The 68,101-nt window shown below is 43.0% G+C and overlaps 2 protein-coding genes across 2 annotated transcripts; both read left to right on the top strand.

Moving 5' to 3' along the window:
• The first annotated feature begins 10,650 nt into the window (after positions 1 to 10,650).
• LOC116887247 (odorant-binding protein 1a-like) lies at positions 10,651 to 16,135 on the top strand. The gene is made up of 7 exons (XM_032888814.1): positions 10,651 to 11,344; positions 11,818 to 11,957; positions 12,880 to 12,953; positions 14,359 to 14,469; positions 15,142 to 15,240; positions 15,442 to 15,476; positions 16,070 to 16,135. Exons 1-6 carry the CDS (start codon positions 11,189 to 11,191, stop codon positions 15,459 to 15,461), a joined length of 600 nt encoding a protein of 199 aa, XP_032744705.1. The 5' UTR covers positions 10,651 to 11,188; the 3' UTR covers positions 15,462 to 15,476; positions 16,070 to 16,135.
• Positions 16,136 to 32,670: 16,535 nt separating this feature from the next.
• On the top strand, positions 32,671 to 49,537 carry Anhx (anomalous homeobox). Its single transcript, XM_032888462.1, is given in 11 exon segments — positions 32,671 to 32,718; positions 33,490 to 33,746; positions 38,007 to 38,134; positions 40,502 to 40,625; positions 41,494 to 41,506; positions 41,509 to 41,628; positions 41,909 to 42,029; positions 42,951 to 43,149; positions 46,276 to 46,390; positions 49,027 to 49,145; positions 49,415 to 49,537. Coding segments are annotated over 11 exon segments (1,353 nt in total). The 5' UTR covers positions 32,671 to 32,684.
• The last annotated feature ends 18,564 nt before the right edge of the window (positions 49,538 to 68,101 follow it).

Raw genomic sequence — 68,101 nt, 5'->3', positions numbered from 1 at the left:
GAAAGCCAGAAGATCCTGGACAGATGTCATCCAGACCCTAAGAGAACACAAAGGCCAGCCCAGGTTACTGCATCCTGCAAAACTCTCAATTAACATAGATGGAGAAACCAAGATATTCCATGACAAAACCAAATTTACACAGTATCTTTCTACAAATCCAGCACTACAAAGGATAATAAATGGTAAAGCCCAACATAAGGAGGCAAGCTATACCCTAGAAGAAGCAAGAAACTAATGGTCTTGGCAATAAAACAAAGAGAAGAAAACACTGAAACGCATCTGTCAAACATATAGACTAACCCAGGGCTCCAAACTGTATATGCTATAGAGAATAGCCTTGTTAAAGCACCAGAAGGGAAGCCCTGGTCCCACTAAGTTAAAATTCAGTGCAAGGGTAATATGGGGGGAAATAGGGGGATGTATAAGGGAATACCCGTATGGGAGGGGAGAGGGGATGGGACTGGGGCTTATGGACAGGAAACCTGGAAAAAATAATGTTTGAAATGTAAGTAAAGAAATATATCTAATAAAAATTTTTTAAAAAAAATGTAGTACAGAGACAGACAGGTAGGTTAGTTGAATGGAATTGCAGACCCAGAAATGAACCCACACACCTATGGTCACTTGATCTTTGACAAAGTAGCTAAAACCATCCAGTGAAAAAAAGATAACATGTCCAACTCATGGTGCTGGTTCAACTGGAGGTCAGCATGTAGAGAAATGCAAATCAATCCTCTCTTATTTTCCTTTACAAAGTTTATGTCTAAGTGAATCAAGGACCTCCTCGTAAAACTAGATACACTCACACTAATAGAAGTAAAAGTGGGGAAGATCCTTGAACACATGGACACTAGGAAAAATTTCCTGAACAAAACACCAATGGCTTGCTCTAAGATCAAGAATTGACAAATGGAACCTCATAAAACTGGAAGCTTCTTTGGGTAAAAGACACTCTCATTATGCCAAAAAACCAACAGATTGCCAAAAATATCTTTACAATCCTATATCTGATAGGAGAGCTAATATCCAATATACAAAGAACTCGAGAAGTTGTACCCAGAGCCAACAACCTATTAAAAAAGTAGGGTACACAGCCAACAAAGGGAATTCTCCCACGAGGACTATCTAATGTTTGAGGAAGTACCTAAAGAAATGTTCAACATCCCAGTCATAAGAAATGCAAATCAAAAATAACCAGATTCCTCCTCACACCAGTCGAATGACCAAGATCAAAAACTCAGGTGACAACAGATGCTGGCAAGGATTTGACAAAAAGAAGAACACTCCTCAATTGTTGGTGTTTTTGCAAACTGGTACAATCACTATGGAAATCAGTCTGGAGGTTCCTCAGAAAATTCGATATTGTACTATCTCAGGACCCAGCTATACCTCCCTTGGGCATGCATATACCCAAAATATGCTCCAACATACAACAAAGACACGTGCTGCACTATGTTCATAGCAGCCTTATTTATAATAGCCAAAAGCTGCAAAGAAACCAGATGCCCTTCAACAGAGGAATGGATTTGTGGTACATCTACACAATGGAGTACTACTCAGCTATCAAAAACAATGATGTAATGAAATCATAGGAAAATGGATAGAACTAGTAAATGTCATCCTGAGTGAGGTAACCCAATCACAGAAAAACCCCAGACATGGTATGCACTCACTGAGAAATGGATGTTAGACCAAAGCTTGGTTGCCCAAGAACACTCCATGGGAACCTCAAAGGGAGGGATGACCAAAGTGTGGATGCTTCATCTCCTTAAAAAGAGGAACAAAAATGTTAATAGGAAGGAATATAGAGACAAAGATTGGAGTAGAGACTGAATGAATGGTCATTCAGAACCTGCCTCACATGGATATACAGCCCATATATGTACAGCCTCCAAAACTTGATAATACTGATGAAGCCAAGAAATGCATAATGACAAGGGCCTTTTATAGCTGTCTCCTGAGTGGCTGTGCCAAAGCATAACAAATACAGAGGCGAATGCTCACAGCCAACCATTGATGTGAGAATGGGGTCCCCATGGAGGACTTAGACAAATGAGTGAAGGAATTTCAAGTGTTTGCATCCCCATAAGAACAACAATACCAACCAAGGCTCTCAGGGACTAAATTACCATCCAAAGTGTACACATGGACAGACCCATGGCTCCAGCTACATATGTAGCAGAGGATGGCTTTGTTGGGCACCAATGGGAGGAGAAGCTCTTGGTCATACCAAGGCTGGATCCACAGTGTAGAGGATTGTCATGAAGGAGGAAGGAAGGGGGGTTGTTCAGGGGATGGGAACACCCTTATAGAAAAATGAGGGGGATGAATAGGGGGCATAATGGCCAGAAACAGGAAAGAGAATACCATTGAAATGTAAATTAAAAATATACACTACTAAAAAAACAGTAAAAGAAAGAAAAAATCATAAATACTCAAAACAAGGACCATGAGAAAAGAAAAACCCAGAAAATTGACAAGCAACTTATTTTAATTTTTAAAAATTATTTTATTTACATCCATCTGTTTCTCCCCTTCCAGTTCTCCTGCAAGAGTTCATTATCCCATTTCTTTTCTCCCTTGCTTTGGAGAATATGATCACAGATCACATCCCAGCGGGTATTCCCCTAGCCTGGGGCCTCCAGCCTCTTGAGGGATAGGCACATTTCTCCCCCAGGGACCAGAACAGGCAGTCTCCTGCAATCTAGGTGCCAGGGGTTCTTGGACTAGCCCTTGTATGCTCATTCTCTGGGAGCTCCCAGGGGTCCAGAATAGTTGAGGCAGCTGATCTTCCTAAGGTGTTGCCCTCTCCTTCAGCTTCTTAATTCTTCCCATAATTCAAGCACAGGGGTCCTCACCTTCAGACCAATGGATGGGTGTAAGTATCTGCCTCTGTCTCAGTCATCTGCTAATAGGGCTTCTCAGAGGAAAGCCATACTAGCTTCCTGTCTGTAAGCACATTACAGTATCAATAATAGTGTCAGGCTTGTTATCTTGCCATGAGGTAGAGCTGCATTTGGGCCAGTCACTGTACCACCTTTCCTTCAGTCAATGAGTTTAAGAGTCTTTCCCACTTTACCTTCTAATAGATTTTGTGTATCTGATTTTATGTTGTGTTCCTTGATCCACTTGGACTTGAGCTTTGTGCAAATTGATATATGGATATATTTTCATTCTTCTACATACAGGCTGCCAATCAAAGCAGCATCATTTATTGAAGACGTTTTCTTTTTTTTCCATGGGATGATTTTGGCTTCTTTGAAAAAGATCGAGTGTCCATAGGTATGTGGGTTTATTTCTATGTCTGATGTACAAGGAGGGTTGAAAATACAAAAATTCATCAATGTCATAAACTATGTAAACAAACAAGAAAAACATAAGATGATCATCTCATTAACTGTTGAAAATGCCTTTGACAAAATACAACACACCTTCTTGCTAGATTGGAGAGATAAGAAAGTCAAGACACATACTTAAACATAATAAAAGCAATAAATAGCAAACTAGTAGACAACGACAAATTAAATGGAGAGAAACTAGAAACTATCCCACTAAATTCAGAGACAAGACAAGCCTCCCCACTCTCTCCCTATCTATTCAATATAGTACATGCATTTTAAGATACATTCTTCATCTTATCCTAATATAATGATACTTGTTCATATATGTTCATTGCTCCTACATGCATATCAGCTAGGAAAGAAAAATAACATAAATCTCCTAAAACTGTCTTATGGCTAATAAAAAATTGTACATATATACTATGGAATACTATTCAATGATGAGGAAAAAGGGAATTGTGAAATTTGCAGATAAATGATGTGTTGCCCCATTCAGAGCCTGCCCCACATGTGGTTCATACATATACAGCCACCAAACTAGATAAGATGGATGAAGCAAAGAAGTGCAGGCTGACAGGAACCGGATGTAGATATCTCCTAAGAGACACACCCAGAATACAGCAAATACATGGGTATGAATGCCAAGCAACAAACCACTGAACGAGAACAGGACCCCCCCGTTGGAAGGAATCAGAGAAAGGACTGAAAAATAGAGAAGGGCTCAAGACCCCATACATGAACAACAATGCCAAGCAACCAGAGCTTCCAGGGACTAAGCCACTGCAGACTATACATAGACTGACCTGGGCTCCAACCTCATAGGGTAGCAATGAATGGCCCAGTAAGAGCACCAGTGGAAGGGGAAGCCCTTGGTCCTGCCAAGACTGAACACCTAGTGAACGTGATTGTTGGGGGGAGGGTGGTAATGGGGGGAGGATGGGGAGGGGAAGCCCATATAGAAGAGGAGGGGGAGGGGTTAGGGGGATGTTGGCCTGGAAACTGGGAAGGGGAATAACAATCAAAATGTAAATAAGAAATACTCAAGTTAATAAAGATTAAAAAAATGATGTGTTGCATGGAGTTTGCATCTTTTAGCCTACTCTTTGTATAAGTTCACAAAGTGAGAAAGGAGTCTGATGATGCAATAACAGCATAGATAAAGGGCTTTTGGTTCAATTCCCTGAGTGTTTAATCACAGTGAACACTGAATTTATAGTCAATACTCTTGGTTGACTCTGAATACAATATAAAAATAATGGTGAAGAGGAGAGGTAAACTTAATTAACCTTTTGATATTTAGGACTCTATAAATAGTAAGGCATTATCCAATACAAAATGTATATGCTTTGACACCAGCAAGGATACATGGAAGCATATTTTCCAATTGTAAAAGAGAAGGAATCTGATGCAAGCAGAAAACAAAAAAATACATAAATTATGATTTGACAGCAACTTGTATGGATGATGATAATATAATTGGATGGTATAGAAATCCAAAGTCAAATGTACTGCTGGAGGTTGAGACTTTTCAGATGATTTGTCAGTCAACACAAACGAAAGAGTATTGGTTTAAGAATCATCATGGTTGATTCATCCTGATGCTGTATAAATTAAAATAAATTATAGCTTGTATTATAGCTAAGTTATCTATTTTAGAATAACAGTATCCAAATGTTATTATTAATTTTGGAATAATAAAATTAAAATGGTTTGTTAAAATGTCAAGAAGCATATGGATGTTAGATGTTCTATGCAGAATGATTTTGATAAATAGTTGAATTTAAAATTGACTTCTTCCTACAATGTATTTATTCTTTAGGAAAACACATGGGCATCTATAACCAGAAACTTCTCCCTCATTTACACAATGTATAGATCCGTATCCTGGAAAATCAGAGGGCAATATATTTGAGAGGCAAAGCTGGATAAGATTTAGGATAACTTAACACTTGAAGCTTTAATATCTTGGATATAAGAGAGAAGAAAACTCATTTTGGACAACAATTAATCAACGTCTGAATTGTCCAATAAAATAGACAGAGAGGCAGAGGCAGAGAGACAGGGTAAATATTACACAAATTTAGATATTTGGAACTTGGAGAAAGGGTGAAAACAGATTTAACAAAAACATATATATTTGATAAGTTATTTAAGTATATTTTTAAAAGAGCACATGTATCAGAATGTATAAATACCTTAAAGGTATTAATAAAATGAACACAGTAAAGATAAATCACTCATAATTTGAACTGAGGAATATAGAAAATAATGAAATGGTGCAATCATGTAGTATGTCACTTTATTCTTTCTGAAAATATAAAAAAAATTACAGCTTGAAATCTTAAAATGTCTGTTTTTGTGCACGATGTGTGAATATTGCCAAAATGGTGGAGGCATTAAATCAACACAGGTGTTTGGGAACTATGAATACATACAGGTGCCTTCTCCTGTTCATATTGATTTTGAGTATTAAGTCCAGAAATACACCAGCTGGCTTCTTAAGAAACAGAAGTCAGTGAACCATCCATTTGGTTTGAAAAGGTCAACAGAGAAGCATATCATCAATCTGTAATTGGATTATAGCATGGATTAACTTCTCATTCTCACTAGCAGGCAACAGAAGACAAATGCACAGGAAGAATGTGTGGTTTCTCAGGGATAGCTCCAGTAATGTGCTTTTTTTTTTTCAGTAATGTGCTTTTATATTAAAATTTTGTTTGTTGACAATATCACACATAGAAAAGTATTCTGTTAATTCTCCTCTCCCATTTCAACATTCTTCATCTCAAGCTTGTCAAATCCCCTACATACAACAGGTTCCTTTTCACAGTATCAGTTATATTTAGCTTTATTAGTGGTCCTATTAGTATCATCAGAGCTATATGTGTTGTTTTGACTTTGTAAATAACTCTTGGGCCTTAATGGCCTCACAGGGTATCAATAGGAAATGACAGTGTTCTTCCTATCTTGAAACCTATCAGTAGTCTCTAGCTAAGAAAGGAAGTGTGCAGTCCCACGATCCAGGTACTCATTGTTGCTGTCTAGCAGACAGAAAAAAGCTACTATAGTCCCTGCAGGGAAACATACTAGCTTTGAACTAATATCCAGAATACAAAAAATTTAAAACAAAATGTGTCAGAAAGCCCATGGTGGATTTCTTGTGAGAAATTGACACGAAGATAAATGTTTAAAGAGAAGACAAGCAGAGAAAATATGAGAGAGCTCAGAGACACCTTCTGGAAGGATATCAAAATTGTAGAGCTACTCTGAAAATCAGTGTGGAGAATTCTCAATTGGGTAAAAGAAAATGCACCATGTGTCTCTGTCAACCAATTCTTGGATTATGGACCAAATGACCCGACATGTTTTTTTCTCAGATACTTGTTTATATATGTTCATTTCTCCTATATTCATATCAGGTAGGAAAGGAAATATAACATGAATCTCCTAAAACTATCTTATGGCTAATAAAAATTATACATATATACTATGGAATACTATTCAATGATGAGGAAAATTGGAATCATGAAATTTGTGGATAAATGACAGGCACTTTAATAGATTGTGTTGAGTGAGACAACACAGATCAAGAAAGACAAATGTGGCATGTTTTGTCTTTTGTGTTCTTCCTAGCTCCAAATCTTCAGATAAAGGTTTAGGAATTACCTGAGACATTATAACAGTCATGCCTAAAGTCAATATCTCCATCAAATTCTTCCCTTTAGAGTACAGGAAACCCTGTGGAAGGGAGATAGAAAGACTATTATAGCCATGGGTGATGGAGAACACCAAGCAAACAAGGCCTTCTAAATTAATATGATGGGTGGACATATGAACACACAGAAACTGAAGCACCATGCAGAGGGCCTGTATATGTCTGTACCACATGGTGACCTGGAGCTAAGAGTTGTGGACACATGCCCCATTCCCAACTGAGAAGCAAAGTCCAATTGATAGTCACTTTCAAATGAAACCTTAGTTTCCTTCGAGGGAATCTCACTGAGGAAACAAGCTAAAGTAAAGCATAGACGCAAGCCTATCCATAGATGGCCAGCAGAAATCAGACTCAACAGCATCTTTGGAGGTTTTTCTTTTCTCACAATGCTCCTTTTTCCTCTTTTGAAAAAAGATTATCTATTGTTAAAATTTTATTTATTTTATTTTATAATAGTATTTTCCACTTTTCAATGAATTATTTATTACTTAATATTTATTACTTAATAGTTTTATTTATTTACATTCCAAGTATTGCCTGACTATATTCCCCTCTGAGTGTTCTTCCCCCCAATTCCCTTTCCCTTCAGCTCTTCTCTTTCCACTTTTAAATACTATATGTCATTTTCATATATATTATGACTTCTAAGTGATTTTATGGGATTACAGAGAGTGTGAATGTATATGTATCTGTTTCTTGTGTCTTCCCTTGGGCCCTTTTTTTTCTGTTTGTTTGTTTGTTTTGACCAATTTAAACATGTTAGTGTGTTGTCTTACTATATTATGTTTTATTTTATTATTATTCCTTAGAAGAATTTTTGCTTTTTAATGAGAGATAGAAATCCAATACATCTAAATGAGAGGGAAGGTGAGGGGAGCTGGGAGTAACAGATAGATGGAAATCCTTAAACTGTACACATTGCATGAGAAAAAAATACTTTCAATAAAAGAAAAAGGGCTTAAGACTCACTCTTTACAATAAAATCTTCCATTTGTCACAGCAGTTGGACACCAGTACAATAAAACAGAACCAACCAATATACAGAGATATTGAGCCCAGTCATATTTATTCTACAGATTCAATGCGTAAGATGCTGGCTTCATTGCAGAAGAACGAATGGAAGGATTGTAATGGATCAAGGAAGAGAGAGTTAGAAGGAAGAGTAGAAGAAAGAAGCCACAGCCAAAAATAATACTCTGACAAAATATGAGTTCAATTGGGAGAACTATAAAACTGATAACTTGTAGATTAGAAGACCATGAAGCAACAAATCTATATTAAGAACTACAGTTAATGAAGGAAGTTGAGAGTAGGAAGAGGGGAACAAATGGTTATTCTATGTCACATGGTCAGCCCTGCAAACATATGTACAAGCTAAATTATATATTGGAGCACTACATACTTGTGTGTGTGTGTGTGTGTGTGTGTGTGTGTGTGTGTGTGTGTGATTGTATCAAGAATATGTGAAGAACCTGTACAAAGCTTAAGTCCAAGTGGATAAAGGACCTCCACATCAAACCAGATACACTCAAACTAATAGAAGAAAAACTAGGGAAGCATTTGGAACACATGGGCACTGGAAAAAATTTCCTGAACAAAACACCAATGGCTTATGCTTTAAGATCAAGAATCGACAAATGGGATCTCATAAAACTGCCAAAGCTTCTGTAAGGCAAAGACACTGTGGTTAGGACAAAACGGCAACCAACAGATTGGGAAAAGATCTTTACCAATCCTACAACAGATAGAGGCCTTATATCCAAAATATACAAAGAACTCAAAAAGTTAGACCGCAGGGAGACAAATAACCCTATTAAAAAATGGGGTTCAGAGCTAAACAAAGAATTCACAGCTGAGGAATACCGAATGGCCGAGAAACACCTAAAGAAATGTTCAGCATCGTTAGTCATAAGGGAAATGCAAATCAAAACAACCCTGAGATTTCACCTCACACCAGTGAGAATGGCTAAGATCAAAAACTCAGGTGACAGCAAATGCTGGCGAGGATGTGGAGAAAGGGGAACACTCCTCCATTGTTGGTGGGGTTACAGACTGCTACAACCAATCTGGAAATCACTCTGGAGGTTCCTCAGAAAATTGGACATTGAACTGCCTGAGGATCCAGCTATACCTCTCCTGGCATATACCCAAAAGATGCCCCAACATATAAAAAAGACACGTGCTCCACTATGTTCATCACAGCCTTATTTATAATAGCCAGAAGCTGGAAAGAACCCAGATGCCCTTGAACAGAGGAATGGATACAGAAAATGTGGTACATCTAGACAATGGAATATTACTCAGCTATCAAAAACAATGACTTTATGAAATTCGTAGGCAAATGGTTGGAACTGGAAAATATCATCCTGAGTGAGCTAACCCAATCACAGAAAGACATACATGGTATGTACTCATTGATAAGTGGCTATTAGCCCAAATGCTCGAATTACCCCAGATGCCTAGAATAAATGAAACTCAAGACGGATGATCAAAAAAAGTGAATGCATATAGCTCTGAGAGACACAGCCAGAATACAGCAAATACAGAGGCGTATGCCAGCAGGAAACCACTGAACTGAGAACAGGACCCCCGTTGAAGGAATCAGAGAAAGAACTGGAAGAGCTTGAAGGAGCTCGAGACCCCATATGTACAGCAATGCCAAGCAACCAGAGCTTCCAGGGACTAAGCCACTACCCAAAGACTATACATGGACTGACCCTGGACTCTGACCTCATAAGTAGCAATGAATATCCTAGTAAGAGCACCAGGGGAAGGGGAAGCCCTGGGTCCTGCTAAGACTGAACCCCCAGTGAACTAGACTGTTGGGGAGAGGGAAGCAAGGGGGGGAGGGTTGGGAGGGGAACACCCATAAGGAAGGGGAGGGGGGAGGGGGATGTTTGCCCGGAAACCGGGGAAGGGAATAACACTCGAAATGTATATAAGAAATACTCAAGTTAATAATAATAATAAAAAAATAAATAAATAAATATACAAAAAAAAGAATATGTGAAGAAAGCAGTCACAGAATTTAATGGGATCATGTGGGTACATATGGGAGGATTATGAGGGAGGAAAGGGATGTTGAAAATTACGTTATATTAATTCAAGAACAAAATAAATGGAGATAAAATGGAATGTAATTTAAAGAACGTGTCACAAAGAACACACCTTTCATGTTTTACAATGATGTAGCTATGTACCAACAAAACATTCAAACACAATAGCACAGTGCTAAGTATAGCTTATTCCATGTGTTAGAGAGTATAGTCCCAGAAGATAAACAATACTCTACAATTTTGATAGTATTTTTTGCTGTTCCTAGATATGGCAGATGTTTCCTGTTTCTAATGACAATAGAGATCTTGGATTTGATTTGTAAAGAAGTCAAAATATTACTGAGAAGAGGGACAATTCCTTAAGAAATATATAGCATAAATTTTAGCTTTAATATAGTCCATTTACACATATTATAGTCTTTCAGAATGTTCTTACTTTTTACAGACTTTTATACTTGCTTTGGTTTCTCCATATCAATAATATTTGTATTTATAAACAGTGAACATCTGGCCTCATTTTCTTCTGTATTTATCCAGTTATTTTTTCAATGATCTCTCTTGTAGCTCTGTACATGTTATAGTGGATAGTTTACTGGAAGAATGGAGAAGTCAATATATGGAAAGGCTTAAAAGTAGGAGAAGACATGACTATATCCTTCTAGAAAACTCTCCTTACTCTTTAACATCTTGTCTTGCAAGTATGTGGTTATTCTCGATCACATTGCCCAGGCCAGCTTTTTAATTTCCTTTAACTGAATAGTATTAGGCTAAGATTCAGAATGTGTCTTAAAATGCATGTCACATTATTTAAATGAATCATATAAGATATATTGATAAGCATTGTGATATTTACCCACCACTATTGTTCTGGAGCCAAAACCATTACTTATAAATGTTATCCTAAAGATAGTTCTTTCATTCTAACAGGAAGGCTCAATTAATCACCACAACATATTCTGACCTGAAGGATAATCTTATTAGTTTAAGGACATGAAATCACACATCATCCATCTGGGCCCAGCAGGAAATGCTGGACAGAACTATGTTGTTGTGATGGGAAATCATTGGTTGATTCCATGTCCCTCCCTCTCACTCACTGTATAAAAACCTTTGTCAGTCCACATCCTCACAACTACTTATCTACTTTGAGCTTCTGTAGAAGAGCAAAGTCTGGTGGCATCATGGTAAAATTTCTGTTGCTGGCTTTGACATTTGGACTGGCTCAGGCTCAGGTAAATCCATGAGGTCTGTGTTTATGTGTGAGCTTCCTCAATAGCACTATTCTGTGGATGTGATGTGTCATTTGGTTAATCCATGCAAAGCCATGAAATAACCTTTTTGACTTTCACTCAGGTACACTTTTCCAATCAGATGTTCTCTAGGATGAAAGAAGTAAAAAAAAAAAAAAGGGACTGGATTTGTAAAGTATATGAGGACAAAGCATTAGCAGTCTCAGTTCCATAATTCTATTTTAATCATGTCATTGTGTTGCTCTGGATTCGGCTTCATTCCTGGAAACATTATCTTGAACTAACAAATGAAAAATTATTGATGACTATTTCAAATATATTAAGAATTGAGAGAAGAGATGTCAACATTTATTCCTATTATAAAGGGTTATATTCTTTTGAGAGAAGATATGTGAATGCCAACTCAAACTCTAAAAGTCTATATGGTTTTCTTGTCATTTTTATTGCTTCTACAGATCGAGGGAAAACGGAAAACTGTTGCAATTGCTTCTAGCAGGACAGAGAAGATAGAGTTAGGTGGAGAACTGAGGATCTATTGTCGTGAACTTTCTTGTGATGAGGGATGCAAGGAAATGAAAGTCACATTTTATGTCAAGTAAGCAAATTATCCAGAATGTAAACTGAGCAAACTGATTTCACTTACTGCCCTTAATGCTGTGTAATTTACAAGGGGGAATGTTTTGGTTCTGATCATGAAAGCAAAGACCTCGTTTTTACCAATTTGATGATAATATTCTATAATGCGGTCATATCTGGACACCACACAGAGAGGTAATCAGTGTCTCTGCTTTCATGAGTACATCCTTAGGAATCATTTGCGTTGGAGGGCTGCCACTGAATTTTATCATCTGTATTAGAGAGAGAAACCTCTAAAGAAATCATTTGCAGTTATGTGAAGCATGTGATCACATAGGTCAGAGCCATAGAACTTATATTATTCGATCAGTGATTTCATAAACATCTTCCACAAAAAGATCAGATAAATATAGTCTTAGAATCTTTTTCTGATGGTCTACATTCAAGAGTTCTCTCTGACATTTCGATAACTATGTTCAATGCAGGTGTGCATAACTCAGTAAGAACTGAAAATGCTTAGAACCATTTCTATCTTGTAGTCACAACTTTAACTTTTAGGTTATGTATAACATCACTTCAAATGCATACATATAAACCCATGTATATATTATGGCTGGACCAGAACAAGAGAATTTTCGTACAGAAAATCTTATTTAATGACTCTTGATATTTGTATAAGGATATCACCAGAATCTTCATACCATGGGGCAAAATTGGTACCAATACAGGAAGGTAACTCTGTGACTGCAAACAGTATGCCATTTTCTAAATAAGAATTAGGAAAAATTGAAGTGAGCATCAGTAATTATTTCCTACCTCTGTATAGTGATAACTTTATTACTTATAGTACTTTCTCCAATGCATTATAACACTTGAACATCTTTAATACAAATTTGATGTTGGCAAAGAAGAAATCATAACTTCTCTCATTGATTTTATAGTGAAAATGGACAGTGCTCATTGACCACAATCACTGGGTATTTGCAAGAAGATGGTGAGACCTACAGAACCCAGTGTAAGTACAGCTTCTGGGAGCACCACCCTCTATGACTAAAGCATTGTGGTTGTGCATGCTGACAGTTCAGCTGCCCAGATGTACTTAGGTCAAGAGCAAATTTGTTTGTTTAGAAATTTATGATTTGCCCCAACCACCTAAGATATGCTACCAAGTTCAAATAAATTCTAGGCCCCCTTAGATTTACTTGGAGATGGCCACTATTATGTAAAGATGTGCATAATTCTGACAATATATTTTCAAGTAATTTTCCCACAGAAACATTCTTTGCAGATAACTTTCCTGTGTTTTTTCTTTCGTATGTTACATAATTTTTATTTGCCAAATCTGCTACTCCCTAGGAGGCCTCAATGTTATCAAACATCTTTGCCAAGTTCTTATCTCTGGCTCCCCTGTTCTTGCATTAAAAACATGGTCTCTCATCCTTCAGTGAGGGAAATTTTAGTTTACACTCTTATTTTAAATATTTTATCACATTTTATAGATTTTAATAATCAGAATATTGAATAACCAACCTAAATTTTAAAAAACAGTTATGGATAATATCTCTTAAGCTATTTCAGACTGACTCCTTCAAATTTTTAAGAATTGCTAAAACAATAGTAACATTATTCAACTAAATTATACACAATTTGACTTTTGGCTTGGTATTAAAACAGGCAAAACAAACACACAATCAAACACCAGATGGCACATTCTATTGTCAAGAAAATGCTTTCACTAGTTTTAGATGATTATTCAAAAACAGTCTTGGAATTGAAAGGGACCAGATCCTGGAATTCTTTTACTTTCTTGTGACTAACTCTTATCATTGAATAAGTGGAAATGTTTCACACAAATCTCTCTCTGTCGCTGTCTCTGTCTCTTTGTGTCACTCTCTGTCATAGACACATACACACTGTGAATGTCTGGTAATCTCTAAAAGTTTCATACTTACATCCTTTTCATCAATAATAGAAAAAGGAAAACTGTTTTGTGCATGTTACTAATTAGCAACTATCTCTTTTGCACATGTATACATTTCCCATCAAGTGTTACTATGTTTTAAAATTCGAGTTTTAACTTCTCATAAAATTTACATGGAGCCTTTGATATCTGGTTGAAAATGTCAGGAACACCTAACCAAGTGTCCCACTAGTCTTGACACAAGATATTCAGAGACATGGAAAGTGTCTCTACACAGGATTTTTAATCAGTTTTGCAGCATAGAAATAGATATTCTTCACATTATTGTGTAGTATACAAAATGAATGCCTACAGGAATGAATGCATGGGTTATGTATTAGTAAATCAGTGATGATTGCTGCTGTCACGGTCAACATAAATGTTTCACAAATAGGTGACATCAAACAAAGTAGAGAATTAAGTGTCACTAACTTTTGAAATATTTCAATTATCATTACAGTTCACGGGGATAATCATTATTCAGCTGTGAAGCAGACACAAGAGTATATAGTCTTTTATAGTGAGAATGTTGACAGAGACAACCAGGAGACAAAATTGGTGTTTGTTGTTGGTAAGAATGGCAGGGGATCCCTGAAATAGTACCAAAAGTGCTGCTCTGCAAAAAGGTCTAAGTCAGATTCACCCCCTAAATACACTGTTATAAGATTTCCAAAGTCCTTTCCAATAACTGATAACCAGAGTCTGTGTGGACCAAACTGTACATTATATTGTAATTTGAGTAGCATGAAACGGAAGGCTGTGGGCAATGAAGGAATTGATTGAAAGAGTTCATGTTCATGCTTCCTCCTGGGAAAATGGAGCATGTGTGATTTTCCCAAATTTCAGATATTTTCAGTGTCAATTCACTAAATGTGTAGAAAATTAAAACATAGTGTATAGCCCAAGAGAAATGTGAAGTTTCCATTGACAGGATTTCTTGGCATTTTTATTTTTAAGAGTAGATGGGATTGGATTAAGATGTGTAATTTCCATAGACAAATAGTTCCTATGACTTTGTTCATGAAATATTGGAAATTGTTTTTATACCAAAATTTTCACCTTATTAAGTGTGTCCTTGACCCTTGGGTTAATATTTATTATCCATATTGACCCATCCAGGGTGGATGAATTTGGAGAAGGTCGGACTTTTCATTAAATATCATGGTGGGACACAAAGGAAGCAATGTACATAATGCAGAACTGTCATGAACAGATCTCTGACATTATTATTCCTGGATTGCAGGCAATCAACCTTTAACACCTGAACAAAGGGAAAGACTCGTACAATATGTTGTATCAAAGGGCATTCCTCCTGAAAATATTCGAGACGTCCTGGAGACAGGTAAAGTCAACGCATGTTGTTTTTTCTATAACTTATATATGTATATGTGTGTGTGTGTGTGTGTGTGTGTGTGTGTGTGTGTGTGTGTGTGTGTGTGTGTGTGTTTGTGTCTATCTTCCCTGATTTAGATAGAAGTACTTGGGAGCTGTCTTCTTTTTCTAATAATAAAAAGTCTTTTACCCCACCCACTTTCTTTTACAGATACCTGCCCTGACCTGTAATAATGATTTTTGTAGGTGAGTAGAAGAAATGAAAGTCACAAATACTATATCTATGTTTTAATGAAGAAGGCTTTTTATGTAAAAATTTGACATAAGCATGTGAGTAAAAAATACCTTTTCTTAAATGGAGTAAAATCATGACAGATTGTTACTAGTGCTTGATATTTGAAAATCCTATAGTGACCAGCATGATGTAGAGAATAATTTAATTTATAAAACAATATTAAAGATTTTGTATGATTCAGAATTTGTAACGTTTTTATTTTGAAAAAATATTCCATCAGAATGTTTTTTACTTGAAAACTTTCAATTTATAAAAGGTTTGTGGTACATATTTTCCACAGACTTGATATAAGCCTGTTGATTTTTCAATACATACTTTGATCACCCTCGATTTAAATTTACATATAGGGCCACTCAGTGTCATTATTTCCTGTAGAAACTCTCTCTATATCCAATGTATGGGGCACAGGTGATTTCTCTGGAAGGAACTTCTTGTGTATAATTCTTTCCCTATAATCTACATTTTTATATTTAACTTTGTTCTCCTGCAATCTTGGTGATGAAACCTTTACTTTCAGCTCAACCATTTTTTCATGTTTGCACAGATAACAACAGCATGAGAATTATGCATCATATCCTCCTGACCATGGAATCAGTATCGTGTATAATTCATCTTTTCCTTCAAAATAACTTTTTCCTCTACTGTGTGGTCAGGCTACTGCATACGAAAGGCCTGACTTGACTTCTCTTCCTCTGCTCATGATCTATGACTTGTTCTTCACTTTTGGATGATTAAATAAAGTGATTCAAGAAGCAATGATGGCCTCGTGAAAATAGTCTCACTCAAAAGGCACATTAACGTAATACATAAATAAATGCAGCACATAAATGTGGACCAAATGGTAACTTTATAACTAAAACTATTTTAGTTTTGAAAATGTCATATTTCTAGAGGCATGTCCAAGAACACAGAAGGGAACATTATAATTTGCTTAGTATTTAGTCTCACCTGTAATTCAGGATAGGAGGGTGAATTATCCCAGCACACTAAAGTATTTCACACAACAAACTCATTGGTTCTAGCTACATTTTCCACATTACTTAAAACAGACAAAATACATCTCTTTTCCAAAAATCCGTGTAAGGGGTTTATGTTTTTGCTTAATGGCTTCATCAATCAAATAAATCTGGGTAAATTTAAATAGTGTAGAAATGAGTCAATCTGTTTTGAGGAATAGAATAAATTCACTGTAATGTTAGTGCATAATGCCAAACCCTCCAAATATGCATTTATATACTACATGTTTCTATAAATATCACAATGATTCCTTAGAATGTAGTTAGCTGTCAAAACATAAAAGGCAGACACAGTCTTCTTTGAGGGATTGGACCAGTGAAAGGGAGAAGAATCTAGACAGTGGTGTTACATCCTGTTTCCTAAAGTCTAATGATGAAACAGGTGCAAAGTAGGATCCATAAACAGTGTATGTAATTAAGAAACCATGACACAGTCTTTTTGTTGTTGAAAGAAGGCTGTTATTTCACATTCCTTTCTGTGCCATGTAAAAAGACGTTACATTAAAAAATCACTTGCCTTTTTTGAAAGTAATAATAATTATTATTATTAATCTTTTATACAGTCCAGCCATTATCTCCCTCTTAGTCCACCCTCAAAGAGTTCCTCATCCTATTCCTCCTCCCCTGTCTCCAAGAGGATATCCCCACACCCCTACAACACCCCCACCCTGTGAGTCCTCTCCACTCCCTAGGGGTAGGGCCTCGAGTTTCTCAAGGGTTAGGTGCATCTTCTCTCATTGAAGTCATACCAGGCAGTCCTCTGAGGTGTATGTGTCAGGGGCCTCATGCCATCTAGTGTATGCTGCCTGATTTTTGACTCACTGTCAGAGATCATAGGGGTCCAGGTCCACAGCTGGTCCTCCTATGAGGTCACGCTTCTTCTCAGCCTCTTCCACAGGGGTCCTTGACCTCAGACCATTGGTTGGGTGTAATTATCTGCATCAGTCTCAGTCAGCTGGTTGTTGGGACACTTGGAGGTCAGCTACTCTAGGCTTCTGTCCGTAAGCATAACACAACATCAGTAATAGTGTCCCGCCTTGGAGCTTCCCCTTGAAATGGGTCTCAATTTGGGCCAGTCACTGAAACTCCTTGCCCTCAGTTTCTTCTCTATTTTTGTCCCTGCAGTTCTTTTAGACAGGAACAATTCTGGGTTAAGAGTTCTTGGCTGTGGGATAGCAACCCTATCCAGCTACTTGATGCCTTATCTTTCTATGGGAGGTGGGCTCCATGTTCTCTCTCCCCCACTGAAGGGCATTTCATCTAAGATCCATTCCTTTGTGTCCTGAGAGTCTCTCACCTCCCAGGTCTCTGGTATATTCTAGAGTTTGCCAGCCTTCCACCTTCTGAGGTTCCCTGTCTCCATTTGTTCTGTTGGTCATTAAGGCTTCACTGCTGCCCTCCTCACCCTAATACCTGGTAATGTTGCCCTCCCCATCCCTCGCCTACCCAGATCTCTCCATCCTCTGCCCCCTGTGATTGCTCTCTTCAATCTCCCAAGTGGGATTGAGGAATCCGCACTTGGGCCTTTATGCTTCTTAACCTTCTTGAGTTCTGTGGATTATTTGCTGCATGTTCTGTATATTTTTGGCTAATATCCACTTATAAAAGAGTATATACCATGCACATCCTTTTAGGTCTGAGGTACCTCACTCAGGATGATATTTTCTAATTCTATCCATTTGTGTGCAAAACGCACGATGTCCTCATTTTTAATAGCTAAATAGTATTCAGTTGTGTAAATGAACCACACTTTCTGTATCCATTCTTCTGTTCTGGGATAACTGGGTTGTTTCCAGTTTCTGGCTATCATAAATGAGGCCATTATAAACATAGTGCAACATGTGCCCTTGTGGTATAATAGTGCATCATTTGGGTATACGGCCAGGAGTTGTATAGCTGGGTATTCAGGTACAACTATTTCTAATTTTCTGAGGAACCTCAAGATTGATTTACATAGTGGTTGTACCAGCTTGAAATCCCATCAGCAATGAAGGAGTGTTTCTCCTTCTCCACATCCTCACCAACATGTGATGTCACGTGAGGTTTTTTTATTTTATTCTAGCTATTCATTTTTTTAAATTTATTTTTCTCAGATATTTTATGTATTTACATTTCAAATGTTATCCCCTTCCCCAAACCACCTTCCCCTACTTTTATAAGGGTTCTCCCATTCTCACATACCCACTCTCACCCAAAGGCCCTGTCATTCCCCTACATTGGAGAAAAAAGCCTTCAGAGGACCAAGTGCTTTCCCTCCTATTGATGCTGGACATAGCCATCCTCTTCCACACATGTGGCTGGAGTCATAGGATTGCATGCTGGTACAACCACTTTGGAAACCATTCTGGCCATCCTCAGACCATTGGAAATAGTACTAACTGAAGACCCAGGTGTACCACTCCTGGGCATATACACAAAAGATGCTCCAACATATAACAAGAATACATGCTCTACTATATCCATAGTAGCCTTATTTATAATAGCCAGAAGCTGGAAAGAACACAGACATCCCTCAATAGAGGAATGACACAGATTATGTGGTACACCTACACAGTCGAGTACTACTCAGTTATTAAAAACAATGACTACATGAAGATCTTAGGCAAATTGAGGGAACTAGAAAATATCACCCTGAGTGAGGTGACCCAGTCACAAAAGAACACACATTGTATGTATTCATTGATAAGTAGATATTAGCCCAAAACCTCGAATTACCCAAGATACAATGGACAGATCACATGAAGCTCAAGAAGGATGACCAGAATGTGGAACTTCGCTCCTTCTTAAAAGGGGGAATAAAAATATCCATAGGAGGGGATATGGAGGCAAAGTGTAGAGCAGAGACTCAAGGAACGGCCATTCAGAGCCTGCCCCACATATGACCCATATATATACAGCCACCAAAACTAGATAAGTTCAATGAAGCTAAGAAGTGCTTAAAATTTTTTAAAGCATTTTTTCTCATTTATTCTCCATTCTATTAAGATTAATATCTAGAGGAAGTTGATCACCCAGACATGTGGGCACTCCTGAGTCTGCAGGGCAGGAGAGACTTGGACCTCTGCCCACTTTTCCTGACATACCTGGCACAAGAGGAAAATGTATAGGGCTCTGGGAACAGGAACATAGGGGCAGTCAAGCTGCAGGAGCCCTGTGGTCCAGTTCGCACCCGAATCTGAAGGGACCCAGTCAAACAGTGCCCTGCACCCAAGTCCCAGGGGAGGAAGAGCTAGACTTTCAGAGGGGCAGACATGCCTGGGATGCCAGAGAAGACTACTCTCTGCCCACATTTCTGATTCTAGAGGAAAACGCCTAATGCCATCTGGACCCCTGTGCTCAGGGACCCTGGAGAAGTAGGGACAGGCCCTTCTGGTTGCTGCCCTCATAGAGAACAGGAACGCAGCCCTGAGGAGCGACTTCAGGCCTGAGACCAGAGGTAAGAACAACTTTTCAGCTCCAAGTGAACTGCCTGGTGGATTCAGTACACATGCCCACAGGAACAGCTGAAAGCCAGTAGGCAGGAACAACTACATGCCTGAAAGCAGAACACTCTGTTCCCATAACTGGCTGTAGGAAAATAGGAAAACAGGTCTACAGCACTCCTGACACACAGGCCTATAGGACAGTCTAGCCACTGTCAGAAATAGCAGAACAAGGTAACACCAGAGACAACCTGATGGCAAGAGGCAAGCGCAGGAACCCAAGCAACAGAAATCAAAACTACATGGCATCATCGGAGCCGAATTCTCCCAACAAAGCAAACACTAAATATACAAACACACCAGAAAAGCAAGATCTAGATTTAAAAATCACACTTGATCATGATGATTGAGGACTTTAAGAAAGACATAAAGAACTCTTTAGAGAAATGCAGGAAAACATGAGTAAATGAGTAGAAGCCCTTAGAGAGGAAACACAAAAATCTGTGAAAGAATTACAGGAAAACATACCCAAACAGGTGAACAAAATGAAAATGGAAATAGGAATAAAGAAAGCACAAAGGGAGACAACCCTGGATTTAGAAAAGCAAAGGAAGAGACAAGGAGCTGTAGATACAAGCATCACCAACAAGACACAAGAGATAGAAGAGAGAATCTCAGGAGTAGAAGATTCCATAGAAATCATCTACACAACTGTCAATGATAATGTAAAACGGAAAAAGCTACTGGCCCAAAACATAAAGGAAATCCAGGACACAATGAGAAGATCAAACATATGGATAAAAGTTATAGAAGAGAATGAAGACTCCAAACTCAAAGTCCAGTAAATATCTTCAACAAAATCACAGAAAAAAATTTACCTAACCTGAAGAAAGAGGTGCCCGTAAACATACGGGAAGCCTACAGAACTCCAAATAGATTGGACCAGAAGGGAAATTTCTCGAATCACATATTAGTCAAAACACCAATGCACAAAACAAAGAAAGAATATTAAGAGCAGTAAGGGGAAAAGGTCAAGTAACATATAAAGGCAGGCCTATCAGAATCACACCAGACTTCTCACCAGAGACAATGAAAGCCAGAAGATCCTGGACAGATGTCATACAGACCCTAAGAGAACACAAATGCCAGCCCAGGTTACTGTATCCAGCAGAACTCTCAATTAACATAGATGGTGAAACCAAGATATTCCATGACAAAACCAAATTTACACAATATCTTTCTACAAATCCAGCCCTACAAAGGATAATAAATGTAAAGCAAAAGACAGGGAGGCAAGCTACACCTAGGAAAAGCAAGAAACTAAATGTTTTACAACAAAACAAAGAGAAGGAAAGCACACAAACATAATCTCACCTTCAAATATGAAGATAACAGGAAGCAGCAAACACTATTACTTAATATCTCTCAACATCAATGGACTCAGTTCTCCAATAAAAGGATACAGATAAACAAACTGGGTAAGTAACGAGGACCCAGCATTTTGCTGCCTACAGGAAACACACCTCAGAGACAAAGAGAGACACTACCTCAGAGTTAAAGGCTGGATAATAATTTTCCAAGCAAATGGTCTGAAGAAGCAAGCTGGAGTGTCACGCCCACCTCGGCCAGCAAGGAAGACGCAACACTGTCGGATTCTTCTCAACAGCCTTTATTGTAGGAACACCTCATTGTTGATACAGGGGACCTGGAGCAACAAAGGCACTAGCCTTATATACAAAACAGGCTATGGCTGTATATTTGTCCTCTAGGGATTGGTGGAACATGAAATACCTCATTAGCATGAATACCACCCTGGCCTTGTAGATGCCGGAGGTATGCCAACACATGCGCTGTAAGGTTGTTTACCACAAATGACCACCGGATGTCATCACCATCTTTTTATCTATATGTGCAGCTCCCTACAACTCCCCCTTTTTTGTTTTATAAAAAAAGCCATTAGGTGGAAGTAGTGGTCTGAGAGAAATCAGACATGTCACACAGAGTGCCCAGCTCGGCCATGGCAAGCCACTCTTGCAGTTAGGACTGCACCCCAATGGCGAGAAATGAACTTATGCTGTAACACACCGTTCTGGGCTATACGTGTGTTTTTACTGGGGGAGAAACTGGGCAGAGGAGCATTTGACCAGCCCGTATGTTTTTTTGTTTTGTTTTGTTTTGTTTTGTTTGTTTTGTTTTGTTTTTTTTTTTTTGTTTTTGTTTTTTGTTTTTTGGAGTTCTTGAGTTTAATTTCCAGCCACCATATAATAGCTCATAACCATCTTTTTTTTTTTTTATTAACTTGAGTATTTCTTATTTACATTTCAGTGTTATTCCCATTGCCATATTCGGGCCAACATCCCCTAACCCCACCCCTTCCCCTTCTTTATGGGTGTTCCCCTCCCCTCCCTCCCCCCATTGCTGCCCTCCCCCCAACAATCACGTTCACTGGGGGTTCAGTCTTAGCAGGACCCAGGACTTCCCCTTCCACTGGTCCTCTTACTAGGATATTCATTGCTACCTATGAGGTCAGAGTCCAGGGTCAGTCCATGTATAGTCTTTAGGTAGTGGCTTAGTCACTGGAAGCTCTGGTTGCTTGGAATTGTTGTTCATATGGGGTCTCGAGCCCCTTCAAGCTCTTCCAGTTCTTTCTCTGATTCCTTCAAAAGGGGTCCTGTTCTCAGTTCAGTGGTTTGCTACTGGCATTCGCCTCTGTATTTGCTATATTCTGGCTGTGTCTCTCAGGAGAGATCTACATCCGGCTCCTGTCTGCCTGCACTTCTTTGCGTCATCCACCTTGTCTAATTGGGTGGCTGTTTATGTATGGGCCACATGTGGGGCAGGCTCTGAATGGGTGTTCCTTCTGTCTCTGTTTTAATCTTTGCCTCTCTATTCCCTGCAAAGAGTATTCTTGTTCCCCTTTTAAAGAAGGAGTGAAGCATTCACATTTTGATCATCCGTCTTGAGTTTCATGTGTTCTATGCATCTAGGGCAATTCAAGCATTTGGGCTAATAGCCACTTATTAATGAGTGCATAAATGTGTGTTTTTCTGTGATTGGGTTACCTCACTCAGGATTTTATTTTCCAGTTCCAACCATTTGTCTATGAATTTCATAAAGGCATTGTTTTTGATAGCTGAGTAGTATTCCATTGTGTAGATGTACCACATTTTCTGTATCCATTCCTCTGTTAAAGGGCATCTGGGTTCTTTCCAGCTTCTGGCTATTATAAATAAGGCTGCTATGAACAGAGTGGAGCACGTGTCTTTTTTATATGTTGGGGCATCTTTTGGGTATATGCCCAAGAGAGGTATAGCTGGATCCTCAGGCAGTTCAATGTCCAATTTTCTGAGGAACCTCCAGACTGATTTCCAGAATGGATGTACCAGTCTGCAATCCCACCAACAATGGAGGAGTGTTCCTCTTTCTCCACATCCTCGCCAGCATCTGCTGTCGCCTGAGTTTTTGATCTTAGCCATTCTCACTGGTGTGAGGTGAAATCTCAGGGTTGTTTTGATTTGCATTTCCCTTATGACTAAAGATGTTGAACATTTCTTTAGGTGTTTCTCAGCCATTCGGCATTCCTCAGCTGTGAATTCTTTGTTTAGCTCTGAACCTCATTTTATAATAGGGTTATTTGTCTCCCTGCAGTCTAACTTCTTGATTTCTTTGTATGTTTTGGATATAAGGCCTCTATCTGTTGTAGGATTGGTAAAGATCTTTTCCCAATCTGTTGGTTTCCATTTTGTCCTAACCACAGTGTCCTTTGCCTTACAGAAGCCTTGCAGTTTTATGAGATCCCATTTGTCGATTCTTGATCTTAGAGCATGAGCCATTGGTGTTTTGTTCAGGAAATTTTTTCCAGTGCCCATGTGTTCGAGATGCTGCCTAGTTTTTCTTCTATTAGTTTGAGGTATCTGGTTTGATGTGGAGGTCCTTGATCCACTTGGACTTAAGCTTTGTACAGGGTGATAAGCATGGATCGATCTGCATTCTTCTACATGTTGACCTCCAGTTGAACCAGCACCATTTTTTCTGAAAATGCTATCTTTTTTTCTATTGGATGGTTTTGGCTCCTTTGTCAAAAATCAAGTGCCCATAGGTGTGTGGGTTCATTTCTTGGTCTCCAATTCTGTTCCATTGGTCTATCTGTGTGTCTCTGTACCAATACCATGCAGTTTTTATCACTATTGCTGTGTAATACTGCTTGAGTTCAGGGATAGTGATTCCCCCAGAAGTCCTTTTATTGTTGAGGACAGTTTTAGCTATCCTTGGATTTTGTATTCCAGATGAATTTGCAAATTGTTCTGTCTAACTCTTTGAAGAAATTGATTGGTATTTTGATTGGAATTGCATTGAATCTGTAGATCGCTTTTGGTAAAATGGCCATTTTTACTATATTAATCCTGCCAATCCATGAGCATGGGAGATCTTTCCATCTTCTGAGGTCTTCTTCAATTTCTTTCTTCAGAGTCTTGAAGTTCTTATTGTACAGATCTTTTACTTGCTTGGTTAAAGTCACACCGAAGTACTTTATATTATTTGGGTCTATTATGAAGGGTGTCATTTCCCTAATTTCTTTCTCGACTTGTTTCTCTTTTGTGTAGAGGAAGGCTACTGATTTATTTGAGTTAATTTTATACCCAGCCACTTTGCTGAAGTTGTTTATCAGCTTTAGTAGTTCTCTGGTGGAACTTTTGGGATCACTTAAATATACTATCATATCATCTGCAAATAGTGATATTGTGCCTTCTTCTTTTCCAATCTGTATCCCCTTGATCTCCTTTTGTTGTCTGATTGCTCTGGCTAGAACTTCAAGAACTATATTGAATAAGTAGGGAGAGAGCAGCCCGTATGTTTAAATGGGGTGTAGCTACCTCTGTCTATGACTGGTCTACATCAGGGTGTCACGTCGATATTGTCATTGTTCCTGTCTTAGGTTGTTCCTCTTGGCGACTCAGTATTAACCGTCATAGGGTTACCCTATCACTATCAGGCCCCGTGTCTTAGGTTGGTCCGAGCCTGAGGAAAGTTGTCCGTCTCTGGATACAATGACTTCACTTTATAGTGACAAAAATGATCTAGGGCGAACTCTTAATTTTTTCAGAGAGGCCAGCCATATGTTGGGAGAAGCACCATTTTCAATGGCGACCATAGCCTGGTAAACAATCACTTTGTGTCTGGCATATTCTCTTTTTAAACGGCAGAAGAGCCAGAGACATACTCTGCATCCCAAGAGGACAATGCCCCCCAGGCAAACATGTCACCCTATTCTTTAAAAAAGGAGAAAGCATGGGTAATCCATGAGGTGAAATCTCCAAACGTGATAGGTTCCAATCTAGTGTTGTTAGGGACAGCAATCAGCATCAGCAATTGTCTTGATAGTTGTTCTGTTTTCATGGACCAATTTCCTTTCAGATAATTCAAGATTTTTTGTTCTGTTGAGAATACTGAGAAAAATTAGCTTGCAAAGGAGTAATGCATAAACCTCTAAGGGAGGAAATGCAGGACAGCTGTGTCATATGATATAATACTTCAATTTGTTCTTGGATTAAATCTATCTGTTGATTAGCTAATAGAAAGCCAGATGCCAAGTGGGTATTAAATTCTTCTTGTATCTCTAGTGTCACTGTGGTTCTTTCCACAATCTGATTGATAGTCTCAGCCGTCTGTACTTGATTAGTCATAGCAATTGTAGCTGTGGTAGCTGCAGCAGCAGACAGCACAATAGCTGAAATTATGGCTGCCGTAATTCCAAAATCCCTTCTGGTTCTTAGCAAATTAAGAATAGGAAAGCTATCTGGGTTGGCCTCTACTGGGATTGGCACAAAGGAGGGAATCTTGACCATCACTGTGGTATCATTGGTGCCATTCCAGCGTTCAGCTAAATAGCAGACTACATCAGACTTATTACAATTTAAAGCATCATCACTTACATTAGTGCTTATCAGAAAGAAGAAAGGTGGTCTAACACATACTGAAGCACCAACAGCAGCATCATTTGCTAAAAGGCCATTAATCTTTACATTTATTAAACTGGTTTTGTTATTTATTCTAGTGGCTGAAATATTATACAATGTAAAGTCTTCACCTAATAATCGGGCAAAAGGAATTAGAGATGTGTATGCTCCCTGCTCATTTGATAATACCCATTGATACCAAGGCCAAAAATTATGCTTGCCAGACTTATTTTCCCCCCGATCATACTGTACATTGCCAAGAGGAGGGGAAAATTCAAATCCTGGTAGGAATTGTTTTGTTCTATGGAATGGACTCTGACATGGGGTAAAATCAGGTGGAAACTCTTGATATGGGGGGCAAGTAGGTAGGACTCTACAACAGGTAGAGTTATCCAGTGTGTGATTGCCTTGCCCCCGGCGTGATGGAAAACTACAATTATGTATCACAATCAAAGTTGTAATGTTCAACTCAGCAGAATTATTGACTGATGTGTCTCCACTGCCTGAAGAGGCTCCTTGAGTAATTTGACTCAAAGCAGCCAGGATGGAACCAGCGCCCATAGCACTACTGCTCATAGGATCTAACCAATTAGCCAATGTTGTCCTTCGCAGCCATATACAAGGCTGGGAGGAATTTATAAGAGTGAAACATAATATATGTAACAACGAAAGATTAGTGGCAGTATACCATTGGGGTAATTCTCCATTTGGCACTATACAGGGAACATCACACAAACAGGAGGTGGAGAAAAAGGTTGGCAAAACAGTAGAATTGCTATGAACTGGCATAAGTACTGGTCAGGATCTGGCAATAGCCCACAGAGTGAGTGAATCAACCTGTATTACCATTCCCAGCAATAATAGAGTGCGAAGTTCCATTGTCAGGAGTAGCAGGAGGCAGATTGGGAGTCAAACGCTCAGGCACCCAAATTGAATTGTCTTGATTCTGTGGAAAAACACAAACAGCTCCCCTAGATCTCGAAATCACGGGATCTGGGCCACACCATTCACCAGTTAAGACATCCTTCCACTTTACTTCTGCATTAGTCATAAGTGTAGTAGTAGCATGGCGATCCACAGCAGAGCGGCCATGTGCATCCAAAATTAAGAAATTTAGAGTAAACAAAAGTGGTTCTTTTGGTGTTCGGCCACTGGCAATTCCCTCTTTTTGTATTTGTATAAGCTCTTTTAAGGTACAATGTGCTCTTCCCACAATTCCTTGACCCTGGGGATTGTACAGTAATCTAGTAGTATGTTCGACCTGCATTGTCTGGCAAAATGCCTGAAAGGACTTTGCTGTGTAGGCAGGCCCGTTGTCTGTCTTGAGACTATCAGTCTTTCCCCAGGCTGCCATTAATCTGGCTATAGACCTGATCTGGATAACCAGTCTGGTCCAAAGTAAATCTGCCTATTCCCAATAGCATGTCAGCATTCCAATGTCTCTGAGGGTCTGCTCCTGAAGCCAAATTAATGGCAGCTTGAGTGTTAGCATTTTCATAAAGGAAAGATTTCCAATCCAAATATGGACCCAGAGAGAGACAAGCTCTGGCTAAACTCCCCCAGTCTCCAGGGGTGAGACAGTATCTGCCAAGAGCCTCAATTTGAGCGATAACAAAAGCTGACTCCATAGGTTTTGACTGACTCTGCTAATTGCTTTATTGTCTTAAAGTCAACAGGTTCATGATGTCGCTGCCCGTTTACATCCAGAAAAACTGGAAAACTCAATCCTAACTCTTTCCATACTTCTGGGCAAAAAGAAGTACCTCCTGTAGGCTTCACCATGCTTTTATGTTGAGGGTTATATGGAGGTGCAGGGGTGCTGTTGTATAACTGTTTTCTTATCTAATTCTTTTTGGCTTGTTGCCACATAGCATTGGCATGTGGTCAGTCCGGATGATATCTCTCTTTCTCATACTGAGCGGCTTCTTCCTCAAGGTCTGCCAAGTCATTCTCACTAAGCTCTGAGTCACTTGACATTCCTGAAGTCAAGGCTTTTAAAGAGGGATATATCTTATTTGTTTCTTGGTCCTGATTATCCCCTTTTTTTATCTCTGCCTTATCTCTGTTTCTTTTATCTCCCTTTCTTTTCTTTCCTTCCTTCGAGACCTTTACTCCCTCCACATGCTTTCTTGTTGCTCTGTAAGGATTTTCTGACCTGTCCTAACTGCTTCCTCACATCGCTTATCCTCTAAGCAGGCACGGACCATTGGCCAAAGTGGCTTTGTCCCTGGTTTAAGCTTGCCCACTGTTGTTTCCCTATCCAGATCTTTTCCTAACTTGTCCCATGTTCTCAAAGTAAGAGATCCTGACACTATAAACCACGGAGCACAACGGTCACATTCATCAAGAAAACTCAACAGGATTTTCCTTTCGATTTTAAGCTTACGCTGACCAAGAAGCTCCTGAAGAGCTGACAGGAGCGGGGTGGAGTATGAGTTTCCCATGCTCTATGAGCTTATTTACGTACGATCGATTTATGAGCATTTCTATTTTATTTTTCAGTTTTATCTATCTTATCCATCTGTCTGCCTATCTCTCTATGTATATGTCTGTCTGTCTGTCTATCTATCTATCTGTCTATCTATTTATCTATTTATTCATTTTGTATCCCGACTGCTCCATTCCTGTCTCCTACCAGGCTCAGCTCCAAAACCTTTCCCACTGAACCTCACTATTCCCTGAAAAAGAGAAGTCCCCATTGCATACTGCTCCACCATGGGACACCCATTTAAAAGAGGACAAACTACAGTCTCTCCCACTAGGACCATGCCAGACAGCACAGTTCAGGGAAGGGGTTCTAGTGGAAGGCAACAGAGTCAGAGAGAACCTTTGCTCAAAGAAAAGCACGCAGAGGTCTTTGAGGAGGAAATTAATAAATTCCTTAAAAGTATACAAGAAAATACAATTAAATGAGTGAAGGAAAAGAACAAAATGGATCAAGACCTGATAATGGAAATAGAAGTAATAGACAAAACAGAAACTGATGGATTCCTGGAGTTGGAAACCCAGAAAAGAGAATAGGAACAACAGTCACAAGCATCACCAACAGAATACAAGAGACTGTAGAGAGAATCTCTTGTGTAGAAGATATGAGAGAAGAACCTAATGCATGAGTCAAAGAAATGTTAAATCTAAACATTTCCTTTCATAAGACATCCAGGAAATCTGGGATACCATGAAAAGACCTAACCTAAGATCAATAGGAATAGAAGAAGGCAAAGAGTCTCAGCTACATCTCAGAAATATTTTCAATAATAACATACAAGAAAAATATTTCCCAACAGAACACCAGTTAGATTGGACTAGAAAACAAAATCCTATGGCCACATAATAATCCAAACACTAAATTTATAGAAAAAAGAAAGAATATTGTGAATATTATAAGTTGCAAAGTAACATACAAGCAATGACCTACCAGCAGTACAACTGATTCCTCAACAGAGATTCTAAGAACTAGAAGGGCCTGGACAGATGCCTTATAGCCTCTAAGAAACCTCATTTGCCAACCTAGACTACTATAGCCAGCAAAACTCTCAGTTAACACAGATGGAGAAACCATGATATTAAACAAAACCAAATTAAAACAGTTTCTATCCATAAATCCAGGCCTACAGAAAAATACTTGAAGGAAGACTATAAGGGACACTCTTATTGTAAACACCAGCACAACTAAAGGTAGGCAGCCTCAGATAGAAACAATATTTGTATGGTCTCTTGGCTTTACATATTTTGGGGAGAGTTGGCACTGTGACTACTTTCTTGTTGGCAATATAGGCTCTTGGTATAAAGCCCAGGCTGGCCTCAGATTCATAGTGCTCCTGATGTAGATTCACCAGTGAGGACGTCACACACAACATCTATTTTATTGTGGTTTTGTATTGATTTTGTATACTGTATGTATGTGTGTGCTGATATGTGGGGAAGTTTGTGTATGAATGATACATGCATATGTATGTGTGAAAGCTAGAAGTCAAACTTAGGTGCCACTGCTTCTCAAGTGTCATCCACCTTGTCTTTTAGAGACAAGTTCTTTCACTGAGACCTACTTTATTTAGGGTCTCCAGCCAGACAATTCCAGGCATCTACTTTCCTTTGTCTCACTAGGGAGAGGCTTACAAACTTGCACCACCAAGAGGAACTTGTTACTTGGTTGCTGGGCATTAAAGTCATGTTCTGTCCTTGATCTTGAGGTACACACACTTTCCCAGCAGAACTATGTCCTCATGCCCACTTTATTCTGATTTTTCACACACTCTTCCAGTTATCTGAACAATTGTCTCTCAACATACCAATGATTTACCATCTGGTATTTTAATAATGATTGCCCCTTGTTGCTCTGGAGTTGTACCTTTGCCTGATGTGAGCTTTCATTGGAGTATGGGAATGGAGGTGGTGTATACTTGTCTTAGTCAGGGTTCTCTAGAGTCACAGAACATATGGGTAGTCTCTATATAGTAAGAGTATTGGTTGATAACTTACAGTCTGTAGTCCAACTCCCCAACAATGATCAGTAGCAGCTGTGAATGGAAGTCCAAGGGTCTAGCAGTGGCTCAGTCCTACAAGGCAGGCAGACATGCAGGCAGGTGAAAAAGAGAGACTCTACCTTCTTCCAATGTCCTTATGTAAGTCTCCAGCAGAAGGTGTGTCCCAGATCAAAGGTGTGTACCACCATGCCTGGATCTGGGACTTGTTTTGTCCCAGGTGGCCTTGACTTCAGAGATCCCCTTGCCTCAAGCTCCTGGGATTCATAGCCACTTTGCCTCAAGATCTTCACACTGAGATCCAAGTCAGAAACTTGTATCTCCCAGCCTTAAGATCAGGATCAAAGGTGAACCCTCCAATTCTGGATTGTAGTTCATTCCAGATATAGTCAAGTTGAGAACCAGGAATAGCCACTAAAATGGTATAACAAGTCCCAAGACTCAATAGGCCCTGAGACCATAGCACACCAGACTCCCAGATGGTGCCTTTCAAGTTCAACTCAAGCTGCAATAACTATCATGTAGATGGTTCCACTTGCCAATACTAAAACAAAGACCTAATCCATCAAAATCCATATAGATCTAGGAAATTCTCTAAATGTACTAAGCTTGCAGTTTTGCTGCTGTAGTTCTTTTTCTGGCTAACAGTTCTTGTTAATGAAAGTATGTCAACCCAGGGCATGGTTGATATGTTAAAAGCTCACTCCCTCCCCCCAGAAAGGTTGATTGTTGAACTGGGATCCTGAACACAGTTTACTTGCCAACTGACTAAAGAAGACATTCTATTGGCTTGAACTCATGTCCCTGCAGTCTTCTCTGATGAATAACCAACAAACAATGGGATGTCGTGGAGGAAATGCTGCAGCAGAAAAGCTTTTACAATCAATATTTAGCAATGAAGAAGTATGGAAGGGGTGTCTCTTGGGACAGTACTACCAGGCATCTAGAGAGAGAGAGAGAGAGAGAGAGAGAGAGAGAGAGAGAGAGAGAGAGAGAGAGAGAGAGAGAGAGAACAGAGAGAAGGAGAGAAGGGAAGAAAGAAAAAGAAAGAAGAAAATGCAAACAACAACAAATAACTGCTTGATTTTACTCCAGAATGACAGGAAACAGCAGGCAAATAAGAGAGAAAGCACCTATGAATAGCAACTATCTGATCAAAAAGTTTGCCTTTAGGAGTCAAATTTTCATCAACTTTTCAATATCCAGGTATTGCTTGCTGTGTGTAGTTTTGTTATCTTTGCTTCATCTCAAATCACAATAAAATTGTGAACAAACCATCATACAACTGGAAAGGGCTAGCACCACAAACTAGTTTGATTTTGAACACACCAACTTGATAAAAGGTTTTGTTTTAAACAGTGAACTATACAAAGATTATATGATACAAAAGCCATGAATACATATGAAAGAATACCAGGACATAGAAATAAACAGAACACTTTGCTAATATGTACATGCACAGATAGGTAAACACATCTTGAACACACCACACTCGCCTGTAGATACTACACATACATATGCATATGAATACAGACATGTATCATATACATATATGCTGCCTTACACACACACACACACACACACACACACACACACAATCTCTGAGTATTTAGAAACTATACAATGCTCTCTGCTAAAGGCCTGCAAAGCTCCACAACTTGGCTATCCTTAGGGCTTATATCAGGAGTGCCTCTAATCCCATATGGCCAAGGACAAATCAAGGAGCACAGTGGACCAGCGTGATCCAACAAGGCAGACCCGTGATGTGCCCTGGACCAACTTTCCCCCAGTGTGCTAAATAGCAGGCATCTTTGCTTCTTGTAGGCATATGCAATTTTTAAAGTGGCCTCTGGCCGGGTGGAGCAGAGACTGAAACTTGGATACTTTGTAGCTGTAGCTTGCAACCCATGGAGAACTAGCCCTGGAAGCTACAAAAGCTGTGATGGGGGATTTCAGAAGGAGGTGTGGGAAGAGTATAGGGTGGGATGATGTTGCAGGGAGGTGCTTCAGGTAGGCCAATGGGTGGTGGTGTCCAGAAAGCCAGATGGGCTCTGGTGCAGACTATTGTGCCTTCCCAACTCCACATCCAGTGTTTGGAGTCTAGCATCTACGAGCATCTGCTTCCGTAGGAAGACCATTTTGAAAAGGTACCAGGCACTGTGGGCTGGCTTTCTGGTCCCATTGTGGGTGGGGTTTCATTGAAAGCCCCTTTCTTCTCAGATAAAGGTCTCACAACACACAGAACCTGTACCTCATCCAGGAGGGAGCTGCACAAAATACTGAATGAAAACGGAATCCCAAGATAGAACTGCTCCAGGTTTGTGAGAACCATGAACCCTTTCCTGTTGAGATTTCATGAGGCACCTGATGTACACCCCAATGTGTGAAGGAAGTAGACCGGGGGAGGCTCTTGCTAGCAGGCATAGCAGGCTGGGCACCCTGCAAGCAGACTGTCCTCAGCCTCACTTTTGGAGGCTATTCCATACAAACGGGATCTCTGCGCTGAGGTTTTATGCCTGAAAATCTCTCGACATGTTGCACCGATGTCCTCGGGGGGGGGGTCTCTTCAAGCTTCAAAATTTGCTGAGAAATTGCTGAGATTTGTGTTCTAGCAGCTCCCTCCTGTTGTAAGATGCTCCAGGACCCAGCATTTCGATCTGGAAATCAGTGTTCCGTACTCTGAAAAGAGCGATTGTCTGTAATTGGATGACTGTCACGTCACCCATGCAGCAGATGCAAGGCTTCTGGGAAACCCACAGAGGATACAGCAAAGAGCAAATGGAAACCCGATCCTAGCTTCTGTGAAACCATGGAGCATAGGAAGAAGGATTGAGGCTCAGAAAGTTAAGATTGGGTGGTTGCAGAGTGCCCTGCTCAGTGGTCTCTGCACAGTTGCTTTCATCAAGAGCAGGGTTATTTTGGGGAGCTAGAAGGAGGATGTGAGAAAGCACCCGAGCTTTTCCCAAGTGAGTTATGCCACCTTGGACATGGTATAACCTGAGGCTCAATATCACCTGTCTCATGTAATGGGTCTGAAGAGTGGTGGATAGAAACTAGTTGATATCAGTGTTACTCTGAATGTTCTCAGTTGACAGGATGCAGGACTTCCTGAGGCTGCTGAGGGAGCATGGGGACACCAGCTCTCCCCCACCAGACTTGTTGACCCTGGCAGGCAAGCTGTGTTGGGACTTCCATGACAACCCTGTTCAGGTGCTACATTTGGTGGAAGCCATTCTGAACAGCAAGCTTTGCTGGGATCTTCTGAACAATGCAGACATGAACCTGGTGTGTGCTCAGGTCCTGTTCCAGCAGGAGCAGCACCATTTAGCCCTCCAGATTCTAGAGGTATGATGAAGGTATGGTGGTTGGTACAGAGAGAAGTGGGGACACAGTGTCTCCCACTGTCCTCTGAGGTGTTATGTCCTGAGGCAGCATGCACACTGATTTGAGCACCTAGCTTGGTAAGCTTGGAATATACCCTTTTAGAACTCCTTATTTGGTGGGGATCGTGGACCAAGTGGTGAGATAATGTATAGTTCTGATGTCCTTGTGTGGGAAAACTTCTCCTGGGGAGATGAAAACCATTTGTCTGCTCACCCCAGATAGGGAACCCACAACAGACCAAAGTAGCAATACTAGCAAAATGCCACTCCTGGCACCATGGTTTTCACTTAGTAACCTTGTGGCCTCAGTGTGTGTCCTTTTGGATTCCAATTATCCCAACCTTGGTAAGGCAGTAGGTTGATGGAAGTTACATTGCACAGACATGTCTCTGCAATGGTTTTCCAAATCTGCACAACACTCAGACGTTGGAATTATAGCATTTATATGAGAAAAGCTTTACTTGAGGATGGGCGGGAAAGGCAACATCCCAAACCACCATCCTGTAAGATATAGTGCAACTAAAATTAACCTTGGCAAAAATAGGCATGACAGTCTATTGTCTTCTGCTCTCAGCAGAGGTCAAGTGATCCCAGAACTTCACAATTTAGAGCATACTAGATTCAAGCATAAACAAGGCCTTATACAGCATGGAAAGGTTCCATACATTTATTATCAGTTGCTTATTTGGTCCACCATGGCGGATACAAAGCATGGATACGAGGAGCTAACTTCATTGCTCCCTGTAATCCTTGGTCATTCTCTCTGAGTCAATACATATCCATGTCTTAGAGTTCTTCCTTAGAGTGTCCCTACATTTCTCCACACCTGATAATCTCAGTGGGCCTGAATTAAATCCACTCAGTCCTACCACCCAGTGCCAAAGGGAACCATGGTCTTGCTCTGCTCGGCTGCATCTGCTGACTTGGTGTTAGCAGTGGGGACATGTATAACTGTTGCCTCCTCTTTGACAATACCTGGCTGACGGAGAGTTCCTGACTGGGTAAACTATCTCCACCCTTAGCATAACTTTGCTTCAGGGAAAATTCCCTTCCTTTGTCTGGGGTGTGTGTGCGTGTATGTTTGCATGAGTGTGTATGTGTGACTGTGTGTGTGACTGTATGTGCCTCTGTGTGTGTGTGTGTGTGTGTGTGTGTGTGTGTGTGTGTGTGTATGTGCCCAGGTGTGCGTGTGTAAATACCCACCACTGGCACAGGACTGGCTTGTTCTTTATCACCTGTAATGTTCTATCCTGGAAGTCTTCTGTGAAGTGGTCTTCGAGCTTTAAGACTTCCAGAAGATCCTTAGCACAAAATTTGTTTTGTTTTGTTTGTTTGTTTGTTTTTTGTTTTAGATCAACATTTTTCTAAGGAACTCCACTTCCACTCAAATGCAGCCTCGTTTGTCTTTGAGTAAACCAGATAGAACTCTTTTCTCCATTTGCCTTTTTTCTCATCTCTGGGTTGCTCTCTAACTTACAGACTCTTTACAGGCTGGATTAAGTGAGTTAGATCAACAAAGCCTTTCCTACTAATTAAAGATCTTGTGCCTCCAAAGGGCTCAGGAAAACAGACCAAATCTCCATGGTGGCTTTGAAGGCCCTGCTGAGGCAACTTTTTCTTTGGCACCTCTATGAACATGGCTCTATCTGATCCAGTGAACAGAGACTCAAATACAGCTCCTTTTATTCCTAGTTCCCTCAGTAGCTTCTACCGCTTGTCTGTGGTCCTTCAAGCCCCTGTTGTTTATTGCCATTTCAGACAGACATCACCATGTATTCCTAATGGTTTTGATAAGTCAGTATATCAAGGACTTATTTCTCTCACAAGGTCCCAGGTTAAGCAGCCTTTGCATTAAAGAATGATTGGTAGTTATATTACTCAGTATTCCTGGATCTACCACAGTAACACAGATCCCATCCACTCCCATGTCTCCCAGCCTTGCAACTTAGGCTGAAACAGGTTCTTTCATTACTTGTTTGAAATTATCTTCCTTCATTCCAGCTGTTCTTGTGATGAATGGACCACACTAGTTTCTTGCATTGGGCGATGTTCAATGCCCCCCATCTTCAATTTGGATTACATTTTCTACCTCTTTTTCTACTAAACTTTGGACTCAAGAGGTATCTTCAGCTCTCTCTCTCTCTCTCTCTCTCTCTCTCTCTCTCTCTCTCTCTCTCTCTCTCTCTTTCTCATTCACTTTAGTTGCTAAATTGGCAGCTAAGACTAGGGATGTTATCTGCATCTCTCTTTCTTGTTGTAATTGGCCCTGTATAAAAACAAGTTCCTGTGTGGCTGCCATCCCAGCCTCAGATGAATTTCTAACTATACACATCGGTGGTCAGGGAACCTCTGCTCCTGATTATATCAATCTGCACTTTTGTGCACTAACTTCAAAGATTGCAAAATTCCTTCTAAGCCTTTAACTGTTTCCAGCAATTCTCTGTAATTACATGGCAGACCACACTCTTCCGTCTGACAAGCCACCCCATTCCACATGTAGAAGAATGCTGTCCTTGGATTTGTTCCAAGGACACTCCTAAACCTGATGACTCGGTCTTAGTTTCATGTCTCGCTTGCCACAGAAAAGACCATGTAACTGCTGTCAGAGCACACAATCACCCTATATACACTCCACAAGAATGGCCACGGTAGCAGAATTTCCTGGACTGATGCTTTCCCCACAGGCCTCCCAGCCTCAGATATTATCCTTGCATGGATATTGAGGTCCATGTACTCCCTCTTTACCAATTCACCTTTGGTTCTGTTTGGCCCCTGTTTGGGCTCCAATCATGCTGTTTGACATATTTATATATACATATACATATACATATATTATATACATACATACACACACATTTACGTATATATACATATATACGTCTATATATGTCAATGTGTATTTATACATATATATGCATATAAATGTATATATACACACATACAAACAAAAAGGGGGGCAGCAAGAGAGACAAAACCCTTTTGTCTACTCATCCCAGAAAGGGAACCTATGACAGACCAAAGAATGGATACTACTGAAATCCAGATGTTGAACCAATGAGTTCTATTGTGGTTATTTACAGGAATATGGGTGAGGGATCACTTCCAGTAACAGAAGTGACTCAGACATCTCCAAGGCCCACCTCAGCATGTGAGACAGCTCACAAAAACAGGTAGCCTGGAACATACTGCATGACCTATAAGCCGTGCCTTATAGGCTTATATGCCTATAAACACAGGTCACTCAAAACATTGGAGGGTGTCCTTTCCACTTGCCTCAATTGGTCTAAACATCTTCTAGACAGCTTGACTGGTTTCTCCTCATTCTAGGCAGCTAGTATTGTGTCAGTCTTTGGAGCATTGCTTGGTCAAGTGTGTTCTTTGCATCTTTACTCTACTGTGTCTCTGGATCTTGGCAGCTGGTCTCTGTTAACTCTGCCAGGATGAGCTCCAATGAATATGGTCAGATTCAGGGTGCCCTTGAAGCTAATTCCTTTTTTAAAATAATCAGTTATTGGGTTCCCTGCTTAAGGAGCCCCCTTGCAGGATGGAGTGTTTTAATCTGGGAGGAAAATATCACACAACACATGTGGTGACACATTTGACAAGGATACCTGACCTGAAGCTTACCATAGAGGTGCATAACTGCAATCTGAACATTTGTGGGACTGTGCCAAGACTGTGGCTAGTTTTCAGGCCAGCCTGCAGTAAATGATAACACACAATCATTCGGTAGAATGTAGTAAACAGAGAGGGACTACATGGTTGTTCTGAGGAGAATACAGAATGGTGGTTAGTAGCTTTGGTGATCAGAACACCTAAAGTGGGACTAGAATCTCACTGAGACAGTTCGTGCCTAGAGCCAGAGAAGGAGAACAAGCCATGGTGAAGATGCTATGCTTTCTTCTCTGTACTGGAGTGACTGAGTAGAGGACTGGCTGGCTTATTTTTTGGGGGGTTGGAGGGCTTAAGATGAGAAGGCAGGCCTCTGATCTATACATGTCTGGCATGATGTCTGCTATGGCCTGTGTGGTGACTGGCTGGGCCAGGGTGTCACCTCCTCAGAGCCTGCTGGTACAGGAGAACTCTTACATTTGGCCGATATTGGTGGTTTGCAAACCCAGATGATTGCCTTTCCCAAAGGCTGGGTTGGTATGGATGATCCATTTGCCACCTAATCTATGGAGGATAAAGGTGACTGGGTTTCAGCAGGTTTTTCTTACAGGTGTGTCACATGCCAGGAGGCAGCCAGGAGCTGACACATCTCTGGAATAACATCCACTACCACTTGACCATGAGGAGGCTGGGTGTCACCAAGCTGAGTTCAGCTCAGAGGTTTCAATGCACAAAGAGGTATTTGCTGATTGTCCTCTGTGCAGGCTCCATGGGATTTCCAGGAAAGGAATGTGATATCCAAATCCCAAGGGGCTGAGCAAACAAGAACAGGAAGTCACCTTAGCTGTATTTATTACAGTATAATGAACTGTATGGCTCCCATGTTTGTCAAATCCTGGTGTGCCTGTCAACAATCTGATGCTTCAGTGTTTCGAAGGCTGGAAATAGATGACAAGAGGCAGCTCTGGCATCCTGACTGTATAGATTTCTCTTCATCGCTAGACACAGAGCCTGTGGATGGAGATAATGAGAGTAGTACAGCTAATTAAGTTTTGCTTAACTACTTCTCATATCACTTACTCCCCATGCCCTAGGCATCACGCTATCTCCTGGGGAATGCAGGAGGAGATTGTTATCAATTATAGTCTCACCTTCATCACTGATGGAGGACAAAGCTGGCATGGAGCAGACAAAACACCCCTGCCTGAGATGGTTTTAGTTTGTTTGGTTTTTTGTGTTTGTGTTTGTGTGTGTGTGTGTGTGTGTGTGTGTGTGTGTGTGTGTGTGTGAGAGAGAGAGAGAGAGAGAGAGAGAGAGAGAGAGAGAGAGTTACAAGGCCAGATTTTACTAGACACTGAGACTGTGAAGCCTTTGCTTATCATCCACAGCCTCAAACTAGAGATGGAGGACTGAAGGTTTTGACACTTGGAGCAATGCAGGCTTGCTGAGTCACAGGGTCCTCTCAGTAGATTATCAGCCTTGTGATGGGAGATAGGGCCATTTCACCCCAGGGGCTGATAGCCCAGCAGAGTTCAGCTGAGCAGTAACAGTGTCATGTCCCTGTGTTTGTGAAGTGTTCTCAGAGTGCTGGGTGCTTGCAGGTTGTGGGTATAGACCAGCCGTATTTCCTGCAGCTGGCCAAGGGATAGGTTCAATAGAGAAGAAATAAAATGAATTTCCTCATGTAGGGCTATGCCAACAGTAAGAGGACTCAGACAGATCAGGTATTTGCTATTGGGAAGGGGCACACATTTGACCATGTGATTAGTTATAAGCCCAGCCAGGCCTTGGATGAGAGTGGGGAAAACACACAGACAAAATTTCCAGGCTGGAAGATCACAAACCAAGATTGAGAGGTACCTGCTGTCTTGAAGCAGATAGCAGACACCACAAGAGAGTTTGAGTTTGTTCTCAAATACAGTTTGTTTCTCAGCCTGTGACCATAGGAAAAGGTGGTGCTTGGTTCACATCCCCCATCCCAGGGACTCCTGAGACATTTGACAAGCAACCTCAGAAGGATGTGGGCAAAGACCAGAACATGGGCTTTGGTGTAACTATGCTGGTCAGCCCTGCAGTGTTCTGAAGGCCAGCTGTGGCCCAGGACTGAAGTCTAGGCAAGAGGAGTTCCCTACTGAGTATGAATTCTCAGGCCCAGGGCACTTTGTTCTGGTTGTGTCTGGGCAGGAGGAGGCTCTGGGTTTACAGGTGAATTCCATTTGGGATGTGTTAAATGAGATGGTCCTTGGATGTACAGGCATGGCACACATATGTCATATCTATATGTCATGTATTCCTCAGAAAAGTGACCTTTAATACATGTTGTGTGTCCTTTATTAAGAAATTCTAAAGGAAGAGCAGGAAAATCAGTGTAGAAAAAAGGGAATGATGGCTACATGGTCCCTTCAGCCATCCTGAAATCCCTGTGCTGTGTAAAGACCAGAGGGAAAAACAATACCATGGGCCTCCTGCATGGTGCAGGGGCTCTCCAAGCCAGGAAGAGCAGCAAGAGGAGGAGAATGGAGGACATGAGGGATTGAGAAGCATAGTTTAGAGGATGAGTGAGATGGGCCAAGTGGAAAAGACAGACAGACAGACAGACAGACAGACAGACAGACAGACACACACACACACACACACACACACACACACACACACACGAAGGTTGCAGTCATGATATTGGCCATTCTCTGAGGAGTTGTTCTGCTAGGGATCAAGTCAGGAGGGCAACTAGAGGGATTCATGTATAAGGTGAGAGATTCATAGCTTTGCTAGCTCATGGAGATGACCCTGAGTAAGAGAAACAGATGGTGCAGAACAGTGTTAATAAACCTGATATGAACAGAGCAGCAGAGAGATGGTTCTTGTGCTGGTCTGGCCATGGGGGGTCCTGTGCTCAATCATTGGGTGAGAGTAGAGAATGGTGGACCACCAGTTGGCATCTCAGAAAGTAGGAGCCAGGCTACTCTCGGTGACTGGGACTGAGGTGCAGGGGTGGACTGGAGAATGCTTCTCAGAACTCCCCTGCTGAGAAGTCCCAGGCGCTGTGATGATGGAACTTGTGCTATACGTGTTATATAAATCCCCCCCCCCCCCCCCCCCACGTAGGAATCCACCATCCCTTACCATCTGTCTTGAGGGTCCTAAGAACCGGAACTTTCCCCCAGAGGTTCACAGCTATCTGCAGGACTTTGCCAGAGGTGTAAGTGCTTATCCCAAGAAGGTCCAGTTGGTAAGGAAAACACCCACTCTAGGTGTTTATCTGCTACACTTCCAGAGACTTCCCTCATCCATAAACCCTGTCTCCCTACCCCCTCCAGAATTAACTCTTCTCTTTTCTTCCTAGGAAGCTCTCCCTATCTCCTCTCAGCAGACTTCCCTCCCTCATTTCCCCAAGGTTGCCTCATTGTCTTCTTCCCAGAACCATCATTTAGGTGGCTACCCTCCACTATGTAACTTCTGTGTCTCCTCCTGGGCTCACTGGGGTCCACAGCCCCTCCCTGGTTTTATTTTGGGTTCCCAGCCGCCATGTTCCCAACATCTCTGTGAGGCCTGGTTTTCTCATGAGGGTCTGCCACTTCCCAGACTGGTCAATTCCCAGATGCTCCCCAGTTCTATGCTTGTGATTCCGAGCTGAAAGTCCCAGTGTAGAAGAGAATGGGCATTGGTTGGGACAGTGCAGACACTGATCCAAGAGCTCAAGGTAGTTTCAATCTGGCCCTTTTTTAAAATTAGGTCTTGGGTTTGGGTACTCATGAATGTCAGCTGGTCCAGAATGGTATGTGTGTGTGTGCATGTGTTTGTGTTTGTTTGTGTGTGTGTGTGTGTGTGTGTGTGTGTGTGTGTGTGTGTGTGTGTGTGTGTGTGTGTGTCTGTGTGTACTTTCTGCACATGTTTCAGAGACAATCTGTTTTCCCTTGCACCAGTTCACTGATCACAATATCTGCATCCTTTCAGGGGTCAAACTGGCTGTGCCCAGTTTGCTATGTGAATATTAGCTGCCCAGACACTTTTTTGAACCCCTGTAACTGAAGGATGTTTTCTTGGGGGGGGGGTACAGGAAAGACTGGCTTTGGGGACAGGCTTGAAATACTGAGCAGGTGTACAACTGGTTTACAATTATCGGTGGCATCAGAAGGCTCTTCTCCAGCATGTGGCAAGAGCCCAGATGGCCATATCAGAAGTTCTAGGGAAGGATCATGTTCCTGAGCCAGTGCAGCTCTCAGGAAACCATTGTGAGTTTCTGACTGTATCTCAGTGCTCAGATGAGCAATTCAAGGGACAGTTGGGGACTGATTTCTGACAAGAACTAGCTGACTGTGAATTGCCCCTGGCATGGCTGTGTGGGTCTGGAGGTGGGGTTTGACATAGCCTTTAGGGCCTAAAATGAGTTATTTGGGAAGTGAATCAGTCTCCAGGCTTCGAACTATTAGTTTGCACTGAAGTAAGACAAAGGGACAAAAATATTGGTATGACTCAAGATCACTTGCATCCCCCCCTCTCGTTTGTTTCCAGCTGGATGTGAAGGAAGTGGGACTCTACAATACCCAGAGACCACCCAACAATCTAAGGGGCTGAAGTCCCCAGCTGTGAGGTTTTCTGGAGACAACACAACAGCACAACCACTGGGTTTCAGGTAGTGTCATTCACTCAGGCCAGGGAACAGGTCTCCTCTTTAGTCCCCTCCTCCTTTAGTTGGAGACCAGAGCATAATTTATCCTTAAACCCAGCCCTTTCCCTTCTGGGCCCTAACATGGTGGTTTGCTTTTATTATATTTTTCCCCAAGATTTGGTTGTCCTTTTATTTCATGGAGTAAGCAGCAGCCTATATGTACCTCACCTTCTGGGCCTCCATGTGCTCTACTCCCCTGTGGTAAGAAAGACAGGAGCCTCCTGCACACAACTCGGTGCTGGTCAGTCATAGGGTCAGTGCCAGGCTGGACACTGCCCAGGTGTGTGAACCCCTCAGTTTCTTGTGAGCCTTACCTATGAAATGGGGATGTGGGTACGGCCCACCATATAGGCTATGGGGAGGGTGTTTTGGGTTTTTGTTTGTTTGTTTGTTTTTTTTTTTTTTTTTTTTTTTTTTTTTTCCGGAGCTGGGGACCGAACCCAGGGCCTTTCGCTTCCTAGGCAAGCGCTCTACCACTGAGCTAAATCCCCCACCCGAAGGGGGTGTTTAAAGAGCCTGATCATGTTTGGGACAATTAGCCCTGATAAAACATTCATTAAATCACTGTCAGCTTCTGCCTAATGTTTCTTTTAATATAACCACCATTTATTCATTTTGACATTAGGGTCTTGAAAATCATTCTCTCTTTTCTGGTTCTGTGTAATAAACGATTGTAATTATATGTGACTCTGGGCATGTCGGAAGCAGCCCTTGGTAGCTGCAAGGAAGATCAGGCAGGATCATTAGTGGCAGTGATGTGCAACCTTCCACAGCATCATTGGCGTCAGCCCATACTACCAACCTTGCCTGGATTCCCCTCTAACACCTACCCATTCCACCCTGGCATCTACCCACCAGGGCACACTGTTTGCTTATGTTCCCCAGGTCACTATATGGATGGGAAAGGCACCCAGAGTGGCGAGGTCATCATCCTGCCAGCCTCACACCCGTGGCCCCTGACAATGGGCCTGGCCTCTGCTCTCTGGCTGCTGGCAGTAACATGCTTGATTCCTCCGTGAATGTCCCTGAGTCTTGTATGATGCCCCTTACACTGCCATCCTCCAAGGAAGTTTTCCCCAGTGGAGCAAACTGAGCAACTGTTTCACAAACAATCTGAACCTGGGATGGGGATGGATCTTAAGTTGCTTATGTCCATGGCTGTTGGCCCTCAGTGATCTTACAGCCATGCAGGTGAGAGTATACCATACACAGATCAGTAGATTTGGGGGCCAGCCCCAACAACTACACAGGTCCTCTGGTACCAAAGTGTTGGGCTAGATGTGTGATGGGCCACCATGTGCTTGAATCAGGAATGTTCAGTGAAGTCCAGAACTACTAAGTCAGAACAGAGTCTTCAGAAATATCCAAGATTATTTTTCATTTGTGTCTCTTATGGGGAAAATGCTCATGAATGGCCAACAAGAAAGAGTTAAAATGGGTAGCAATATTTAACTGCCTGCATACATCAGCATCCCCAGCTGTCCTACCTTACCTGTGAGTACCTGTGCAGCAGAGGAAGGCATACACATAAGACATGTCCCTCCACACCCTGCACTTCATTCTGGGATAAAAACTGCCTGGAGTTTGTTTTTCAGCTAGCACCTTTGCAATTTTTTGTCTCCAATGGGATTATGTGACTTTTCATCTTACAAGGCCAGTGGGTTTGCTTGCATTTCTTAGCATTCTGTGAGCAAAATGCAGGCTTTCATGTCTCGCAGTTTTTAATTTCCTCCTTAAAAAATGCTTAAAGTAGCTGATTTTGTTCACATTTCTAATGCTTTACAGAATTTCTAGCATGCCATTTGTAAACTTACTTCTGGGGTCCTCCTTTACCCAGTCTCTAGGTAGATGAGGGCTCCTCAGGTCTGGGATCATAGTTCATGCCAAAGGCAACCTTCATTCCCCACGCCTGACTTTGCACAAGTCCTCCATGCACTGCGGCTCTTGCATGACCGATCACATTCCCACATGCCTGCAGGACCAAAGAATGTGAACTAGAAGTGGGGTAAAGCTGTAGTTCTCAAAGCCCACCCCCAGGAATAAACTTTCTCCAGCAAGCCTCCATCATCTAAAGGTTCCATATCCCCAACCCATGCAAAAGCACCACCAAAGGAGGGCCAAGTTTTCAAATACCTTGGCTAAGTGAGACTTTCTCACTCAAAGCGCTACAGGCTCCACTTTAAACTAACTCTCTCTCTCTCTCTCTCTCTCTCTCTCTCTCTCTCTCTCTCTCTCTCCACCCATCTATGTGTGTATGGACATTTCCTACATGCCAGCACACACAGGGAAGTCAGGTTTGGATCCTAGCATTCTACCTTGTTTAAAACAAAGTCTCTTGTTAGACCATGAACCACCAGAGATTCTTTGGTTGACACATACTCCCATCTTGGCAGTGAGAACAGAAAGGCTACATATCTATGCTTTGCCATCCAGCTTTTGTAAGGGTCCTTGAACTCAAGTCCTCATGGCTACATGACAAGACCCTTACACACTGAGCCATATTCCCAGCCCAAGCTCCACACTTTAGTACTTGTGCCACTCTGCAAGCCACAGGCTTCCCTGGTACCTGAACTTCCAAAGTTGTAGCAACTGGGTATGCCCATTTTCACTTTTGTTTCTCATAGAAAAGATAAAAAAAAACCCTGTTGTGTTGTGTGTGATATAGGATATCTGCCTTGGCCCTGCAACCTCACAATGTTTATTAAGAGCGGTGTCTTTCAAATTCTTCAGAAATGAAGAAATCAGAAATGAAGATTGAAGTATGAACAACATGTCCAGAAAGGGCTCTTTGACCTTAGAATGTCCTGGGCAGTGGGCACCACATTAGGCAGATAGATATTCTTGTGGTCGGGCAGGAGGCTAGAATAAACCTTGCCCTAGGCCCCATGTTCTGGTCTGAGGTCAGTGTTATGTTAGTGCTGACAATACTAGCCCATCATGGACCCAAGGAAGTATGAAGCCTGCATAAAGCCTGCCCTTAAGGCTTCTCTCCTGCCTGTGTGCCCAGTTAGAGATGACCAAATCTACTAGCTTGTCTTTTAGACTCGGCCACCTTCAGAGAAGCTCTAACCTGCAGCAGATAGGAACAAATACAGAGACCCCCCCCCAGTAGACACGCAGAGAGAGGGAGGGAGGGAGGATTAGAGAGAGAGAAAGGGAGCGGGGAGGAGAGTGGGAGGGGGAGACAGGGAGAATTGGGATTACACATCTCTAAATATGATGATCAGAGGTCTCCATCAAATCCCTCCCCCAGAGCTCAGGGAAACCACAGAAAAAGAAGTTGAAAAACTGTAAGAGCCAAAGGTGTTGAGGACACCAGGAGTGCAAAGCCCATAAATCAACTGATCCAAGCTCATATGAACACAGAGTCTAAAGCAACAAGCATAGGGCCTACAGGGCTCTGTACCACATCCTCTGCTTAAATATTATTGCTTTCAACTTAGTGCTTTTGTGGGACTCATGAGTGTGTGAAGGAATGGGCCTCTGATTGTTTTGCCTTCCCTCGGGACTCCTTTCCTTCTGTTGGTTTGCCTTGTCCAACTTCAACGTGATTGTTTTTATTTTACCTTATTATAATTTTGTTTGTTGTATTTTGTTGGCATCTCCTAGAAGCCTGTTCTTTTTAAATGAGAGACAGAAACACAGTGGATCTGGATGGGGGAGGGTGGTGGAGAGGAACTGGGATGAGTAGTGGGAAGAGAAACTGCAATCGAGATACATTGTATTTTCAATAAAAGGGGGTGGTGGTGAAAGAATCAAAGATATTTCATGACACTCCCTGGCTAATATAGTGAGAAAGCCAAAGGCAGAGTGTGGCAGCAATGGCTTTTCCCTCAAGAGCATCTCAGTGAAGTAGTGGGTAAAAAGTGGAAGCACCGAAGCGGCAGTGTGGCCAATGCCTGAAGTACAACTTGCGTGACTTTGCTAACTGGAGAAATTGAGACTCTGCCTTTGGACAGTGGGAAGCCCACAGTGGCAAAGGCTAGATCAGAGTCAAGAGATATGGACTTCCCCTCAGTTCCTGGAAGTCTATGATAGGTCTTAGAGGTGGTGGCTCTGTCCATTCTTTCCTTGGGAGGGAAGCTGAGTCCTAGGGATGGTGAACTGCTTTTTGTACAGTCAACTTTGTGTCCTGCAGACAAGTGGCTGTGCCCAATGTGTATGCATGCCTTCCTTTCACCTGTGGTTTGTGGAATTTTGTTATCTGTAGGATTTACTGAGCAGTAGAGAAGCCATCCTCAGAGCTTGCACCCAGAGGAGGGTCCAGGACCCAGAAGTGGGCAAGCAGCTTCCACTGCAGTCTCTAAAATTCATCATCAACATAGGTAATCCTGAAGGGCCCTGGGCTTTCTGTGGGTCACAAGATATGATTGGGTTTCCTTTGTAGACTCACTTTTTCAGAGTTTGAGATCGTATCTTTCCTTATGTCTTTCTGAAAAACTTAACACTTTTTCTCAAAAAAAGAAGACCCCAAACACAGGCAACATGGGTGGGCATCCCACACTTTGGATAGTGTACAGGCTCATTGCTGGCATAGACCCCTTGGTTTTATTACCCTGTTCCTCATGTTTATTTCACAAACAAAGCCTGCTGGTTTCTGAGAGGCATGGAGTTTTACCTCTTGATATTGCAAATTGTTGTCTCAAAAGTATTGAAAGTCCTAAGAGATACCAAGGTATGGACTGTTAAGACAGAAGACCTGTCAGCAAACACTTCTTGGTATCAGCAATAGTTACTGGGTTTGGTGGCTCTGTGTATATGGGCTGGATCCCCAGGTGGGGCAGGCTTTTGATGACCTTTTCTTCAGTCCCTTCTCTACTCTTTGTCCCTGTATTTCCTCCCGTGAGTATTTTGTTCTCCCTTCTAAGAAGGACTGAAGCATCCACATTTTGCTCTTCCTTTTTCTTGAGCTTCATATGATCTGTGAATTTATTTTCTTAGGGATTCCAAGCGTTGGGGCTAATATTCACTTGGTGTCTGGGTTACCTCACTCAGGATGACATTTTCTAGTTCTATCCATTTGCCTAAGAATTTCATGCTGACAGGAGCCAGATATGGATGTCTCCTGAGAGGCTCCTGGTACGGAACCTTACTGATTCAGATGAGGATGCTTATTGATACAGATGAGGATTGAGCATGGAGACTCCAATGGAAGAGTGCGAGAAAGGACTGAAGGATCTGAAGGGGTTTGCAAACCATAGGAATAACAACAGTATCAACCAAACAGATCCCATCAGAGCTCCCAGGGACTAAACCACCAACCAATGAGTACACATGGAGGGACCCATGACCCCCGTCACATATGTAGCAGAGGATGGCATTGTCCAGTATCAATAGGAGGAAAATTCCTTGGTCCTATGAAGGCTCATTTCCCAAATGTAGGGGAATGCCAGAGTGTTGAGGTGGGAATGGATGGGTGGGAGGGAGAGCACCCTCATAGAATCAGGGGGAGTGGGAGGGGAGATCGGGGAAAGGGGATATTACATTTGAAATGTAGATACAAAAATATCCAAGAAAAAAAAAGAAAGAAAAAGAGGATCTGGTTTTCTGAGGCATGAGTCCAGTGGTCCTGTGGTAGAAAGACAATATCCAAAGTCACAAAGGATTGCAGATGGGAAGATGGATAGGGTCTAGGGTGGTCCAGTCCTCTGTGATTGAGAGAAGATGCCCAAGGTTTTCACGAGACTGCAGATAGGGTCAGGATATGGAGTGGTCTGAGGTCTTCTGGTATAGAAAAGTTGGCAAAGATCTCTATGTTGGCCACTAGCTCCAGAAAGCTGTAACTGTTGTCTGGGGCCTTCTGGTGGAGAGGGAATTGCTACTGCTCATCCCATTTCAGTGGATACTTCTCATGTCTACACTAGCGTCAACCAAGTCCATGATTCCAGGTCATGATAGAAGCTTCCTCATCTAGCATGTCTCTGATACTACTGTTCTAGGGGATGCCCTTCAGTTGTAATGATTAGCTGCATCACTGAGTGTGACACTGTTCCTGGGGGAGATAAGAATAAATGTCTGCTCACCCCAGATAGGGAACAGATAGCTACTCATGCCAGGCAGGGAACAGGTGACAAAATAATGAGAAAAAGTCCATCCTGGTGAATGGACGTGTTTACTGGGGTAAGGAGTTGCTTACAGAGCAGGCATGACCAAGGGTAGTTGGGCATCGCCAAACCGCAACCAGTGTAGGTGATGACTCATGAGAGCTGAAACCCCTGGAGCACTCTTGCAAGCTGCTTGTCAAGTGCAGCATCCTTGCTAGGCAATTATCAGAGGGAGTCTTCTCCAGGCAGCTTGGCTGGTCAGAGTCCCTGCCCTCAGCCGATGCTTGCTGCTTCAATTAACTCTGGGGAGGGACTTTTACAGATCTTAAAGTTTCGGCTTTCCCAGACATTAAGTTAGTTTATTTCCCTAGTCTCATATGCCTCGCTGCTTCTTCCTGGAAGGAACGTCTCAAATCTGAGAATATGAATCCACGACAGTTCAATAGGAATCCATGTAAATAGAATCATATACTGTGCACTAAAGTTTGTTTTAGAAAGGTGGCATAAGGTCTCTTTGTGTAGATCTCTGTAGCCTCTAAATGCCCCTGTCCTCCTGCTATAGCCTGTTGAGTGCTGTAATTGTCAACCTGGGCTCCATGCCCCAACCTTGTTTTTTTCTTTTTTTATCCATTTGTTTCTTTTTTATTTGCTCTAGTGGCCAGTGCTTAGTGTGTCCACTGTAAGATTTGTCCTGCTAGGACTGGGGTTAGCCTCAAGTGATGACCTCTCAGTTGCTCCCTATGACTTTCTAGATGAGGCTGATCACATTAACATGTTTCCCTCTGCAGATTGCCTCGTCTGAACAATGGTCACAGTTCCGTCAATTACTCAGAATGGCTTAGATGTATAGATGTAGGACTGTGGGGATCATGTGACCCAGTGTTGTCATGAAACAAAACCTTTTCTGATGTGAGAAGCACAGTTATATAAGATAGAGCTCTTCTCTTTCAGTTCTCTGGAAGTGATGCCAGCATTACCTGCCATGCCAGCACCTCTGTCCATGATGAAGCTGAGCCAACCCTTGCCCTTCAGCCAGGTGAGGTATTCTGGGGTTTGCATGGTTTTCTTCTCAGAGCTACTAGTACTGCTGGGTGGCCAATAAGGAGCAGAAATGACTTCTGGGTGGATGTTACTAGATCCAGAACTGCGCTGGAATTTGGGGTAGAGGGCCGTGGTAGATCCTCTCCTAAGTTCAGAATAGGTTTTATGTTGCCAGGAGACACTCTGGTGGGAAGGCAGGTATCCTAAAACCTGGCTGAACATGACTCTGTTTGTAATGCTGTGCTGTTCTTTGTTTTCTTTCAGGTACAAAGGGCTGATGACCAGCCCTCATGGGATGCTTTCTGGGGAGCCACAATACTCCTTGAGTTTTCTGAGGGACCCCTGGGTCGAACCGCCCATGTGGAGTTGGAGCAGCACATGGAATAAACAAGTGTGGACTGTGCACCTGTTCAAAACGAGTTTCAGAGATTCACTGTGAACAAAAATCGATGTTCCCAGAGTTCCCCACAAGTGAGTCTGCTGGGAAGCCCCAAGAGCATCTTGTCATACTACACTGTTTGAGTAGTTTGGGTGGTAAATTTCTTTATTGCAAAGTTTTTAGAGAACTGTCTGTGGTGTCATAAGTCCATGGTGGTTCTGCTCCACTCAGGTAATGATAGATGTTTAGTTGAGCCTCCCAACAAGTGCTGGGGAAAGGATCACTAGATCAGAGAAGAGTATTCCACTGGTGAACCCTCCTACTGCCATGAACACAGGGACACCCTCTTCCACTCATTAACTTTGTGAGTGGGTTCAGAGAGTGATTTCATATTTTTCTGGACATGAGACCCACCTCCTTGAGTGCTAAGTTGCAAAGTTAACTAGAGTCACTCCAGATAGGGTTCAGCAGAACAGATTTACTTGCCATCCATCATTTGTTATGCTTCTGAAAGAAATGTTTTATTAACTTAAATTCCCAGGACTCTTATGACCTCTTCGTTTACTGTGGGTACTGTATAACAAGATATAGACCCCCTCTGGATGCTTTGGTTATAGCACCTAGTTCTATTTCCTTCCTCTGAATACATTGGTATTGCATGGGAAATTGTCACCTGCTTTGGGATACATAGAGCACTACGTGGGCCTCTATCTCCTTCTTCAAGATGTTTTGGATCCTGCATGTGAAGCTGTTGCCCTTTCCTAGATGGTTTGGGTAGTTCATGGTGCTCTATCTACCTTCTCTGTCCACTATGATGTTGCCCTCTTATGGGTACCTTGGGTATTGCATAGAGCTCTATCACCGTCCTCTGTAAAGGTATTGCCCTTGTTTAGATGCTTTGAATACTACACAGAGTGGTTAGCTCCCTTCTCTGAGCACATTGTACACTGCAAGGAGCTCTACTGCCCTTTTCTAGCCACTGTGGGCATTGCATGGGAAGGCATCACATTCTCTGGCTGCTTTGAATCTGCACTGGAAGTTAATATCCAATTTTTTGGATGCTACAAGTGCTTCACCAAAGCTTTCTTCTGGATGCTTTATGTGCTGTATAGGAATTTTTATCTGCTTTTAGATGCTTTAGATACTGCATAGGAAGCTAGCACTGTCCTGTTGCTTTGGGTACTTTACAGGTCTCTATCACCCTCTCATGGATGCTTTGGATACTGCATCCTTAAGTGATGGGCTTGAAGCAGAAGTGTAAGCTAAATAAAACCTTTCTTCCTTCATCAAGTTGCATTTGGTCCTGGTGTTTCATCCCAGCAGTAGAAACCCTAAGACATGAAGGTACAAGAAACTGACATGGAACAATGTTAACTCTTTTTTTAGTTAACTACTTATTGAGTCAGTAATAAAATATTTTCCTCCAGGGGCACATTTAAGACCAGGTGGATTCGATACTGAACCCTACCAACCATTTTAAAAAGAAGTAAACATACTTTTCCTTAATTTATTTTAAGACACCTAAAATGAAGAAATTCTACTGAACTGATTCATTTGAGGTCAGCTCTACTGCATGAGATGACAAAAACCAGATGCACAAACAATAGGACTATGGGAAATGTCCATGATAATTATCTCAATTGATTCATAAAGTTCATATTATTGGCACCCAAATCCCATGGAGAAGAGAGCTAAACACCCAGAAGTACAGACCATCCTGAGACTACAGGACAGACGCCACTTCTATCCCCCTCTGCCCACATCTCTGGTCCAAGAGGAAACTGCATAGTGCCTCTGGACACAGGAATATAGGAACAGTCAGCTGCTGGTACTTGCACAGAACAGAACTGAACTGAACCTGGTCAAACAGCTCCATGTACCCAAATCCCAATGTTGAGAGAGCTGGACCCTCAGAAGTGCAGAAACTGCTGAGAAATCAGAGGAGACTACCCTCTGCCCACATCCCCAATGAAAGAGGGAATCACCTAGTGCCAGCTGTGCCTCCTGGGTGCAAAGACCTAAGAGCAGTCATGGGCAGGACCCATCTGATTCCTACCTGTGCCTGAAAGACAGTCACCAGGAGCACCTACACACATGAGAGCAGAGCACCTGTTCCCAGAAATGGCTGAAAGAAAACGGGAAAACATTTCTACAGGAGTGCCGACACAGAGGCATAAAGGAGGGTCAAGCTACTGGCAAAAATACCAAGACAAGCTAACATCAGAGACAACCTGATGGTGACAGGGAAGTACAGAAACCTAAGCAACAGAAACTAAGACTACTTGGTATCATCGGAGCCCAGTTCCACCACCAAAGAAAATAATGGATATCCAAACACACCAGAAAAACAAGATTTAGATTTAAAATGACATTTTATGATAATGGTGGAGGACTTAAGGACATAAATAACTCCCTTAAAGAAATGCAAGACAACACAAGTAAACAAGTAAAAGCCCTTAAAAAGGAAACATAAAAATCCCTGAAAGAATTACAGGAAAACACAACCAAACAGGTAAAGGAATTAAACAAAACAATCCAGGATTTAAAAATGGAAATAGAAAAAAATAAAGGAATCACAAAGAAAGACAACCCAGGAGAGAGAAAAAAACTATCAAAGAGATCAACAGTCATAAACACAAGCATTACAAGCAGAATACAAGAGATAGAAGAGAAAATCTCAGGGCAGAAGATACCATAGAAAACATCGACACAACCATCAAAGATAAGGTAAAATGCAAAAAGGTCCTAGCAGAAACATCCAGGAAATCCAGGACACAATGAGAAGATCAAACATAAGGATAATATGTATAGAAGAGAGTAAAGACTCCCAACCTAAAGGGCCAATAAACATCTTCAACAAAATTAGAGAAGAAAACTTCCCTAACCTAAAGAAAGAGATGCCCATAAATATACAAGAAGCCTACAGAACTCCAAATAGATTGGACCAGAAAAGAAACACCTCCCGTCACATAATAGTCAAAACACCAAACGCACAAAATAAAGAAAGAATATTAAAAGCAGAAAGGGAAAAAGGTCAAGTGACATATAAAGGCAGACCTATCAGAATTACACCAGACTTCTCACCAAAGACTATGAAGACCAGAAGATCCTGGGCAAATGTCATACAAACCCTAAAGGAACACAAATGCTAGCCCAGGTTACTATATCCAACAAAACTCTCAATTAACATAGATGGAGAAACCAAGACATTCCATGGCAAAACCAAACTTACACAATATCTTTCTACAAATCCAGCCCTACAAAGGATAATAGATGCGAAACCCCAACACAATGGGGGAAACTATGCAGTACAAAAAGTAAGAATGTAAACTCTTTGCAATGAAGATGCACAAACATAAATCCACCTCTAGCAATGAAAATAACAGGAAGCAACAATCACTATTCCTTAATATCTCTCAACATCAACGGACTCAATTCCCCAATAAACAGACATATACTAGCAGACTGGATAGTAAAGAGGACCCAGCAATTTGCTGCATACAGGTGAAACAAAACTCAGAGACAAAGACATACACTACCTCAGAGTAAAACCCTAGAAAACAAATTTCCAACCAAATGGTTCAAAGAAACAAGCTGGAGTTGCAATTCTAATACCAAATAAAATTGAATTTCAAACAAAAGTCATCAAAAAAGATAAGGAAGGACACTGTATTCATCAAAGGAAAAATCCACCAAGATGAACACTCAATCATAAATATCTATGCTCCAAATGCAAGGGCACCTGCATTCATATAAGAAACCTTACCAAAGCTCAACTGACACATTGCATCTCACACAATAATAGTAGGAGATTTCAACACCCTACTCTCATCAATGACCAGATCATGGAAACAGAAATTAAACAGAGACATATAGAAACTAACAGAAAGTATGAACCAAATGGATTTAACAGATATTTATAGAACATTCCATACTAAAACAAAAGGAATTACCTTCTTCTCAGCACCTCATGGTACCTTCTCCAAAATTGGCCATATAATCAGTCACAAAACAGGCCTCAACAGACACAGGAAGATAGAAATAATCCCTTGCACCACAGAATAAGGTTGGTCTTCAATAACAACAATAACAACAGAAAGCCCACATATACTTGGAAGTTGAACAACACTCTATTCAATGACAACTTGGTCAAGGAAGAAATAAAGAAATTAAAGACTTCTTAGAATTTAGTGAAAACGAAGATACAACATACCCAAACTTATGGGACACAATGAAAGCATTGCTAAGAGGAAAACTCATAGCTCTGAGTGCCTGCAGAAAGAAACAGGAAAGAGCATATGTCAGCAGCTTGACAGCACACCTAAAAGATCTAGAACAAAAAGAAACAAATACACCCAAGAGGAGTAGAAGGCAGGAAATAATAAAATTCTGGACTGAAATCAACCAAGTTGAAACAAAAAGAACTATAGAAACAATCAACAAGACCAGAAGGCAGGACACTTTACTGCTCCCAAATCCCTTGGGAGAGAGAGCTCACCACCCTGACAGGTGGGCAGACCTAAGACTGCAGAACAGGAGAGACCATCAATACTGCCAAACCATGCCCACATCCCTGGCCCAAGATGAAACTGTATAGGTCCTCTGGGAAGAGGAAGATAGGGGCACTCAAGCGGTAGGTCCCCTGCAGTCCAGGCACCGCCCAGATCTGAAGGGACCAGATCAAAATCTCCCTGCACACAAATCCCATGGGAGGGAGAGCTAAAACTTCAGAGGGGCAGACATGCCTGGGAAGCCAGAAGAGACTACACTCTGCCCACATTTCTGCCTCCAGAAGAAAACACCGAATGCCATCTGGGACCCCGGTGCACGGGGTCTCCTGGAAAAGGCATTGCAGGCCCTCCTGGTCACCACCCTCACCGGGAGCTCGAAAGCAGCCCCACACAAGCAACTTGAGCCGGGGGACCACAGGTAAGACCAACTTTTCTGCTCCAAGAGACATGCCTGGTGGACTCAGGACACAGGCCCACAGGAACAGCTGAAGACCAGTAGACAGGAAAGACTAAACACTGAAAGCAGAACACTCTGTTCCCATAACTGGCTAAAAAGAAAACAGGAAAACAGGTCTACAGCACTCCTGGACACACAGGCCCATAGGACGCCTAGCCAATGTCAGAAATAGCAGAACAAGGTAACACCAGAGACAAGCTGATGGCAAGAGGCAAGCACAGGAACCCGAGCAACAGAAACCAAGATTACATGGCATCATCAGAGCCCAATTCTCCCACCAAAGCAAACACTGAATATAAAAACACACCAAAAAAGCAAGATCTAGATTTAAAATCACATTTGATCATGATGCTGGAGGACTTCAAGAGAGATATGAAGAACTCCCTTAGAGAAACACAGGTAAACATAAATAAACAAGTAGAAGGCTATAGAGAGGAATCACAAAAATTCTTGAAAGAATTCCATGAAAACATAATCAAACAGGTGAAGGAATTAAAAATGGAAAGAGAAGCAATAAGGAAAGGACACAGGGAAACAACCCTGGATATAGAAAACCAAAGGAAGAGACAAGGAGCCGTAGATACAAGCATCACAAACAGATTACAAGAGATAGTACAGAGAATCTGAGAAGCAGAAGATTCCATAGAAATCATGGACACAACTGTCAAATAAAATGTAAAACGGAAAAAGCTACTGGTCCAAAACATACAGGAAATCCAGGACTCAATGAGAAGATCAAACCTAGGGATAATAGGTATAGAAGAGAGTGAAGACTGCCAGCTCAAAGGACCAGTAAATAACTTCAACAATTTCATAGAAGAAAACTTCCCTATCATAAAGAAAGAGATGCACATAAACATACAAGAAACATATATAACTCCAAATAGTTTGAACCAGAAAAGAAATTCTTCCTTCACATAATAGTCAAAACACCAAATGCACAAAATAAAGAAAGAATATAAAAAGCAGTAAGGGAAAAAGGTCAAGTAACATATAAAGGCAGACTATCAGAATCACACCAGACTTCTCGCCAGAAACTATGAAAGCCAGAAGATCCTGGACAGATGTCATACAAACCCTAAGCGAACACAAATGACAACCCACCTTACTATATTCTGTAAAACTCTCAATTAACACAGGTGAAGAAACCAAGATTATTGCATGACAAATCCAAATTTACACAATATCTTTCTACAAATCCAGCACTACAAAGGATAATTAATGGTAAAGCCTAATATAAGGAGGTAGCTACACTTGAAAAAAGCAAGAAACTAATTGCTCGGCAAATAAAGAAAAAGAAGAAAAGCACACAAACATAACTTTATCCAACATGCAATATAACAGGAAGGTCAATCACTATCTTTAATATCTCTCAACAACAATGGTCTCAACTCTCCAATAAAAAGACATAGATGGATATGCAATGAGGACCCTGCATTCTGCTGCCTACAGGAAACACAACTCAGAAACAAAGACAGATACTACCTCAGAGTGAAAGGCTGGAAATCAACTTTCTGAGCAAATGGTCGGAAGAAGCAAGCTGGAAGTAGCCATTCTAATATCAAATAAAATCAATTTTCAACTAAAAGTCATCAAAAAAGATAAGGAAGGACACTTCATATTCATCAAAGGAAAAATCCACCAAGAAGAACTCTCAATCCTAAATATCTATGCTCCAAATACAAGGGCACCTACATACATAAAAGAAACCTTACTAAAGCTCAAAGCACACATTGCACCTCACACAATAGTAGTAGGAGATTTCAACACCCACTCTCATCAATGGACAGACATGGAAAACCCACCTGCATTTCGTCCCTTCTAGTAAGCAAGATGCCTTCCATCCAAAGCAGCCACTGTACTAGGGGTTTTGATGCATACTTTTTGGGCTGTCTACATTCTCAAGTGTGGAATGCGGGTGTCTTCGGGATATGAGCTTCCAGGCTGGCACTCAGAGAAGATCCAGCAGAGCCTGATATTCTTCTTTTGAGACAGAGTGCAGCTCAGGTGTTACAGGCCCATTTGCTGCCCCTGCACCTTCCAGAGCATGGCCTGGGGAGGGCTCTCGAACTTCCCATCAGCAGTTGATCCAGGAGGAGTTCCACAGGGCATCCTTTTTGAGTGCATCCTTGAGTGAGAGCCTGTTCTTGGCCTTATCCTTCAGGCTGTGCCCATTGTGGCAGCTGAGACTCTGAAATTCTGCTGGTTGGTCGCTAAAACTCGAGGGATCTCTGGAACACAGTCCGGTAAGGTGCCAGTTGCAAGATGGATTCCTGGACACCTGTGCTCCCACACCAGAATTTCCATCCAGATCCAGGAGGGAATGGGCCCGTGACCTCCACTTGGTCTTTCCAGTTCAAGGAGGAGTTCCAGAGGTCCTGCCTGGTATGTTTGAGTGGCTGTGTGTGATTGGCCTGGGTCCTTCGGCAGTGCCATCTGGGACGTTGGGACTCCTTGTGGAAGTGGGGTTGGTCGCTGGAGCTCGAGTTCTCCATGCCCATACCTCCTGTAGCAGCAGCCAGCGGCAACAGGATGTCCTGTGCTGCCTCATCCCTGCCACTGAGACCTCCAGTTACCCACATCCTGCACTTGTGAAGCTAGGGCAGAAGACTTGATCCCGGAGCGGGCTCGCCAAGGCCTTCTGTTCTGAAACCATATGTGGATCGTGTCTCGGGCAAACCTGTCCTGGCCCAGCTCCTCCCGGTAGCAAAGCCTGGCAACGGGTTCCTCTCAAAGGCTTGCACTAGGATCCTGCGCTTGTTGCAAGTTGAGTCGAAAGCAGGCCTTCTGTCGCAAAGGGCATGTTGCCCTTGTGACCTGGAGCCAAAGCCTTCTCAGAGCTGTTGTTGGGAGGCTAGCTGAATGGAGCCTCTCTGGACAGCTTTGGGCGTGCCTCACCTCTCCAATCACGACTTCTTGGTTCTGAAACCACACTCGGATCACGGGACCAGGAGCTGTGTTGCCTGGCCAGTTCCTGCCTGTCCCCAGAAGCTCGGCATTGGTTCTTGAAAGCGATACAGGGCCTTCTTTGCCAGGCCCGCCAAACGTCTTCCCCGCGCCGAGATTCGGGTATAACAATGCTGCTATCCACATTGCTTCCAGCTTTCCATGCTCCTAAGGATTGATGCCAGAGTCTCAAGCTGGAGAATAGAGTCAGGACCGCTCAGAACAAAAGCGCAGCTTCAGCAAATACCCGGCCCGTGGGGCTGGGACCCCTGCCCTAAATACCTCTGCCTCTGCTCAGGGAGCTCCGCCCACTCCAGAGGAGCATTGGGCTACAGTGCACCTCCAGACCTCGAATCAAGGTCGTACCACGACTCTACACTGCCACGCCTCACCTGAGAACAGGACACCGAACAAGACCTCAAAAGAACCCTATCGGACCCAGCAAAGTCTCTCCCAAAGTCTACGCAGTCCCTTGCATGCCATTCTGGACACAGAACAAGGAAGAACAAAAAATGTCCTGAATCAACCATCCAGCACAGATCGCTCCAAGGACGGAGCACCATAGGTCCTTCCTGTTTGCGCTTAGGAGTTTCCAGGAAATCGAGGTGGTAAGGCAGGCTTCAGAAGAGGAAGGCAGAGTGGAGTCTGCCCTAGGTGGTATCACTAGGCAATTGAATGCGGTGATCTCATCCCCCATCTGGATCCACAGGGGTTGGAAAAAAGAAGACACCCAACTGAGGATCCTAACCACTTGTCCTGGACCCAAGGACATCACTTCCAGGGGTCATGTGTCATGGCACTTGCTCCTGCTTGTAGAGCTAGGTGGTAGTTGGGAGGCAACAACTCTATTGAACCGAGAGAATAGAATAGCACATGCAAAAGAAAGTCTTTTACACAGGCAAATAGGCGAAAGCCAAAAAGTTCATGTAGAGATTTGGGAATGCGATTCATACATTTCCTGTCAGACCAGTTGGGCCAGAATTTCAGGAATTCTCACAATTAACATGGTCCATGCAAACACAGGCGTGAACACACACACACACACACACACACACACACACACACACACGCACACACACAAATAAAACAAATACAAATCATACACACACACAACACAAGCACACTCACACAGACACTCACACATGCACCTGCAAACACACACACACAACACAAATACAAATACACACACACACACACACACACACACAAGCACACACACAAACAGGGCCAGCAAATCTTAGATGTGTGTGGAACAATAAGAGACAGAACTGTGTAAGCCCTATGCTCGTTGAGGCATTGTGGCTGCATGCACCCAAGGCCAACTGCCTACTTGTAGGCAATTGCAGTCTTCAAGTGGGTACGGAGGGACCTCACATTAGGGATTGCAGGGCATTGCTAGGGCTTTAAACTCAAGGTTAAAAGACGGATCGGGAGAGTGTTGGTGACACCTCACAGTGGGAGGATGAAGGTACTAAATGTCAGATTGAATCTGTGTCAATCATGGAATGAGTTGTTCACGATACTTTGGTTGCACTCCATTTCCAGGAAGATGATTAGTTACAATTTTGTGGTCTTACCTACTTTATTCTTTAAGTTGACATTTTCTCTGCTTGTTTGCTTTAGCAAACAGTACCATGTCTGCATTGAACACTGATCAGCTTTCTGTGTTCTTTCCTTTCAGACCTCTCATCCCTCCTCACTGCCTTCCCAATTCTTACCACCCCTTTGGAATTGAAAAGCTCATGCCCCTAAACCAAACAGCCAATTCAACAACCCATACAAACACACAAGCAATCAAGCAAGCAAACAAACAAACAATGCAAATCTTTATTGATGCAAAGGCAAGTAGAACAAAGCAAGACAAAACAAAACAAAAGTAAACTAAACAAATGTGCTAGGAGTACATACAGAATGGGTGGTTTGTTAGTCATCTCACAGCTAAGCATAAGGCATTGGGAAGAAGAGCAGCAGTTCTTAGTCCCAAGGAAGAAGTCTTCATAACTCCTTCCTGGTTTAGTGTCCTGAGATGTGTAGCCTATACCTGGTGACCCATGAGATTTCTGGAGTCTGATGGAGCCAATCCAATGGTGTGTTCTGGCAGTTGGGCTTTTCATTAGGCCTCCTTGTTGTTTTAGGAGTCCCTGGTGACCTTGCCTCTGCCCTTCAGCAGAATCCATTCTCAGAGCCCATTTCCTAGGCTGGGCCTCAGGTAGGCACTCCACATGGAAAAACCCACCTGCATTTCGTCCTTCTAGTAAGCAAGATGCCTTCCATCCAAAGCAGCCACTGTACTAGGGGTTTTGATGCATATACTTTTTTTGGGCTGTCTACATTCTCAAGTGTGGAATGCGGGTGTCTTCCTGGATATGAGCTTCCAGGCTGGCACTCAGAGAAGATCCAGCAGCCTGATATTCTTCTTGAGACAGAGGCAGCTCAGGTGTTCATCCATTTGCTGCCTGCACCTTCCAGATGCACAGGGCCCCTGGGAGTGGTCTCCCCTCCAACTTCCATCAGACAGTTGATCCAGGAGGGAGTTCCACAGGGCCAATGTTGCATCCTTGAGTGAGAGCCTGTTCTGGCCTTGTCCTTCAGGCTGTGCCCATTGTGGTAGCTGAGACTCTCTGCAGAAATTGGCTGGGGTCGCTATAACTCGAGGATTCCCTTGGAAACACAGTCCGTGGCAGCCAGTTGCAAGATGGATTCCCTGGACACCCTCGTGCTCCTTTGCCACCAGAATTTCCATCCAGATCCAGAGGGAATGGGCCCGTGGTCCTCCACTTGGTCTTCTTCCAGCAGTTCATCAAGGAGGAGTTCAGAGGTCCTGCCTGGTATGTTTGAGTGGCTGTGTGTGATTGGCCTGGTCCTTGGCAGTGCCACTTGGGGATGCTGGGACTCTTTGTGGAAGTGGGGCTGGTCGCTGGAGCTCGAGTTCTCCATGCCCACCTCCTGCAGCAGCCAGCGGCAACAGGATGTCCTGTGCTGCTCATCCCTGCCACTGAGACCTCCAGTTGCCACATCCTGCACTTGTGAAGCAGGCACATCTTGATCCGAGCGCTGGCTGGCCAGCGCTTTTCTGTTCTGAAACCATATGTGGATCGTGTCCTCGGCAAACCACCATCCTGGCCCAGCTCCTCCCTGGTAGCAAAGCCTGGCAACGGGTTCCTCTCAAAGGTTTGCACACTAGGATCCTGCGCTGTTGCAAGTTGGTCGAGGAGGCCTTCTGCTGTCCGAGGCATGCTGTTACCAGTGACCTGGAGCCAAAGCCTTCCTCGAGCTGTTGGGAGGCTAGCGGAATGGAGCCTCTGCTGGACCGCTTTGGCCGTGCCTCACCTCTCCAGTGCGACTTCTTCGGTTCTGAAACCACACTGGATGCGGACACAGGGAGCTGTATTTGCCTGGCCAGTTCCTGCCTGTCCCAGAAGCTCGGGTATTGGTTCTGCTGAAAAGCTGATAGCAGGGCCTTCTTTGCCAGGCCTCAAACCGGCAAATCTTCCTGCGCCGAGATTCCCAGCAGCACACGGCTGCTATCCACATGGCTTCCCAGCTTATGCTCCTAAGGATTAGGTGCTGAGTCCTCAAGCTGGAGAATATAGTCAGGACCGCTCCAGAACAAGCGCAGCTTCAGCAAATGCCGGCCGTGAGGGCTGGGACCCTGCCTTAAATACCTCTGCCTCTGTCTCCGCCCACTGAGAGGAGCCGTGGGCTACAGCCGACCTCCAGACCCTTGAATCAAGGTCATGCCACGGCTCTACACCTGCCACGCCTCCACCTGAGAACAGGACACCGGAACAAGACCTCAAGAAACCTATCAGACTCAGCAAAGTCTCTCCAAAGTCTCAGTCCCTTGCATGCCATTCTGGACTCAGAACAAGGAAGCACAAAAAAAAAATCCTAGGAATCAACCATCCAAGCAGACAGATAGTCCAAGGACGGAGCACCATAGGTCCTTCCTGGCTTTGCGCAGAGTTTCCAGGAAATCGTGGAGGTGGTAAGCAGGCTTCAGAAGAGGAAGGCAGAGTGGAGTCTGCCTTAGGTGGTATCACTAGGCAATTGGAATGCGTGCTGATCTCATCCCGTCTGGATCCACACGGGTTGGAAAGAGAAGACACCCAACTGAGGATCCCAACCACTTGTCCTGAGACCCAAGGACATCACTTCCAGGGGTCATGCAAGTCATGGCACTTCGTTCTTGCGTGTAGAGCTAGGTGGTAGTTGAGAGCAACAAAACTCTATTGAACCGAGAGAATAGAATAGCACATGTAAAAAGAAAGTCTTTTACAGGCAAATAGGCCGAAAGCCATAAAAGTTCGTAGAGATTGAATGCTTGACCCTTGCATTTCCTGTCAGACCAGTTGGGCCAGAATTTAGAACAGAATTCTCACAATTCAATATGGTCCATGCAAACACAGGCGCAACACACACACACACACACACACACACACACACACACACACACACAAATAAACAAATACAATCAAACACACACACAACACACACACACACAGACACACAAACAGACACATACAAATGACACACACACACACACACACACACACACACACACACACACACACAACACACACACAAACAGGGCCAGCAAATCTTACATGTGAATGTGGAACAAAAGACCCAGAACCTGTGCTGAAAGAACTGTAAAGCCCTATGTCGTTGAGGCATTGTGGCTGCATGCACCCAAGGCCAACTGCCTACTTGTAGGCAATGCAGTCTTCAGGTGGGCGTGGGGACCTCATTAGGATTGGTAGGGCCGTGCTAATCTTGTAAAACTCAAGGTTAAAAGACGGATCCGGAGAGTTGGTGACACCTCACAGTGGGAGGATGAAGTACTGTTGTCAAGATTGAATCTGTGTCAATCCTGGAATGAGTTTTCCCGATCTTTGCTTGCACTCCATTTCCAGGATGATGTTTGAATTCTGATTTTGTGGCCTTACATACATTCTTCTTTAAGTTGACATTTTTTCCCGCTTTTGTTTGCTTTGTAAACAGTGCCATGTCTGGTATTGAACACTGATCAGCTTTCCTTGTTCTTTTTCCTTTCAGACCTCTCATCCCTCCTCACTGCCTTTGAATTCTTACCACCCTTTGAATTGGAAGCTCGTATGCCCTAAACCAAACAGCCAATTCAACCACCCATACAAACACAAAGCAATCAAGCAAGCAAACAAACAAACAATGCAAATCTTTATTGATGCAAAGGCAAGTAGAACAAAGCAAGACAAAACAAAACAAAAGTAAACTAAACAAATGTGCTAGGAGTACATACAGAATGGGTGGTTTGTTAATCATCTCACAGCATAAGGCATTGGTAAGAAGAGCAGCAGTTCTTAGTCCCAAGGAAGAAGTCTTCATAACTCCTTCCTGGTTTAGTGTCCCTGAGATGTGTAGCCTATGCCTGGTGACCCACAGATTTCTGAGTCTGATGGAGCCAATCCAATGGTGTGTTCTGGCAGTTGGGCTTTCATTAGGCCTCCTTGTTGTTTTACGAGTCCCTGGTGACCTTGCCCTCTGCCCTTCAGCAGAATCCATTCTCAGAGCCCATTTCCCTGAGCTCTGGGCCCCTCAGGTAGGCACTCCACATGGAAACCCACCTGCGTTTTCGTCCTTCTAGTAAGCAAGATGCCTTCCATCCAAAGCAGCCACTGTACTTCAAGGGTTTTGATGCATATTTTTGGCTGTCTACATTCTCAAGTGTGAAATGCGGGTGTCTTCCCGGATATGAGCTTCCAGGGTTGGCACTCAGGAGAACATCCAGCAGAGCCTGGATATTCTTCTTGGAGACAGAGGCGGCTCTAGTAAGTGTCCATTTGCTGCCCTGCACCCTCTTCCAGATGCACAGGGCCTGGGAGTCTCCCCTCAACTTCCATCAGCAGTTGATCCAGGAGGAGTTCCACAGGGCCAATGTTGCATGTGCCTTGAGTGAGAGCCTGTTCTTGGCCTTGTCCTTCAGGCTATGCCCATTAGTAGCTGAGGACTCTCTGCAGAAATTGGCTGGTCACATAACTCGAGGATTCCTTGAAACACAGTCCGTGGCAGCCGTTGCAAGATGGATTCTGGACACCCCTCGTGCTCCTTGGGGTTAACAGAATTTCCATCCAAAGATCAGAGGAATGGCCCGTGACCCTCCCTTTGGTCTCCTTCCAGCAGTTCATCAAGGAGGGTTCCAGAGGTCCTGCCTGGGTATGTTTCGAGTGGCTGTGTGTGATTGGCCTGGTCCTTCCGGGCAGTGCCACTTGGGATGCTGGGACTCTTTTGTGGAAGTGGGGCTGGCCTGGAGCTCGAGTTCTCTCCATGCCCACACCTCCTGCAGCAGCCAGCGGCAACAGGGATGTCCTGTGCTGCCTCATCCCTGCCACTGAGACCTCACGTTTCTAATCCTGCACTTGCAAGCAGGCACATCTTGATCGGAGCGGGCTGGGTCGCTCTTCTGTTCCCAAACCATATGTGGATGCGTGTCCTCAGGCAAACCTGTCCTCTGGCCCAGCTCCTCCCTGGTAGCAAAGCCTGTGGCAAACGGGTTCCCTCCCAAAAGGTTTGCACTAGGATCCTGCTGCTTGCAAGTTGGAGTCGAGTCCAGGCCTTCTGCTGTCCGGAGGCATGCCTGCTACCTTGTGACCTGGGCCAAAGCCTTCCTCGAGCTGTTGAGGCCAGAATGGAGCCCTCTGCTGGACCGCTTTGGGCCGGCCTCACCTCTCCAGTCGATTTCTTGGTTCAAACCACACTCGGATCACGGGACACAGGGAGCTGTATTTGCCTGGCCAGTTCCTGCTCATCCCAGAAGCCGGGTATTGTTCTGCTGAAAGCTGATAGGGCAGGGCCTTCTTTTGCCAGGCCTGCCAAACCGCTCTTCATGGCTGCTATCCACATTGAGCATTCCATGCTCCTATCCACATGGCTTCCAGCTTTTTTATGCTCCTAAGGATTTTTGCCAGGAGTCCTCAAGCTAAGAATATAGTTTTTTTTTTTTTTTTTTTGAAGCTTCCAGCAATCAGGGCTGGGACACCCTGCCTTAAATGACCTCTGCCTTCGACAGCTCAGATTGAGAGGAGCTCTGTGTCAATCCTCCAGACCCTTGAATCAAGGTCATGCCACTTCAAATCCCCCTACACCTGCCACGCTCCATTTCCTGGATGAACAGACACCCGGAACAAGACCTCAAGAAACATTCTTCTTTAAGCAAAGTTTTCCCAAAGTCCTTGTTTGTCCCTTGCAAACAGTGCCATGTCTGGACACAGAACAAGGAAGCACAAAAAAATGTCCTAGGAATCTGTCTCTTATACACATCTAGATGTGTATAAGAGACAGGTCTTAGAACCCTTGGAATTGGAAAGCTCATGCCTAAACCAAACAGCCAATTCAACCACCCATACAAACACACAAGCAATCAAGCAAGCAAACAAACAAACAATGCAAATCTTTGGTTGGATGCAAAGGCAAAGAGAACAAGCAAGACAAAAACAAAACCAAAGTAAACTAAACAAATGTGCTAGGGAGTACACACAGAATGGGTGGTTTGTTAGTCATCTCACAGCTAAGCATAAGGCATTGGTAAGAAGAGCAGCAGTTCTTAGTCCCAAGGAAGAAGTCTTCATAACTCCTTCCTGGTTTAGTGTCCTGAGATGTGTAGCCTATACCTGGTGACCCATGAGATTTCTGGAGTCTGATGGAGCCAATCCAATGGTGTGTTCTGGCAGTTGGGCTTTTCATTAGGCCTCCTTGTTGTTTTAGGAGTCCCTGGTGACCTTGCCTCTGCCCTTCAGCAGAATCCCATTCTCAGATTCCATTTCCTAGGCTCTGGGCCTCAAATTAGGCACTCCACATGGAAAACCCACCTGCATTTCGTCCTTCTAGTAAACAAGATGCCTTCCCATCCAAAAGCAGCCACTGTACTAGGGGTTTTGATGCATATTTTTTGGGCTGTCTACATTCTCAAGTGTGGAATGCGGGTGTCTTCCGGATATAGAGCTTCAGGCTGGCACTCAGAGAATATCAGCAGAGCCTGATATTCTTCTTGAGACAGAGGCAGCTCAGGTGTTCTGCGTCCATTTGCTGCCCTGCACCCAGATGCACAGGGCCTGGGAGTGGGTCTCCCTCGAACTTCCATCAGCAGTTGATCCAGGAGGAGTTCCACAGGGGCATCCTTGAGTGCATCCTTGGTGAGAGCCTGTTCTTGGCCTTGTCCTTCAGGCTATGCCCATTGTGGTAGCTGAGACTCTCTGCAGAAATTGGCTGGTCGCTATAACTCGAGGATTCATTGGAAACACAGTCCGTGGCAGCCAGTTGCAAGATGGATTCCTGGACACCCTCGTGCTCCTTGCCACCAGAATTTCCATCCAGATCCAGACGGAATGGCCCGTGACCCTCCACTTGGTCTTCTTCCAGCAGTTCATCAAGGAGGAGTTCCAGAGGTCCTGCCTGGTATGTTTGAGTGGCTGTGTGTGATTGGCCTGGTCCTTCGGGCAGTGCCACTTGGGATGCTGGGACTCTTTGTGAAGTGGGGCTGGTCGCTGGAGCTCGAGTTCTCCATGCCCACACCTCCTGCAGCAACCAGCGGCAAAAGGATGTCCTGTGCCTGTCCCTCCCTACCACTGAGACCTCCAGTTGCCACATCCTGCACTTGTGAAGCAGGCACATCTTGATCCGGCGCTGGCTGGCTCCTTGCTCTTCTGTTCTGAAACCATATGTGGATGTGTCCTCGGCAAACCTGTCCTCTGGCCCAGCTCCTCCCTGGTAGCAAAGCCTGGCAGCAGGTTCCTCTCAAAGGCTTGCACTAGGGATCCTGCGCTGTTACTGTTGAGTCGGTAGGCCTTCTGCTGTCCGAGGCATGCTGCTACTTTGTGACCTGAGCCAAACCTTCCTCGAGGCTGTTCGGAGGCTAGGGAATGGAGCTCTGCTGGACCCGCTTTGGGCGTGCCTCACCCTCTCAGTCGACCTCTTTGGTTCTGAAACCACACTTTCGGATGCTGGCACAGGGGAGCTGTATTTTGCCTGGCCAGTTCCTGCCTGTCCCAGGAGCTCGGGTATTGGTTCTTGCTGAAAGCGGATAGCAGGGCCTTCTTTTTGCCAGGCCTGCCAAACCGTCTTCCCAGCTGAGATTCCCTGCAACACACAGCTGCTATCCACATGGCTTCCAGCTTCCATGCTCCTAAGGATTCGATGCCAGAGTCCTCAAGCTGGAGAATATAGTCAGGACCGCTCCAGAACAAGCACAGCTTCAGCAAATGCCGGCCGTGAGGGCTGGGACCCCTGCCCTTAAATACCTCTGCCTCTGCTCCTGGAGCTCCACCCACTGGAGAAGCCGTGGGCTGAGTCACCTCCAGACCCTTGAATCAAGGTCATGCCACAGCTCTACACCTGCCACGCCTCCCACCTGAGAACAGGACACCCAGACAAGACCTCAAGAAACCTATCGGACTCCAGCAAAGTCTCTCCCAAAGTCTCACTGTAGTCCCTTGCATGCCATTCTGGACACAGAACAAGGAAGCACAAAAAAATGTCCTAGGAATCAACCATCCAGCAGACAGATCGTCCAAGGACGGAGCACCATAGGTCCTTCCTGGCTTTGCGCACAGTTTCCAGGAAATCGTGGAGGTGGTAAGCAGGCTTCAGAAGAGGAAGGCAGAGTGGAGTCTGCCTTAGGTGGTATCACTAGGCAATTGGAATGCGTGCTGATCTCATCCCGTCTGGATCCACACGGGTTGGAAAGAGAAGACACCCAACTGAGGATCCCAACCACTTGTCCTGAGACCCAAGGACATCACTTCCAGGGGTCATGCAAGTCATGGCACTTCGTTCCTGCTTGTAGAGCTAGGTGGTAGTTGGGAGCAACAAAACTCTATTGAACCGAGAGAATAGAATAGCACATGCAAAAAGAAAGTCTTTTACACAGGCAAATAGGCTAAAAGCCACAAAAGTTCATGTAGAGATTCGGGAATGCGCATTCATGCATTTCCTGTCAGACCAGTTAATGAATTTCAGGAATTCTCACAATTCCATGGTCCATGCAAACACAGGTAACACACACACACACACACACACACACACACACACACACAAAAAAACAAATACAAATCACACACACACACAACACAAGCACACACACAGACTCTCACACACGCACATGCAAACACACACACACAACACAAATACAAATAACACACACACACACACACACACACACACACACACACACACACACACACAAACAGGGCCAGCAAATCTTATATGTGAATGTGGAACAAAAGACCCAGAACCTGTGCTGAAAGAACTGTGTAAGCCCTATGCTCCTTGAGGCATTGTGGCTGCATGCACCCAAGGCCAACTGCCTACTTGTAGGCAATTGCAGTCTTCAGGTGTGTACGGAGGGACCTCACGTTAGGGATTGCAGGGCCGTGCTAGGCTTGGGAAACTCAAGGTTAAAAGACGGATACGGGAGAGTGTTGGAGACACCTCACAGTGGGAGGATGAAGGTACTCGGCTTGTCAGATTGAATCTGTGTCAATCCTGGAATGAGTTGTTCACGATACTTTGGTTGCACTCCATTTCCAGGATGATGTTTAGTTACAGTTTTGTGGCCTTACATACATTCTTCTTTAAGTTGACATTTTCCCCGCTTGTTTGCTTTAGCAAACAGTGCCATGTCT

The sequence above is a fragment of the Rattus rattus genome, chromosome 18 (genome assembly GCF_011064425.1).
Source record: "Rattus rattus isolate New Zealand chromosome 18, Rrattus_CSIRO_v1, whole genome shotgun sequence".
Classification (NCBI taxonomy): Eukaryota; Metazoa; Chordata; class Mammalia; order Rodentia; family Muridae; genus Rattus; species Rattus rattus.
Note: the sequence above shows the minus strand (reverse complement) of the source record. Positions and strands in the feature narration are given on the sequence as shown.

Excerpts from the sequence above, each read along its gene's own strand:
- LOC116887247 (XM_032888814.1), top strand. The coding sequence starts at position 11,189 with ATGTCCCTCCCTCTCACTCACTGTATAAAAACCTTTGTCAGTCCACAT. Across the intron at positions 12,954-14,358 it reads TGAGACCTACAGAACCCAGT|TTCACGGGGATAATCATTAT; the intron begins GTAAGTACAGCT and ends TTATCATTACAG. Across the intron at positions 14,470-15,141 it reads AAAATTGGTGTTTGTTGTTG|GCAATCAACCTTTAACACCT; the intron begins GTAAGAATGGCA and ends CCTGGATTGCAG.